Below are 72,089 nucleotides of genomic sequence, written 5' to 3' on the forward strand. Positions count from 1 at the left end.
TATCTTCTGAAAATATTGAGTACTAAAGGCACATCAAAGAACATTTATGATCAACTGATAATTCTGGAGAGTACTTTGCAGCTCACATACTTTCTAAATCATGACTGGTGTTATCTGGGCTGTGAAAGAAGAGTGGAAAGAAGAAAGGGATGTTTGTTTCCCTAAAAAGAAAACCAATACTGAATCGAGATGGACAATATTTATAACACATTTAGAGACTTGAAATGGGCAGCAAATAAAAAAACATGTTCATAAGGTATTTTGGGGTGAAATACGTAAAATATACAAACACTACAATATAAGCAATAAATACATGCATAAATACACACCCTCACATTACTGATAGAAAATTACATGCTCCTGTGTCCTACCTACTAGCTTTGAACTGCTTTCAGATACAATTTGAATGCAGAGATATCTAAGAGAATTAGATCCTGCCACACATAACTTTCTCAGGTCCTACAGAAAGGTTCTGCACAGAACTGTGTTTCTGCCCAACAAGTTCAGAGTTTTCATGAAATGAGTTTTGCTGTTTAAGAAATAATTTTGTAACTTGACCTCCAAAGCATCTCTCATTTCTGTATTTTTTTTTCTGCAAAATATCTGTTGCCAAGAAAAGGTACACTCTCACTGTCACCCCTCTGGAGCAAAGGCATTAGAGGGACCTGCTGTCCCACTTATTTTCATGAAACCATCATAATATTACAGACTTGAATTTTCTGCCAAGCGTAGTGAGAAGAATGGTTCAAAAAATTGTAGTGGAAAACAAACAGACAAAAATGTATATAATTTCCTCTGGAAATCAGATTTAAAAGAAAAATCACTCGCTTTGAAATGTAACCCACATGGATTTGTGATCTGAATTCACCTGAAAGAAAACTTTGCATTGGCCCTCAACCTCCATTGCACAGCAAAGCCCAACCTGACTTACACTGGCTTAGATTTAGGTCTCAAACACAGGCTCTGCTCCAGGAAATCCTAAACATCTTAGTAAAACAAAAATCAAGCCATAGAGAATATTTCATAGATTTGGTGATCAGCTTCTGAAACAAACAGTGGCGAGTATTAATTGCAGAAAACAACAGTGGTGAGAATGAGAACCATGATATGTCACAATGATGTGACAACACAGGCCAGCTCCTCAGGAAAGCCAGTCAGCACATGCAGCATATCAAGAGTTTTCAGCACATGAGTAGCCAGGGAGTGAGAAGTTCCTTCCATGTTCTGGGCTGTATTGGATCAGGTAACTAAGTTATTATCCATAAGTACAAACTATGGGAATATACACAGGGAAATTCTGATATGCCTTTATGTGTGTCACAAATACTGATTGTTACTGATCCACCACTTTCCCACCCAGCTCTCCTTATAGGGGTAAAATTACTACATAGACATGGCAATTTTATGTCACAGGTAACATCCTACAGGATTCTGCTCCACTTGTATGGCAGGTCAAATCCAATCATCAGACATTAGAGTTTGATTCTTATTTGATCCCTTCACCCTAATCCAAAAATATACATTTGAAATCAATTGTCTCTGTTCAACATCACAGGAAATTACATATATCCCAGAACAGATTCAAGTATCCGTAGAATCAAATTACATTTTCTAATGCACTGAAATGCTTGTTTTGGTGATGACACTGAGGAATAAGGGAAAACAAGATAACAACAAGACTTATACTTATCCCTGATATGCAAGCAAGATGTTTTTTCAATTTACAGTGCAGTTTTACATTGATTTTTGATATGAGAAAGCTCTGTCAAGTTCTCATTCTAAAATTTTTAACCATGTGTACTAAAATTCTAAAGGACAAAAAAATCCTTTATATTTTCAATCTAGCATAATTTCTCTTGTGCCTTTACATAATTGTCCATGTTGATTAAAAGCATTCATTGCTTTCCTAAGTGTAAAATTACACATATGTAAAGAATTTTCAGAGAAAAGCTCCTGAACTCTAATGCAGCATAGAAAAATGTGGTCAGTATTTTGTATAGGTGCTTTTTTTTTCATATTCTACAATTTCTCACGTGACAGGCATAACTTTTAGAACAAACACACACACAAAATCAGTGTAAAAAGTTACATTCCTTATTACCAAGATGAACCTTTTCAACCTCTGCCAGTGCATGGAAACCTCTAAAGAGGGTCCTTAATTCAGACAAAGCATTTCTGCACATTCCTAAGCCCATCCATATGTGGGATGCTCAGCTTCATGTAACACTTATGCTGCATCAGCAGCACAGAACCACATGTTCAAGTGATGTCCTGAACTGGGACAGCTTTCCAAGCTGGGCCAGACACACGATGGCTAAAGACTTTTGAAAATCCCATCTGACATTTCTCAAGAATGCTTTTCTTTGCCATTTCTCTCGCTCATAAGCTTTCCAGGTTTCTAGGATGTATCAAGTATCCAGGCTAATATCATAGGAGATCCACCTTCCACAGTAGTTTTAGATGGCTGCTTTCAGTTTTCTGTGTCACAGAAAATTTTTTTACCCCAAAAGCATTCAACACATTGTTGCTTCCCATAAATGATTAAATTCCTGATTTTCCTACATTTCAAACAATCTTCCATGCTGAAACAGGAAGAAACAACATTCCTTTCTAAAAGACAAACAAACAAAAGTAAAAACCAAAACCAAAACAAAACCCAAAACCAAAACAAACCCACCACCAACAATGTCTATTTCTAGTACAAATATTTTCATCCTGCAATAATTCCAACACTTCAACATCATGTTTATTATGTTGGACACAAACATCAGTGGTTTTAATTTTATCTTTTTTTTTTTTGTTGTTAAAACAATTTAAAATATTTTGTTAGGAGCACCCAATAGGTCCCTATTTTTTTGAAGGTGTACCTGTGATACTGAGAGTGTTATTCTTCCACCTGTTCACGCTAATTGAACAAGCACTCTCTGTCAAAGATTCTGGAAAGTCACTGCTTATCTCAGATCAGTTTGTGCAGATCCTCTCTACATTACCGTTTTCAGTAAATCATCACTAGGATATGAATCACAAAAAACATTAAAGGTTTGGTTCTATAGGCAAGTTACTACAACACAAGTGAAGGTGTGGATTTATAAGCATAGCAGCCACCCTGCAGTACCTTCTCTTACACGTATCCTCATTCCACAGTGAACATGGAGTTGCTTCTCTCCCCACCTTCACTGTGCTGAACGCCACCTCGCTCTTACCGGGAAGGACACGGATGGAGCAATTGTTCCAAAGTGGTCATTGGGGCAAACCTCCCAGGTTGCCTGAGGATAACTTGTTCTTGTAGCATTTCCAACACTAATCCCTCTCCCTTATCAATTCCAGTTGGGCAGAAGGTTATTTGAAAGCAGGAGAACAAACATGCAAAGCAGACGGAAACAATTTCCAAAGTGGGTGTGTTTTAGCAGGGAGTTGCTCACACTATTTCCAAGCAAATGCATGAACTTTGCCATCCTGCTTAATGATGCAGGTTTTCAAGGAAACTATAATTTTTTAGTTCAAATAAAGCTGCATTGTAAGAGATAGGATTTAATTTTCAAGTTAGCTGCTTACACTGAACTGGAAATGGCTGTGTAGCAGTCATGTCGACTAATGAGGTACTCCAAGAAGAAGCTGGTTACTCACTCTCCAAACATGTACATACACTCAAGCTTTCAGAATGACTCAGTCAGCACCTGAAGATGAGTCTTGAAAGCTTGTTTATGTTGTAGCAGGGTACTGTATGTACTATAGCTGGATGTACTTACTAATCCCAGTAGTTAATGCACAAATCTATAAAACTGCAAATAATAAATTTCTGTGTTCCCAGAAGCTGGAAATCTAGATGCAATGTTAAATAAGGAATTACCATCAGACCACACTGGAAAGTTCCTAAGACCTACTCTTCAGATTCTGAGTGTGCTTCTGATGCAGACCCCCAACTCCCCTGACATTAAGTGTTTCATAATAGATCTTCCTGGATGCATGTGTTAGTTCTGATGGCATTCAGACCTCCACTGCTACACACACTCCATGTGTTTTAAAACAAAGGTCATTTGGTGAAGATGTTATTAGTTACTGCATATGATTTTGCCATGTTGACTACTGTATACTGTGATGTAAGTGGGAAAAATGATGGCAGTGAATAGATGTAATTATATGTAGAATCAGTGACACGCCACATACAATTCGGAAAGTACAACACAATCAGAGTGTCAATTATTTAAACCATAATTAACATAGCTCTGCATGTCTTTCCAGGGCTCTCACAGAACATAGAGCATTGTTATAGTGGAAGAAAAGAGAAAATAAAATATTAATGGAGGACTGCTTTGTTCTCAGCACAGTGAGATAGAGGTGGTTGTAAAAACCGGATTCCTGCAGTTGCTACCGCTTTAATTAGGAAGGTCGCTATCTTCCTAGACTTCCTTGGATTCCTTTAATTTCCACAGAGGAAAACGGCTTCTGAATTTTATTGAACACAGTTGAATTTTTATTTTCAAAAATCAAAACAGAAACATTTCTTGGCATCTGTTATGAGCACTGGGTGTTATTTGCTCTTTAGAGATAAAGCTGTTTTTATACAGGGATATAGCTTGTGGGGAAAAAAAAGAAGGGCCAAATATATTCGTACTGGGAAAGCTGCTCAACAGGGATATCACAGTCAGCAGAAAATATCTAGCCAACCTAATTCATCCCATGCTAGAATCCACTTAAGGCCAAGGAAATACAATAGATAATATATAGTTTCACAACACTGATCCAAATGCTGACATTAACTCATTCGTACCTGGAATCTAGTAACTTCTTTTCTGGAAAAACAACTCAGACAGGTGCAAGAGCTTCAGCATCTGCTCACACTGGAATGGAGATAGCAATGGTAGGAAATCTTCTGTGATTTTTGGCTACATGAAAGTTTTGCTATTCTTTATCTGAATTATAGTCCAGATGGAATCAATGACAAAACACACCAAACTAACACAAAACAGTGGCAGAAAAAATTACTAAACAGAACTTCTTATGAGTTTTATATTAAAGATACTTGGAGCTTCAATTATATACATACTATTTAGCATAAAATTAAAAAATACCACCCATGCATTAACAGGTTGAGTGATTCATATATTCTCGTTACTTCAGGTTTATGTTTGGTTGTAAGTCTCCATTGTACCTATAATTGTTTACAGAGTTAATAATGAAAACAAACTATAAACTATGAGAATAAGATATACCTTCCTTTTGTATACTTATGGATTTTATATCCTTTCATTTAAGTGTGGTGTGGATTCATCAGTACTATGAGCTATTCTGCAGAATGAATTCATAAACCACCATCCACACAGCACTTAGAACTAATGTACTTTTTATCCAGCACATTCTCTCCCTATGATCTGTCAAGTGAAGATACAAACCACAGCTAAGGTCACTATAGGAAGGACACTGCCATGGTTTAACCCCAAACAACTACCATGCAGCCACTTACTCACTGCCTGCCCTCTCCAGTAGGATGGGCAGGAGAATCATAAAAACCTAAAATCTCTTTGGTTGAGATAAGAACAGTTTAATAATCGAAATTAAGTAAAATATTATTATAATAGCAATAGGAAAAAGAAAGAGAGGAATGAGGCAAGTGTTGCACCATACAAGTGCTCACCACCCACTGACCAAGATGCAGTCCAGGCCTGGCTAGTAATTGTTGCCCCCCAGTCAACATCCCCCAGTTTATACATTGATCATGATGTTCTATGATATCCATTTGGCCAGTTTGGGTCAGCTGGCCCAGCTGTGCTGCCTCCCAGCTTTTTGTGCCCCTGCTCATTGGCAGATCATCAGAAACTGAAAAACCCTTGATTTAGAATAAGCACTACTTAGCAACAACTAAAACATTAGTAGTTGTCGACATTATTCTCTACTAAATCCAAAACAGAGCCCTGTACCAGCTACTGAGAGGAAAATTAACTCTATCCCAGCCAAAACCAGGACAGATATGTAGGTTGAAATTTATAGAGGGAGTTTCGAGAAAAAAAAAAAATTGAAAAAAGTTCTGCATAGAATCCACATTTCAACTTTGAATGTCATTTTTTTTTCCTCATAATTCATTCTTGGACATGACTTCAGTCAAAGTTGTTTATATGTAGGAAAAGCAAGACAGGAAATGTGAGAAGAGGTTACCCATGTGCTGCTCAGGGTAGCTCCAACTTTAGTGTCTCTGCCTTTGAATTAAGAAAGGGTTTCCTAAATCTAAGCCTGCAAATAGTCAGCACTGTTCTTCTTTTGAGAGCAAAGACTGTTGGATGTTTGAATTAATTCAATGCAAATATGATTAAGTTGCATTTACTCACATAACTGAATACAAAATTACTGTTCATGAACCCAAGATGTCTGGATTGGATTAGAATTGCAGACGCTTCGGAAGATGGCAACCAGAGCCACTTTTCACATATCATTTATTCAGGTACAGTTTCCATAATGTGGCTTGTAATTGCATGAAACTTCATATTTTCCATAAAGATGTATGCAAATGGAGCTCAAGACCTATTTAGAAGACTTAAAAGATTCATTGCTCCTGTGATGGCTTCATATTTGAATGAATTTCATTCAAGTATCAGTGACCTTATTAATAGACCCAAACACTTCTGCTTTACCATTTTTACTAAACATGTCTTGTTAACAGATAAGCTTTAAAAGTAAATCAGCAGAGAAGGCTCGTCCTTTGAACTATCACCATGAAGCAGTTCCCACAAGAAGGAATGGCACTTGCAGAGAGCATTTACAAATCATATCTGTACCTTTGCAAAGCTACCTACAGAGGGGCATCCTGCCACACAGACAGGTAAGGCAGGGGGTAGGTATAGACCAGAGGAGCCTTAAGCATTGGCTTAGTTTGTATATCACAGGTAGTGAAAAATATTTTTGAAGCTCTATAAAAAGTTTATTATTTAACTCTCTCCTTTTTTCTTTTTAATCAAAGAGAGAAAAAGAATTCTGAAAGTGGAATGCACATTTTTCTTTTGCTTACTAAGAACCAGAGTGGCAAATTAAAAAAAAAATAAACAAAACAAAACAAAAAAACCCCAAACAAACAAACAAAACAAAAACACCAAACCAAATAAAACCCAACCACCAGCAAGAAGAATTATTCCAAGGATTAGATGGAAGACCATTCACAGTTTCAGCACAAGGAAGTGCCTTGCTGTATGTCCCATTTTGAGGACAAAGAAAGTGAATACACCTGTGTAATAAAACCAGATATTATTCATTACTATAGTGATACAGTTCAATCAGAACTTGTAATCAAGAAAATACTAGATCAAACTGTATAACTGGAGTTAAAGTTTCAGTGAAATAAATATAAAATCACACTGTTCCTCTCAAACTCAAGAATGTAGATCTAATCATGTCTGAGCAACAGAGCAGGCTAGTCTGAAGGCAGGTATGCTGCTGAGCAGAGAGGAAGGAGAAATCCAGGACTGTTGCTATTCCATGGAAATTTAGATTACATTTTACTCCAGAGCTCTGTACTGAGAAATCATCCTTAAGATCTGGTTTGTGAGATTTTCAGCTGTCAGAACTGGCACCTCCTTGAAATACACAGTGCAGCCCTTTTGGTTCACCTGCCTCCACGGGCAGTTGTAGGGACGTGACCTCCCATCACCTCCCTGCACAGCCTGGTCCAGGGCAGGGGAGGTGGGCTGCAGGTTTGCAGACAACTTTTGAAGAGAATCATAGAGACTTTATAGTAAAAGACTATAAAACCATATTGCATGTGTTTTGGACATATTCAGATATGTATTTTCAGAGAATAGCTACTGATAAGGAAGCTTAATTTAGACAGACACATGTGGTGATTTCACAAGTAGAGCACATGATAAATTCACAGGAACTGAGCAGTGTGTCGTGTTCAGTGCAAACATACATGGACTTTCATTTAAAAATTCTGCAAAGCTGGAGAGAGCCTAATTACAACCAACACAGAATTTAGAAGTAAGAAAAGGACAAGATGTGAAGAAAACTCTAAAATTTAAAAAGCAAAACTTTTGATAACTCAAGGTAAAATTTTTAAAAGTAATAAAACAAGTTCAGGGGAAAACCAAAGTCTTATGCCGCCATAAGTCATAGTGATTTGATTAAGGAGATTCCCAAGGAAATGTCAGCAGGACAGCATACAGAGAGCAAAGCATTCTCTAGTAAGGGTACATGAGAATATTAAGCACAGTAGTCATTGCCTTATAAAAGAGCTAAAGACAGACAAGAAATAACAAAAATAGAAGCTGCTCGGACAAAACTAAGCCAGCCACATCATTCTGCAGATACATGGCATGTGTCACTAATGAGGAACAAGTCAGCATTGCTTACACATAACAAAAGAAACAACTAAAATCTTAAACGTTGCAATCAGAAGTTTCCAAAATGTAAATCTTGAAAGTTAAATATTGTATCAACATTCACTTCTTTGTTATCTAAAGAATTAAAGCTACACAAGAAAGCGGTGACAGGCATCTATTTTTCTTTTCAGTGTTATCAAAAGAGAGCACAGTACCTGCAGAAATAAAAAGGGCCAGGATAAAAATCTGGAAAAATTATACTTCCCTGAAATAGAGAGGGGGAAATAACACTGGTCTTCTGACAGAGCAAAGGAAGAACAGCTTGTCTACCAAATTGCTTGTAGTGATACTGGAGAGATAATGATCTTGGACTATTTATAACACAGAATCTTTTACTTCCTTGGTTGTGATTAGTGCCAAAACCAGTATTAAAGAACCTGAAAAGGACTCTAGGAAGGTTAAACCAAAAGGCAGAATGGTTGTGAAAACTAAGAGACTTGTGGAAAGTAACTCCGGTATGGCAGCTGGCCCTTGCCCCACAGCAATCATCAAGAGGAGGAGTAGGCATTCAAAGCAGGGTTAAAGTGAGAAAAGACAGAAAAAATTTTAAGCCCTCAACAGTGACCAGAACAGTCATGTGAAGTCCCAGTTGCTGGGGTCAGAACTGAACTGCCAAAGACATCTGAGCAGAGGTACAGGGAACCAGGAGCCTATGCAGGCAGCCTGCTGTGCAGGGTCAACACGCAGGTGTACCAAGAGAACATATTTTGATTTCACACAAACTTGCCAGAAGTTCAGAAAGCCTATAAATATGCTGTATACAAGAGTAGTTAACAATTTCCAGAGGAGAAGAAAAAGAGTATCTGATTATGTACAAGGAAAGCTGCACTAAACCTACTGGAATTTCTGTCCAAAGTCCAATGTCTGGTAATACAGTGGCATCCCCAGAACAGGAACTTGTTTAATCACCCCTAAAATGGATGTAATTTTGAATACATCACTGTTTCAGATTTCTTGAAGTACTTAAGCAATACTTGAGCAAATTATTAGAATAACTACAGATGAGACCAGATGCAATGGGGGTGTTTTCCCACCCTGAGTACCCGTTGCTGCATAGTCCATTTGATAGGTACTATCAATGCTGTTGTTTTCCAAATCAGTATTTATTTGTGCTGGTTTTCTATCTACCAGACACTCAAGTACTATCATGTTGATGAGAGGGTTTTTTAATTTCTTCTAGTTAGTTTAATTTTATATTTACTTTTATCTCAGATGGTTGGGTTTTTTCTGCCTGGTAAGCTGTCCATAATAAGAAAGTTTAGAAAAAGGTAAAGTAAACAGTCATTTACTAACAAAGCTTTCCCCAGGTATCTTTTTATTCCAAGGACAGGGGAAAGTGTGCTAAATTCAGATGTCACCATGTGGTCAGGGTTGACAAATGTTGACTATTTCTTAGAATAATACTCATGTTGTAGCTGTCCTATGTGGTCCTGTGGGCTTTTGTTTGCTGGTATGTTAGCAAAACAGAGATCCAAACATGAAACCTTTCTTTCCTCAATGTGGGTGTTCAGGAAGTTATATGCCTGTGAAATCCATAGGATATAATTGAAACAGTTTTGCAATCTAATGAGAGAGAACTCAAAATAGGGCCTTTGTGGTATTTGCACATTGAAAACAATTGAGAATTTTCCCTGAAAAATAGCCAAGGACTGAATCCCCAGAGCAGTATTTTCCACTGCACCAAGTCTACACCAGTGCACCATCAGTCTCACTTAGGCCTCAAAATTAAAGCTTTAAATGACACAAATGATATATAGGCCTTGGGCTGAGTCTCAAACCAAGAATAAATTTCTCCTGAAAGCAATTTTATGTTGCTTTCATCATCACTGGCAAAGATACTCCTTACAAACACTATAAAGTGTTTTCCTGCTCGGAGCCTGATGGCAAGCAGTCCCTCTCCTAACTTTAACCAAACAAGAGTAACAATAAAATATGGTTTGTACTCTTTTGGGCAATTATCACTAGATGCTGGAAAGTAATAGTAGTGTGACTACACAGTAGATGGTCATGTTTCCAGAATGAAATTACACTAGGTCCGGAACAGGAACTGGTTCTAACCACACAATAAAATTTAGCTAGAAGTTGAAAAACGCAGTTCAGTCAGGGAAGTCTCCTTTTCTTAACTCTTACTGTTTCATCTCTCCTGCCGCTCTCTCCCTGAGCCCTGAAGATCCTTTGGTGCTCTGCAGGGAGTTAAACAGGGTCCTTGCTCAGAGGCCTCTGAAAGCTCCTTATCTACAGATCTGAGCACCTTCTTTTGTTACGCAGGGCTCTGTTTGTTTCTCTGTTAATCTCAGCAGAGTCTTGTATTCTTTTAGCTTTTTGCCCTTTCACGTGAGGGATTAACACTGTCGCTTGCAGGCTTTAGTTGAGACCTGCGTGTACCTCGAAAGGGCTGCTGCCCCCGCCACTGTGACATCCAGCTTTCGCAAAGCCTCCTGAAATGATGAAACACCCCAAGCCTGAAGAATTTTAATCTGAACTGACATTTCAATGGCAATACTGAGGTGAACGATAGATGCAGATGACAGAGGACAGACAGGAACCTCTGCCGGATGGTGGGACAGGAGTGAATACCCGGGCGCATTAGGCAAGGGGAAAGGTGTGGCAAAGGAACAGTGTAGGTGACAGGGGCAGTCATGCTGTGGGCACGAGCAGCAAAGGATTCGTGCTATACATGACAGGAGGGAGCAGATGGCATTGTAGGTGACAGTGGGATTGTGTGTGGGAGAGGAGAGCTGCCTGACAGGGTGCAGTCACATACAGTGTGAAAGAGGGATGTTGTCGGTGCTCCGGCAGCAGAGGCAGAATGCTGTAGGAGATGAAGGTGGCTGGGTAACAGCTCTGCCACAACATTACAGGTTTCAGCGATGGTATCACACAACCTGCTGTGTAACATGGGCTGGAACAGGCAGTCAGCAGAGTGTGACACAAATGCTGAGTTTCCAAGAAAAAACACAAATCTTGTGAGAAACTGAAAAGAGGTGAAAGGAAAGGAAGGTGGTTGCAATTATAAGGCATTTACAAAGCCCTGCACAGTTTCAAATGCAGTGAGTACAATCAAAAGTGATTGCGTGATCTGGATCCATACCAGAATAATGAGAGCATGTTACTGTAGTTTTACCATGGTAGCATATATGCCATAGCTACACCAAGAGGAAGAGCACACCAAGAGAAGTGTTTGATGTAGGATTTTTAACTTCTGTTTCACACTTGTTTTCTATCTAAAAGAACAGAAAGTCTGCTGTCAAATAAGCTTAGCCTTTCTCATGGAGGTTTATTTAATCTCCAGCTTTACCGCAAGCCCTTCCCCTCCATCTCAAAATATATTCTTTCAGTAAAGTAAAAATACTAATTTCTATTGCAAGGCATGTAGTTACCTCAAAGAAGCATGTTAGAAAATCACAGATTATTTGGCAGGGAGCAGGGAGGGTTGACAGCTTTTAAACCTTTACATTTTCATATCATTCGGATAATTAGGAAATTAGAAACAAAACGATCAGTTGAAATTTAAACTTAAATATTTTTAAGGCAGTTCCCCTGTCCATTTTTTCTTTACTATTTTTGCAACAGAATCTGAATCTATTCGTGATTTCAAGTGTTGGCCTATTTTCAGCAGTGATTATGATGGTACCACAATGTGCAACTTGACATCTCCTCCTCTCCTCTCATTCAAAGTCTCCCAGGGCCCAGCCATTTCACACAGGCTTGCTCTAGGCATTTATTAAATATGCACCTTCCAGTAGGGTTTAAAAACACCAACTAATCTCATCAGAGGCCAGAGACCTCCAGATATGTAAATCTACATCTGTTCCTCTTCAAAGGAAAGATTCTCCTGGATTACTCCAGGAGAAATGCATCCCACCCGGATATAGCCACTGAACCAGAGAAAAAGAACTCCCATGGCAAACGTGCCACCTCAAACTCACCAAGATCCAACGACAATGAAATTACACTTAATGTAATTCACTGTTAGCTTTAAGAAGCAATTAAGCAAAAGGCAGTACAGCACTTGCCGTAGGCTGTTGGTTCCAACAGGGGCCAGTGGAAAGAGGCACATAATGTTAAAATTGGTAACGTTATTATTAACATAAGGATGAACTGTAGGTGGCTACTCGACTACAGTGCTGTAAAATAGCAGAGTCCATTAACAAGCAGCAATCACTCTTTCCTTTTTTCTTTTTTTTAAAGTGTGCTGTAGATGTTTACCAGTGAAAGCACGCAGCAATAATTAACTGTCTATTAGCCTTTTATAAAAAGCAGGATTCCCTCCCTTCCTCCCAAATGTCCCACCAGCATCCTCATCTTCCCATAGTGAGAGGGGAGATCAAACAATTTTATGAAAAATATTTCAAAGCTCTTAGGGAGGGACTACACATTTTACTGCAGTAGAGCGGTCTTGCACATAGCACATACATGTCCCAAGAAGGAATGAGTCCTTACTTAGCTTTTTACATCTCATCTTGTATAATATCACTATAAAGGTGAGCACAAAGGATTTTTTCAGCACTAAGTGATGTACTGTACATGTATGATGAGTTTCACATTAGGATTAGCAATGCTTGCATATATCTAAAATATAGCCCTAAAAGAAATAATTTTTTTAGCCAGAAATTATGGTGAAATCTAATCTATTTTTCATTCACCCATATCCCCATGGTTTCATTGACTACCATTCAGAATCAGAATTTGACCATCACAAAAAAAATAATCTGAGTGTTCTATTTTCGCCTGTTTCCACATTTTTCTTTGAAGGATTTTTGGTAAGCTGAAAACTTTTTGTCTGAATCAGAAAAGTAAATATCAGTCTATCTTGTTTGGGAAAAAAGTATGGGATGGTACATTGTTTAAAAACAGTCCTGAAATACTGCAGATAATTTTGTCACTAAATCATTCACTCAAGTTTCAGCTACTGAAAATACATGTATATGTATTTCTGAGGTTCCTAAAAATTTCTTGGCTGATACCATGGTCTGTACACTCCGAATTTCATATAACTAGAAGAGGCCAGTGCAGTGATTTTAATATGCTTAGGGCTTATATAAGCACAATTTTGTGATGAAAGGGTTTGAAGATTTTTATTTTATTTATTTATCGATCTGGCAAAATGTAGCAACTACAAAGATGTAGGGGACATATCCCTTGAAAAAGACAGAAAAGGGTGAAAACATTTTGAAAAGAGTGAAAGACATTTTAAATTACTTAAAATAAAAGTTCATGTCTAATGAAGCCATCATGTAAAAAGTGAACCTCATATGCTTAATTATGGCTTATATTTTTCTCACAGATAAGATCTGAGTGAACTCTTTAAAAGTCAACATTATCTGTCCTAACAGCAGTTCTACCTCTCACATGGCAAACAAACTACACAAAAAGGAGGGAAAGATGAAACAAGGGATATGGGCAGTGTGAATGGACCTAAATCTTTTAATTAACACCCTCTGAAAAGCACACTCTTTTTCCACCAAACTAATAAAAAGTGTGAGTGTGGGGTCTTTGTTGTTGTTCAAGCCTTGCCTGTGCTCTAAGGAACTGAGAAAAGGCTAATCAGGGTTATTTAAAGCCACTTTCTACTTGCCAGGCTCCAATATCTCATTAATTCACTCTTAGTTGGCATCATTGTCTGATAGTGTTTGAAAATCACCAAAGAAACAAGGATTTCCCCTAATCCTGTCCATCAGAGGTAACTCTCTGGAAGACGATACCAGCCCATCGTATGTAGGACATGGAACAGAAGTGTGTGCACAGGGAAATATCCTGTTCTCACTGCAAACCACCATTCTCTGTGGCTCAACACACACCTGACAAATCTAATGAGAGGATGCCTGTTTAGGCCTGAACTTCACAAAAAAGAACAGATGTTATGATGATAGTTTAAAGGAATTATCCCGAGTAACTAATCTCTGCTGGAAGCTATTGCCTGGATTCTGTAATCATATTGGCAAGAGCTTGACACAAGCAAAATTAATAGTTGGTCATGTGTGTATTTTACTTGAGAAAAGAAAGAAAATTTTGATCGTGGTCATAGGCCAGAAAAGCAATTGCATCAGTGACTTTGTTGTCATAAACTACAGCATTCAATTAAAGATATCCCTGTCATTCTGGGATATTTGTCATGGAACAACATTAACTCTTGGTGACAGAAGGAAAACCTTGATTATACCAGCATGCATATCTTCAACTGAGCCATCATCTTTGTCATGTCCAGGGACAGTTGAACTGAGCGTTAGTTCCCTTTCCAAGAAGTTTCTCCTCTGTATAAGCAGCCTTTATTGCCCACCCATACTAAAAACAACACTTATATTCAAATGATGTCTTAAAGCAACAGCACATAACTTCACATAACTCTCTTGCCAGTGGTTTCTCTCCTATGACCAGGCCAGGCCACTTTTGGGGACCAGCTGGCCTTCAGACCTAACTCTCCTTACATAACTGCTCGTCACCCCAGTTTCTTTCCAAGTCCTGTAAAGGAAACAAAATAATATTTCCTTACAAGCTGAGTGCAGTGACACAGCCAAGAAGAACCACAGTTCCCAATCTAGTATAAAAAATACTTTCAAAATGTCATGCTTGTAGCATTACAGTGTTTTTGTCTTCTGATACTTTACTTATTTTGTAATACACATATTTGCCATTTGATTTCTTATCTTTTTATTAGGTACAAAGCAAAGTTAAGTTTTAACGGATGATGTAAAATTTCCACTATGGAGCCGTATCCCAGAATATCCAGTTGTCATGGCACATACCTATCTCCTTGTCAACACTTACTACACATGTTAAGCAGGAAAGATTCAGATGTTTCATCATATAAAGCATCTTCAAACTCTTCTAATGAAATGCATGCCCTCAGTTCACAAATTGCCTTTATAGTTTTCCAAAACCAGGATCTCTCTTAATTGTTCTATTTTAGGTGAGTCAAAAATTGAGGAAAGATGCCCATACGACCTCTACTGTAAGCATGTACTGAATTACCATAACTCCCAACAGCCTAGTTCAGATGCAGTTTGCACTGAATTTACTGATAATCTCAGAGCTGTCAAAACCATTGTGGTACCAATGTTCATTGGGTATGGTTCATGGAAAACACACATGAAGCAGGGGAGTGTGCCTCCTGCAGTTCTTGGTTCCCACCTCAGAGCCCTTGCCACAGACTTAGATTTCTCCTGTTTATAAGCAAATTTTATTCTGCACCACTCACAATAAAAGACTTCTAGAGTTACCAGTAGACAAAATAAACAATTACTTCAGCAGCAATCGATTGCAGACAAGTAGGGCAGTGGCAGTGCTGCTATCACCATGCTCTGATACTTTCTGACAGTCTTAGGTATTTCCTCCATATCACAGACAACTATCCCAGATTCAAAACCCTTCATTCAATTTTTCACATTTCTAAGTGCAGTTTCAATTTTAATCTATACCTTTAGAAAAAGTTTACTTTGTCTCATGCATTTTATATGCCTTTTACTATTATGGGGAAGGAAGATGTAAGTATTGATTCTGGTCTAGGTGATTCTAGGTCTGAATCACAAAGACATATGCTGAAACTGCAGCATAAAATGTATTCTATAAAACAAAGAGAAATAAGTGGAAAATGATTGCAGCACAAATTGTTTATGAATCCCTATAGAACACAGTGTTACACAGAGCAAAAGGCACAGAAGTCCTTATATCAAGCTACCTATATGTTAGAAATTTTCCTGCACCTGATAAAATCAATGCACCAATAGGAAGAATATGCCACAAAATTTGTCATTAAGTTAGTAGGCAAGCCATGCAAACCCCCAGTGAATGGGCTTGTATTTTTTTTTTTAAGGTAGTGGCTTTAAACTTTAAAAATTGGGAATAGTTTTTTAAATCTTCTTAAAATTTATGGCTTCATTAAAAGATCAGTTAGTATTTGCACCATATCCAAGAAATGCAGACTGTAGAAAAAGATTTCACACTTAGTTGTAAATCTGTGCCATTTCAAATCTCCAAGTTAGGTAACTGTGAAGATATTTTGGAAGTTAAAAATATTAACTTTTTGTGTATTTGCGACGTAATAAAAATAGATACATCAATTCCCCAGATAAAATGAGAATCCAGTCAGTAGACTAATGTAGATAAATGGGGGCTTTCAATTCTGCCGGACACCTCACCTTATATTATATTACAATGCTACTTTATTGCCACTGCTGTGGTTGTGAAGTGTCACCGACTCTTTGGCTAATTAAAAGATGGGCAGCAGATTGCCATTAATGAGATTTGTCTTCCACAAAATAAGGCTCTCTTGGTGTGTGGCTGTGTAAGTCAGCTAAGAGAATCAGACCTCCCCTTAGATGAAGGGAATCTGTACAGATCACATCGAAGTAAATCTAAAAGTAATCCGCTGTATAAAGGAATGAGCTTTTTGCAATTGTATTTCTGAGTGTATGCAGGGGTCCCCCTTGGGGTTTTGCAGCCACAAAGATATCACACTCACTTGAGCTGGGACCTCGGAAGAAATACATAGCCAACAGAAAACAAAGATTTAGCTTTCAGGTCTGCTCCCAAGTATATGACCACATAAAAAAGCCCAAACCTGACTAAAGCTATTCTTCTCCATGCTTCAGTGGAGATGGAGGAGGAAAAAAAAAAAAAGATACTTACATAAAAAATTGCCCCTAAAGAACTTCTCTTAAGACTTTTATCCCCAGTAAGACCTTTATTCTTCTGACCTTTTCCAAGATCAAAAAAGATCAAGAGGTGAAAGAGCTTGATCTCTTGTGTGGTAATGACCCTATTTTAGCAAGCTACTGAGCCCATTAAAAAAAATAAACAATATCATCTCTTTTAATGACTCATACCTAGAAAGACAAAAATGTACAGGTTCAGACCAAAGTCTGCTGACTTCAGGGAATTTTATCCAGCAGACTGCAGCTTGAACAAAGGGGATGTAACCTCTCCTCCTTCTAGAAACACACTAATGGTGAAGCCTTCTGGAGGGGAAGCCCCAACACACCTCGCCCAAAGATCAGCCAGGATGACATGATTCACTGGTCACCCCTTCTGTTGCCAGGACAGGAATTTTACCTTGTGGATTCCTCACCCTCTGGCTGTTACACAAATCCTTTGTTTGAAGAGGATTCTACCCAAGAAAGGGCACAAGGGAGTGCTCCTTAAGATGTGAAGGGTTCCATATCAAAGATGGAAAAACTCCAGTGGAAATTGCACAGGGGACTGTTGGAGGGCATTTGGCTGTACAAGTCACCTCTAGAATATATAAAGGCAGTAATAATCTCTGGAAAAGATTTTCCTGGTTGAGTTACACCTGGGATGAATTCAGCTTGAGATCCTTGGAGTTATTTTCCATTCTCAAAGCTTTAAGTAACTCTCAACAAGACAAACACATGTGTAGGATGCTGACCCACATGCATCAGAACTTAGGCCAGCAACTGTCTCCATGGGCTCAAAAAATTTTTCTGCATGATTTTGTAACTGTGTTATTTTTCCATTAAGTGGGATAAACACTTGCTGGATCATCTACTAGCGGTCACTGTTTGAAACAGGAGATCTGCCTACAAAACCCATTGGGCTGACCACAGGCAACAGTTTTAATATAATCTCAGCAATATATAGTTTTATATATAAATAATTCCTTATATATAAATCATATTTATCTATATATGATATAAAATATACATGACCTGCACCTATAAAATTCAAATGCAGTCCTCAGAACTGATAAATACAGACTGCCATTTTAAGACTTTCCAACACCTTTCCAAGCTGCTTTGTGTAGTTGTGTTTGACAACAGTCTGAGCTGCAATTTGAGGGACTTGAAAGTTCAAAGTCATGTCAGAGTTTCAGTTCCCTCTTTCTTTCTCCCACTTATTTGAATTGTTTCTGCTTTTGCGTTTTTTTCTGAGAAAGTGTGTGTTTTCAGCAGCTAACTCAGGGGAATGAGTTATGTTCTCTTCCCAAATCTGTAGAGAACTTGCTTTCCTCATACATAAAATGAAATCAGAATTTGAGTCACCAGGTTTAGAAACAATGGATCTTTTGAAACACTTTGATGCACATCAGTTCCATATCTGCCATACTTTAATAGTTTAAAAATAAACAGTAAATTACAGAAACAAAATACTTTCAGAGAAGTATTTTAATTAAAGGCACTTTGCTGTCCACATCCAGGATACTAAAATTCCTAGGAGACTGATGATTTGATATAAAGCATATGTCTATGACAGACAGAAGGATCAATAAATATAAGCTTTTTTCCTACCATATAAACCTTTTGTTTCCTCTCCCCCTTGGAGAACTTCCCTCCATTAGATCAGCTAATCTCCAAGTGATACCAGCATAAAAGATGAAGCTTTTTCTTGCCTGTATTATGACTCGTCCACCACTAGTTAATATTTTCAAGTTTTAATTTAAAAGTGCGAAAGGAAATACTGGCCACAAAGGACCTGCTTTTAATTTGAGAGACCTTCCAATTAATAGGAAAGCTTAATTAAAGCATTCGTTTAAAGTCCATAATATTAACTTAGTGGTGAGAATCTACAGAAGTGCTTCATTAGATTTTTTTTCATGTATAAAAGTAACATTACTGACTTTTAACAAATGTCTTAAGCAGGTATTGTTATTCAGAGAATGGTTGCAAAAATTCAAGCCTGGCAGAACTGTGACAATTTTAGAAGTGGTGAGCAGCTCAGCCTTGGTGGAAACACACCAAATACTATTCAAACTAAATTAATGTGTTTGCAACTATCTTTGATATGTATAAAAAATTCCTGTATTTCCCCACAAATGTCTAACCTTTGGCCACTCTTTACTGAAGCTGCATTTTCTACAGTGTACTCTTGGAGAACAAAGTACAACAGCAACTGGCAAAGTTTTTGAACACACTACTGGAGGGAGGCTCAAGGAGCCAAAATCATTATTTTTGTATGGAGTGTTTCATACCAAACACAAACACTGGGGGGTCTTGACTGAACTCCTTTGCCCTCCTGCCGTTTATGCCTGTGATATTGGGCAATTACACAGCTTTGGCTGAAATAGCATGTTGGATAGGAAATTTCTCACTTATTGGGAGATTTGGTCTGTACTTGTCAACAAAAATGAGACCATATAGTAATCCTGATGAATTTACGGGGTAAATCATCCTGCTTCTCTCCTAAGATCTACCCACCTTCTGCTTTTTCCTTCCTTTAAATTGGATACACTTTGCTCTACGCCGTTTGAAATTTAAAGGAAACCCACGTCCCAAATTAATGTAAAACTACACCACAAATAAGAGTTCTATGGCTGAATAAGTCTGCGGGAGTTGCAATTAATGAGACTTGGCAGTGGCTTTTGCCAGCATGCTTATGCTGCTGCTGAAACACACACACACATACACAGAGGCACAACAGAGCCTTACACACTGCAACAGAACTATAAAGGACAGGTTCCATTAATCAAACTACTTTTCTTTTACCCAATACTTATTCCAAATACATTTGCATATTAGAAGGATTCCCAATGAAGAAAGAGCTTTGTCTAATCTTCTTTGAAACATCTTTTAGGAAAAGTTTGGGGTTAACCCTTTTTTTTTCCTCTTTTGTTTTCACTTTTACAGAAGAGTTCTTTATGTGACATTTCCTGATTTCTCAACAGATTTCGGTCTCATTTCTACTCTATGCTAAAGTCTTTGTTCTAATACACACATATACCTTCAGATGTATCACACAATAGTAATATACACATAGCTATACAACTTTATGTACTTAGCTCATTTCTTGCATTCCCACCACTGCTAAGCACAGATTTTTAACCCACCTTGCCTTTAGCACAAAGGTTTACCTATTTTAGCTCCCAAATGAGAAGTCTGATTGAGAACTATTGAAACCCTCATTTTTAACAACTGGACATTGCACCTAGTGCTGTGGTTTAGTTGAGTTGATGGTGTTTGGTCAAAGGTTGGACTTGATGATCTTAGAGGTCTTTTCCAAACTTAATGATTCTATGATTCAGTTGCTTCACTGCCACCTCTCTATTAGGACATGCCCAGCAAAAAACCCACTGGCAGTTCCTCAAGTGGCTTCTGTTGTAGAGCTAAATCAAATCCTGCTCTTCTCAAGGCCTGTGCTATCACTCACTAGGAGCAGCACTGAACCCCAACATTTCCATTGTCCTCCCTGACTGACCTCAGATATTACCAAAAAGTTCTTAAAGGTCTGTGATAGATCCTCATTTAATATAATTTGCTTAGTCCTGTGGTATGGCAAAGGATTTTGAATTTTAAGTGGCGTTGAAGAAGACTTTCATACAACACATTGTGTCACCTGAGACAGGGAGAGTTTGTGCCTTCTGCTAACTGATCTCCAGGAAGCTGCAGGACTATCCCCAGGAGGCTGGGAGGAATTACAGACAGACTTGCTTGTAGGAAGTTGTTGGCCCTGCTTTCCCTCTGCTGTTCTGCATCTGCCAGAGGCAGCAAGCTGTCCCCACGGGGGCAGGCGGTGCCCGAGTGGCTGGTCAGTGGGGGAATAGTCACCATGGCCATGGAGGCTGACACCACCTTTGCCTCCTGTGGAGCTGATTAATCAGCACAACTGCGGTGCCAGGCACTTTGTGCCAAGTCACAGTCAGGCAACACACTGACAAATGTCCCGGAACCAAACGTGTACTTTTCAACAACACAAATTAAAATGCAGATTAGTTTAGCGTATCAGCAGTGGTATAATTGCTGTTTTAGGAGAAAGGCCAGCAAGACTGCAGATAAATGCCCTGTTTTCTCATTGTTCTCTTTTCGTAAGAGTCAACTTAGCAATTAAACAACTCCCTAAAAACATACATTGAAACGAATCTCACTTTGTTAGCAGGTCTAGTGCTGGCTTTGTGCCCTGGGGAAGGAAGTTACTCGTCTGCAAGCAAGGTGCTTTAACACCTATAGATACATACTTCAAAGGCAGTAATTGCTATAATTTTCAAGTAACTCTTCAGAAAAAAAATACAGGGTGGTTTGCAGCTATAATATTTATTGATAGTTTTTTTCCAAATGTGAGTAAGAATATTTTTTTTTTCATTATGCAGTGATAAGGCAAATGAAGAGCTATATCAGATGATGTAACAGCAATGTTCCTCTAAATGGGTAAGTCATTCTGCCCCTATGATGGCATAAGTCTTTATTAAGTACCTCAACAGTGTTAAGCTATCAACATCCACAGGCTCTGTTGGTTTAAAATATCATAGTAGAATAGCAAATCGTCTCTTCTATGACTGTAAACCAGACTAGCATTACTTCAGTTTTATAAAGTTAATACAAAGATAGACTGGAGATAAGTAGTTTGTTTGTGGCAGGTCTGATTTTATGAAGTACACCTCTTCCCTTTTTTTTGCTGATTAAATGTACGGTACATGTTCAGAACCATTTTAGAGATGGTCCAAAAAAACCTTTAAAATACGAAATAAAAGAACTTTAATCCCTTTCCCACCACAAATTCTTAAACTATCTATAATGAAATCTTTATGGAGCAACCAGTAACTACAACAAACAGAAATTCTATAGGGCACACTTCTATCAGAAACTCATCAATGGAGTGTGCAGAGCCCAAGTCAGTCTATATATTGTCCACTAGACTCCTGAATTTGGTGCTGAATAAGCTGTAATGAGAAGGAGAGCCACTTATTACTTCATCCTTTTTGCTAGCAAAATAAAGTTTATATATTTATAAATGCAACAAAATACATCAAACTATTGCATTCTCCCATGTTTTTTCTGCTCCATGAGATTTTCTGCAGAGTATTCAAGTAGCCAATTTGCAAGTAGAGCAAATATTTGCAGTGTTCAAGTCACCGTCTCCAAATGGTTTGTAAATATTTTACATTTTAAAACCCATGGACTCTGTTGACACTTTTCTATTGCTCTGCCAAATTACTATTTTTTTTCTAAATCAACAGAGGGATGCAGAATAAGACCCCCACACAGTTGCAAGCAAGTCTGAAAGGCAGTGAAAGGTCTTCAGCTAATGAATATCAAAACCCCACCAGAATTACTGCAGCCTGGCATCCTGGTTTTCCAGAGGTAGGACACTTCATGGAGCTTTCAGTATGTCTAATTTTCCTTCTTTGCTTTTCCATAACATTTTATCTAGAAAGCAGGCAAGAAGGTAAAGAAAAGCATCCACATAGGTATGTGACACTCTTCAAGCCAAGTGTGGGAGAACTTATGGGGTCTTATCTATTCAACACCATCAGATCACAGAACAGATGGATCTGAATCTGACCTGGAGTCCTGGTGCTGTGTTGAGATATAGAGGAAATAGGGTAAAAGTGGGGACTGGTCTCTAAATTATTTTATTCAGCAACCAATTTTGTTTTGCTAGAACAACACTGAAACTGAATTCAAAAGGGAAAAAACAGAGATCTGAGTCCCTGAAACTGAAAGGGACAGCTTGGATGTTTTACCCAACAACAAACTATAGTCTGACCTTTCTAGCTGTGAGGAATCTGTGCTAGTCCATGGCTGATAAGGAAGTATTGGAATAAATTTTCTGTTGCTGTACTAGAACTTGTGACAGCTGGTTAAACCTTCTTAATGTTGCCAGTGACAATAATGCATCTTGTATTTATCATGATCTGCTGAAAGTTCAGAACCCCATAAAATGTCCATAATATTAATAATCTTGCTTTTAAGGGCTAAATTACTATGTTTTCATGTGTTGTCCCAGCAACAGCGTCCCCTCTGTTTGCAAAGGTGGAGTGCCTTACTACTTGAGAGGAGAGAAAAAGATTGAGTAGCTCATGCTGGGGGCCTCCCTCTTCCCTGCCCTCACAGAACTCCTGCTCAAACACACACATCTCCTACGGGACAAAACACAGATGCTAAACACTTTATAAAGCAGTGAGCAGTGCAATGGCTTAGCATGGACCCCAGATAATGCTTTGTATAACTTCACTGGTTTCAGTGGAATTAAATCTAGGTGGCTTTTGGCATGACAGGTCCAGCAGCGCAGAGGGGGTTTTTATTCTGAGCTCCTGATTTTGCTGGCTCAACGGGGCAATTCATGGAGCACAAGCAACAGCAGCTGCAGTGAGGGAGGGCTGTCCACAAGGACAGGACCAGGATGAAGGATCAAACAGGAGCTAAAGAATGCCTTCTTTTTACTGGTACATTAAAAAATAAATAAATCAGGCAGCATATAGCTTACAACCATGTAACACTGCTGCCAGCCTCAAAGTCTTGGTGGTGTGCTTTAAGAGTATTCATGTTATCACCTGATCTTCCCTACTTACCATAATAATTAATGTAGGAGCAGTACTCAGAGGGACCAGCTCCAAGGCCACAGAGGGGAAGAAGAAAGAGCACATTTCAAGAGGATTCCTTTTTTCAAATAAATAAAGAGGTACTTGAAAACCATATCAAATATCTAAAGCTGAATTTAATAACCACTTTTTACAGAGCTTTTTTGTTTTCCATTGAATTATGCAATATTATCTGAAAAAGTAGCATCTATAATTAACTGACAACAGGATTTGAATTAAGTAGGAGGAAATGGTAATAAAAAGCATGTTCTTTATCCCCCAAATTTAGTGATTTTGTGCTTAAATAGAGGCTGGGGGCTGGGAGGTGGTACAGCAGAACAAAATTCTCAATCCAACTTCTAAATGTGTACAATACTTGGATTTTTTCTTCCCTGCTAGCCCAAAAGTACTGTGTACATGGGAGATTTCACTCATATCCACAAAAGCCAGCTTCTAGGGAGCTGAGATAGCAGAAATAATTTAGTATAATAGCACCAATTTTTTTATTTTGCTGTGTCCTGCTGCCTGCAGAGGCACTGTCCTGACTGGATTCCAGCTCTGTGATTTAGGGTAGGCAGCACACAGCTCTGCAAGGGCCCAGCTCGGCCCTGCCCTGCTTCCTCCTGACAGCTGCTTCTCCCAAGCATCAGCCTGACCTTCCTGCCCAGGAAGCCCCAGTGGTTCTGCCCCAGCTCTGGCAGACCACTGGTGCAGCAGTGACCTGCCTTTTCACTGACACGGGAACTGCAACGGGCAGTAACAGGCAAGTAACCCATCTCCCCAGCATCGGAGAGCAATCCCTCACCAGAGCACATCATCCCTGAAAAAATGCCCCAAAGAACATCTCTTTCATAATGAATAATCTGGCCCTGCTGAGCCCTTTCCTTCCTGAAGTTCTGCCTTTATAAGAAACCATCCCCTTTGAAGTTCAGAGAGTGAGAATAAATTATGTTGTTTAAGAGAATCAACACTTACTGAGTCATGCAAAATTCTTTAATGTAGACTAAATTCAAGAGACTAAGGACAGGCATGTACATTTTAATCCAGAGGAAACTGTATGAAGTGGCTAGGACTCTACTAAACATTTTTGTGGAGTTGTAGCAAAGGTCTCAGTCCTTCTACTCCTACAGCTGTCAGTCTCTTCTTTCTCACTCCTTACCTCTTGCAGAAGGGGCCAGCATACAGCTGTCCCTTCAAATTACTTTGTGGTACTCTATGAGTGCAAAGGCTACAGATCACTTCCAAAACTTTTCTAGTGATTAGCAGTACAGGTTGCCATAAAAAGCAGACAGCTTCTGGTGCTGGGAGCTAATTATATGGTTACTACAAAATAATGGAAACAGAAAGTAATTACACTGTTGTAGGCATTACTGCTAACATGCTATCTCTTATCTCAGTAACGTTGCAGATAATTAGCTCATGTCACTACACTGGTATTTTCCTCTGTGCAGTTTTACACCTCAAAAAAAGGTAGAGAAGTTCCATGATTAATAACTACTCCAGAAAGTTTATAAAAGACCCAACTGCTCATGAGACAAAGGAACACAGAATCTTCCACTGGCCAAGAGATCAAGTACCAGTAACAAATGCACTCTCTGATTGAAAACCTGATTAAAATTTCTCAAAGAAATCATTATGGGTGAGAAACTAATTGAAAGACCTCCCTCCTGCCAGAGCTTTGCTAGAAAGAGAAGACTTCAAAGGCATAGAGGGAGAGTTAATGTTTTCACACTTAAAACTGAAAAAAGGCAATCCTCATGTTTGTGTTTGTTCAGTACACACTTCTCAAATGTTGCCCCCTCACGCTCTAAATCTGCTGGGTGGAAGATCTAAACCTTGAATATACAATGCACTTTAGCTCGGGTGTATGGTGCTATTCTTCCATGCTGTGTGCCTGCCTATTCATGCGCTTTTATTCTTTATTCTTCAGACTGATATATAGCAAACAATATGGTTAGCCACTTAAAATTCTCTAGGTTATTAAAATGTGAGTAGCATTTTTTTTCTTCTCTCCTGGATTTCATCTGGAACCACTACCTAATTAATATCCAGAACCCAGCAGGAATCTGAATAATAATAATAAAAAAAAACTTTTGTTGTTCCTTGAATAAATCTGTGTAATTTAAACCATAATCATGGGGATTTCATCAAAAGTAACTCAGTTCTTCCAAATCCCACACCATCGTTACAAACAACTTTGTAGTGCAATTTCCAAGGCAAGATATCTCTTCACTTTCATATTTTAAAGGAAACATTTCTAATGATAGCAAGGATGCATTTTATATGTAAAAAGCTAGGATCTGGATGGTTAGAACACAATGTACTTCCCCATATCTTCTACCACTGCATACACCATACTGTAAAGGATCAGTTCATACAAATCCTTCCTTCTCTCAAAGACACATTGTCTTATCAGTCGAGAGCTAAGGTGCAGTTGGAGTATAATGCAAGTCCATTTCTCACAAGCTTAGAGCTTAAGCACTTTGTTATTGGTTATTAGGGCTGGACTCCCAGAGATAAACCTACAACTACTGTACACCAGTGAAGGGCAAATAAGCAAAATCCCTGACAGAAGTCTGTTGTAAAATGATGAATAAGCCTCCTAAATTGCCATAAGGCGCTAGTCACAATGGAATTGTATTTGTCAGACATGCATTGTAACCCTAAGGTTATCATAGTGGGCCAGCAGATACAGGAGGAGTGCTTAACACTATCACCCCCTAATCATATCTCCTACAGGCTAAAAACTCTGCAGGGAGCATTACCACTTAAAGAGGTGGTAGTGTTTCTATGGACTGAATGCAGACAGCATTTGGTAGAAAGAAAAAACCTATAGAAAAGACTGACAGATATATTCACCCAGGCTGTTCACAAGTATACCCTGAATTGAGATATAAAAAAAAATCCTTGCAAATCATATCCTCAAGGCTAGGGTTCTAAGTAATAAAATACTGTAGATTACTACTTTATTAGTTTTTAAAAAGCTTATGAAAAATTATCTTTTGCCTGTGGAAAGACATTTTATCTGAAATTATAGCAACTCCAACAGTTTTAAGATATCAAATTCAGAAACCAGGCAGCTGTAGGAAATAGATGATATTATACCCTATTCTTAAAAATTAATTCTCAAGTTCTAGTCCCTCTATAAATTATTTCATTGTATATAACTTAAGCTTGACTAACATTGATGTACATTGGAAGCCATGACTAGCTAACATTATAAATCCCATTTATCACTAGATGTGGCCAAAAACACAACAAAAATCTTTTTTCCCCACTGGAAAAGACTAACTCTTGCAGAAATGTTTGCCCTCATAACCCTCTGGTTGGAAATGATGCCCAATTATCAGACACACACAAGTGAATGACAGCAGTTCCAAAACAGTCCTCAGCCTAGTGATTAGGACACTCCTGCAAGAAATACAGACATCATATCATGATTCAGAGGAAGGAACTGAGTCTGGGTTTCCCAGCAGCCCAGATGATGGTTCTGGTCCCTGGGCTATGCTGTCACTCTTGCTCACTTGCTCTATTCCCCCCTGCCCATGGTCACTAGGACATTCAATTATTTATACCAAGGGGAACAACTCCAAGAGAAGAGATTGAGGCACACTGCATGCACCTGCTCTTTCATTCATATTTTTCATCATAATAAAAATTTCAAAAGCTTGACTCTTTTAGGACAAAGGATCATTTTCTGTCCAGTCCTACATGTTATGTGACAAAAGAGAAAAGAAAACGGTCACAGCATTTGTAATAGTGCATTTCAGCTTTTCCACTGCTGTTTGTACCTGTGTGCACTTACATGTGAAATATGATAAATCTTCAGAAAGGAGAAAAATCAAAATTAAGTACCTCTGATCATTCTAATGTATGTAAAAAAAATTAAAATCCCCATTTCCCATGACTGAGCACTAGGTAGTTGGATTTCCTGCCTATGAAATAAAAACAAAATCAACCTCCTTCATCAATATTATGGAACAAGTAACAAATTACCTCAAACTTTTTTCAAAGAGGAGAAACTGGAGATTTTAATCTGTGAGATTAAAATCACACAGAAAAATACATATGGTCTTACTAACACAATACTGGACAACAGATATTGTTACAGATATAAATAAGTTTCTTGTACTCAGCAAGGAGAATATTCTCCTATTAGGAAAAAAAGGTCAAGAAAGGCAGAGCTCCCTTTTTTCTGACAGGTATCTCTCTTCTCTTATCCCATGTCCCACGGGCTCCACTGCAATTTAATACAGTGAAGATTTACACCTCTAGAGACTGTAGCAAAGCTTTTCAGGAAAACGAGACCACCTTTTGGCTCTTCAAGCCAAGAACTCAATTTCACTGATTGCTTGATTTATGGTGCAAAACCACTCACTGCAATTTACACAGTCACTGCTCTCTCTCTTTCTTGGTCCAGGAAAATCATTGTTTAAATAAGAGTGACTATGAGGTTTTGCCATGGAAATTAGTATGTTGTTGTTCCTCACTGAACAGCAAAGACTAAGGGTATCAAGAGGAGTAAAAGGATAAGATAAAGAATTCAAAACTGTATATCCAGGGAAAATTCCTACCAATGCACACTTGTGCATGTCCTACCAAAGTTTTTCTACATTTAATTTCCAGGCTTACATAAATTGAGATAAAACACCTTCTCTCAAACATGTTGCAATTCCATATATAGGCAGACAAATGCTTAATGTGATGTGCAGTGGGAACCCACCCACAGCAGTACTTCTGTATTACTGTGTGAAATACTCTTTTTCCCTCTAGTGAAAAAAAATAACGCCTCTCCCACAAGCTGATCATCCCCCTTTTTTGTATTTTTTTTCTTTTTTCTTTTTTTTTTTCTTTTTTAATCTCCATTTGACAAGCAGCCAGTTTAAGCAGCTAAAGTCATTGCTCAAGTGGCAGGCAAGTTCCCTGTTTGGAAAAGCTGGGAAAGATTTTACAAGGTGCTGCAAACTGCTGGCATTGGATCTCCATTCTGGAGGGACTAAGAATGAGATTGCAAAAGGGTGGGTATAGATCTGTGAGAAAAGGATTAGGAAAGAACCAAACTTGCTTGTGTGATAAAGAAATACAAGAATCCATGATACATCTCTCTACAGCTGAGGAATATGCAGTCTGGGGTGTACAATTTATATCAGAGTAGCTCGTTCTGTATCGCAGATACATTAATAGTGACCATTAAAGTAACTTTTGAGGTTCTAACTTCTGAGATCAGCAATGGTAGATCCTATTTTTTTTTCTATTCAACCCCAAATTCACAAAAATCTTCTAAGTTTTTCTGGTTGTTCTATCAGCATTTAGTTCCAAGGCACACACTTCCAAGTTACTCAACCTCTCTGAATACCCACGGCAGGTCAACTTCTGTAGGCTGAAGAACTACCACTGACATCACTGACAGCTGCCTGTAATATGTTACAATGGATGATGATTATGCCTTTTTTATGTAGTGCATCAGCTGTCCCACACCAACAGAGCGTTGCTGAGGAGTTATTTGTTGGAGCATTCCTTGCCACGGGACACACATCCTTCACCTTCAGTGGTGATGCAAAACCTTCACACGCAGCGCAGAGACACACGACTGGCAAACACTCAGTCCCACAAGTGCCCTCGAGCTCCAGCACTGGCGATAGCGACACTGAAGCGTTTCCAACGCAATGGAGAATGGTTTATTTTCCAGGCGCGGAGCAGCAGATGGCACTGTCCGCTGTGCCTTGGCGCCGAGCGGGCGCCGCAGGGGGCACTGCATCAGAGGGAACTGGTGGTGCAAGCTCAGCCCCAGCGCCAGCCAGGCACAGCCAGAAACCAGCCTGCCATGTCCGCCCACAAAGAAAAACACTTATCCCAACACTGTACTCATGAACAGCATCATAATTTCCAAAGATTGCTCGTGTGCTGGGTTCAAATCATTCTGCACAGTCACTCCCCGGAGGAGGCTGTACTTTTAGGGATGGGTGACCAGCTCTGCTGGTCTGTGTATGGCAAGATGTGGGTGGCCACCTATGAAGAAGGATCATTCTTTCCTATCAGAACTGGATGTTAACTGGAAGAAGATCAAAAGCAGAAGGAAGTGCAAGAAAAAAAAAACAATAGGAAATTGGTTGGCTAGGAAGGCTGGAACAAGCATTACCTCAGCAAAACTAAACAGAGAGACAGACTGACCAATTTGTGGTATCTCTGTTTATTTTGTCTTGTGACATGAAAGCAGACTATGCAAAAGTGATGCATGCTTCCTCATCAGCTCTGCTTCCTAGGGCTCATCCTTCATGTCCAGTCCCTACTGAAGCTGAAGGAAATTCTTAGCATTCAATCCTTTTTACTATAGAAAAATAATTTTCGCTACCAGGTACTATACCACACTAAAGGGATTTTATGTGCCTTTGTGAACTGTGTGTACATATACTCTCAAAGCCTTCTCATCAAACAGTTGCCCTGATTCACACTAAAAAATACTAGAGCCACCTGACTTGCAGAGTAGTAGTTCAAAACTACAATTTCTTGGCCTGATCTCCCACATTTTGCTTGATCTTAACCCAGAAAACTACTACGGTTGAAATCCCACACTTCTCAGACTGCATGCTAGCTTCCACCAGCGTTCATTCCAATGCAAAGTGTGCCCAGAAGGCTGATGGATGTCAGCAGTCTGGGACAGGGAACAGCAGTGCTGGGGAGAGATGCAGTAACAGGGGCTGAGCAGGTCAGGTGTTTCCCCTGGTCTCAGTTGTGGCACAAACTCACAGGTCTCCTGGGTAGTCTGGTTTGAGGGCTTTATAAATCAGAGTGACAGCTGCTCAGAAATTTTCCAGTGAAACAGGTTTCTGGGAGAAAATGTCAATTTATCACTATAAAAACATTCTAAGAGTATGCACACTAATTTTCAAAAAAATGCAGAAGAACCCTCACCTGACCAACAGATTTCCAATGGAAACCCCAGTTGCCCAGCAGCTTGCCTGCCTTGCCTGCTTGCAACCCACATTTACATGTCATTTATCCATGGCAGTCTTGTTCCTGAGCCATCAGGGCTTGGACTTAAGGACTGCCAGCACCCATGAGGTGTTCCTCCTTAGCTGCACTAGCAGGGTCCCATACAGCTCACAGAGCCAAAACAGTATCTCAAACACTGGAAGAAAAATTAATCTGTGGAAAATGTGGGATCCTTGTTCTCACACATCTCCTGAGAGGCAGAGAAATACCACATATTGATGAACAAGAGGAGGTGTGCCAAATCACACAGGTAGTGCTTTTAGGAAAATTAACTTCATCAAATTGTCACAAGAAAAAATATGTAGCACAAAGTTCAGTTTTTCCAGTATTCACCAGAAAAGTGGTTTGGACAATTTTCCAAGTTTTGGTTGTGGGGTTTTTTCTCTTTTCTTTTCTTCAAATAGAAAAAAAAATAAAAATAATAGACTAGCAGTTTAAATGGTTGGTTGAAGAATCCTTATTGTGAATTTTAGCATACTGAGAAATAACACTTTAAAAAACATCAAAATACCACAATCAAATATTTTGCTGCACAGTTAGAAGAGGAAAAAAAGACCAAACCCAGCCCAACACTAACTCTTTCAAATGCCAAATACAGTGCAGAAGTCAAGATCAGAAGTGACTGCCTCTGACAAGCCCACTCAGAGACAAAAGGTTTCAGATATGACTCTTTTGCCACATGCTGCCAAGTAATTGTTCTGAGAGTGAAATCTGCTAATGCAATGATGGTGAAGGGAACTGCTGAACTCCTCAGTGCCCCTCTCAGCATTGGAGGATTCCTTAGATGAAAAGAAAAAGCAGCAAACGCAAAATTGTTGAATAAAATGTTCTATGGAGACAGAGAAAATGGTATGAGGACATTACTTAAAATAAAGTGAGATGTCTTTATAGAGATGTTTGATTGCTAAATGAAAGCATTGGAGAAATCCAGCCTTCTTCCTCCCTTATTGGCTTTCCTTTGCCAAAGCAAAGTCAGAGCCATTGTTACGCTGTCAAGCTAGATCTATTTATATACTGGGCAAAAGCTCTCCTCTGTACTGCTGTCCTTTCACTCACCCAAAATAAATCTACCTCCTCATGAGGAAGTAGATTAGTTACTATTATGATAGTCTAAAAGTGAAAACCATATATTATGATCTAAACTCTGTTCCTGCATAGACACCAAAACAAATCCAGTGATTTACTGAAGTCACTTTGGAATTGCAAGAGGGTAAATTTGGCTCCATGTCACTTACAGTAATGTCTTCAATGTTGAAAAAGTATAGAAAGTTGGAAGTCTAAAGTAGCATGAAATCAGACTGAGAAGTCTGAATTATGAGCAAGAAGTGTAAGAGCAGAGAAATCTGCATTATGTAATGTACATATGATCTGGGGCTTCATTTTTCCAGATTGCACAGGAAATAATCATGAAAATATAATAATGCAAGATTATGCTTGATTTTCTTCACAATGACATTTTCTAAAGTCCCAAGTCAGGACCAGTACAAAAAATTACTGCCACTTATATACATTTATAAGATATCCTTCTTCTCAAAAAAGTTCTAATCCTGAACAATTACAGCAAATCCCATGATATCAGAAGTAGAAAAAGTTAAGAAGTTTGTATTGATATCCAGCTAGGATGTTTGGGGGTTTTTTAGTTTTCAGGAAGTTTTTTGGGGAAGGTAAGTGACCTAGTCCTATTCTGCAGTCATTGGGGTGTGATACACATTGGAGCCATTGGGCATCTTTTGATCAATTTTGACAGATTTTGTTTTAAGCTCTTAATAAAGTCTATTAGTGGTTGTCCTTGTGACTCACACGGGGAAAAAAAAGCCATGAGTTTAACTACTAAATCAATGAGTTTAACTACTAAATCCCCCTCATATCAATGATTACCCCCCGCTTCCATTTTGCTTACTTTCGTTTTTGGAGCTGCATTGAAGAAAGAAGAGCTGGGGAATAAGAAGGGTGCCTTGCTACTGTGGCACCATCCCCTCTTTCCTGGAGGGGAGGCAATTTGCAAATAGGCCTTTGACATGTGAAGGGGGAAAATGACATTTCCCTACTAGCTCTGCCTAAACTAATTGGAAAATGTAGGGAGAGAGTTTTAGAGGAAACTCTCAGAAAATAATAAAGCTGAAGAGCAAATGAGAATTTGTGAGGGGGCCCTAGAAGTAATGCAGAGATCTGGAAAACAAACATGCTTTATGTATTCCTGTGTTCCCTTTTGTATATTTAGAAATAGGGCTAGAAGGAACTACTGTAACAAACTAGCCTGACCTCCCTGTGCAACAGAGACTGCAAGTCCCGCCTGAAATAATTCCTGTTTGAGTTAGAGCTTTTTTCTCCTAAGGGGAGAAGCAGGAGGAGGACTCCACAACAAAATCCTTGGACTATTTCAGCTTCCCTGTGAGGCACTGGATCCCACAGAGCAGTCTTCACCAGCTCTTGTTATGTATCTATAGTAGGTTTCAATACAAACAGGTGACAATCTAGTCCTCTAACCAGCATTAGAGGGATCAGCCTTTGCCTTTTACCGCTACCCAGAGTGGTGTGCCATTAACAAACTCTAATGTGTTAGTTTATTTTTTTTTTAAGCAAGCTGAGCAGTGCTCAGCCCACAGTTTCCACTCTCATTGCAAGCAGACCATTGCTTTAGGACCACTGTGGTCTGAACTACTTTCAAAGCCTTTAACCCAGTTCTAATTTTGCTGTGAGTGTGTCTTTAAAAAGAAAAATTGTTATGGTGACAGCTAAAGAAAGCTGAAGTCTCTGGGGCCAGTGTCATGTGTTCACATCAGGAAACTGACCGCTGTTGTTAAAAATTAAATGTTTGACATGGACTAAAGTCACAGAAAAATATGATTCAGTCTTTCAGCAGGCACTGTTTATAAAAGCTTGAAAGAGCTGAAAGCCTAATATGATTTACATCCTGGGGGCCAGTATGCAACTTTAAACATGTTCTTTTTTCAAGTTCATCTTGTCATCCATAGATAAATATAGATTAGGACAAACCAAATAAATGGGTGGGTACCAAAATCCACAAAACAACTAACCATAATGGAAGTGCTTGTCCTCCTATTCAATAGCAAAACCAGCATATACTTGGTTTAAATAACTGGTTGGGGTAAAATGAGTATTACTGGACAGGAACACTTAGCCAGTATGATCCAAACAAGTCAAAAAATAGCCAGAGTACAACCACATAAAATAAAACACTGACCAGATTTAAGTATAATTGGTCACCCTCCCATGTTTTCGGATTCCTATTATTATAGCTTAGGAGGCTCTGTAATGTACCTTTGGAAAAAGTCGAACGGTTTCACTGAGTTTTTAACCTTTGCACTTCAGTAAGATGATCCACTGAGAATGTTACTGTATGAGACTACAAAAAAAATATCAGAGCCCACTTTGTACATAGAGGTGCAGCAGACACTTCCATGACTGTTCATAGCCACCAGTGCCTCCAACCCTGTTTACTTAACATATCCACATTATGAAGGCAACACGAGAGCAATGCTAACTTTACATGTTCCACCATAACAAGGTACCCTATTTTCAGCCTAAAAGTGGCATTTAAATAAATATTTGTGCTATGTCACTGGGAAATAAAGGTCAGACAGCATCCCACTGTTTCCAGGACGAGAAAATCCAGTGATTGGACCATGAGTCCCCAAGAACACTTGCTCAGGGCAGCGAGGAGGATTATTTAGCCATGTTACAAAATACAGCAGGCTAAATGGGTGCTCTATATATGGGAACAAATTCAGCAGTATTTCCTCTACTTTATTTTTTTTTTTAGTTATCCTTTTGTAACCCCTTCAGCCTGTGCTGTTCGGAGTATCTCCAAAGACACACCTGAATTCCACCCACAGAATTTATTCTTACCCAAGTACCAAACCCTGGCAGCTCCACTCCTACCAGGAAGGTCTGGCTCTCCTGCAGCCCTAGGAACATGAGGAGAACGTCATATCCAGCCACACAGTGCCCACTAGGTTAGCTCTCACAAGCATTCTTCATGATTTAACAAACAGGACATGTGGGTCACTGCTGACATTTCCTATCACAATATTTACAAAATGGGTATATGCATATATAGAGAGAAAAGCCTCACAAAACTTGGCAAAGATCAGAACCTTTCAGAACTACGAAGCACAAGACATGGCAGGAAGCATTTGAAGCTATCATAGAACTGCACTAATGTGTACACAGTCAGTAATTTGTTCATGAGCCCACTGCTGTTTTGAAGGGGGAGAGAAAATCATGTTTGACCCCTTCCATTGTTTTTCTCTGGTTCTTAGCCTCTGCCTTCCTTCTTTTTCTTTTCACAGATTGTAAGATCCTCTAGGAAGGATTCTCTCTTCTCTAGTGTTTAGAAAGGGCCTAAACAAATCACAGCCACTAAATAAGAATGTATTAAATGGCATCCCAATTTCGAGTCACAAGGGACTGGAAAGTGCAATTCAAACAGCTGCTTTTTTCATTTATGCATCTCCAAAGGTCAACCATGAGCTTGAATGTATAATACATAATCTGCCTCTGCTCATCAAAGGAGAGTTCCAATCTTCAGCTATTTTAGGGAGGAGAGAAACCAGTCTGCACCTAAGTAAGATGCCCTGTGGGAAGTAAAACTGGTGTCAGAAGCAATGTGGGTGATGGTCGGTTCTTTATCTAATCTTTATAATTGAATCACTCAATGCTCAGGTTTTAAATTTTCAAGCAACAAGCAATATATAATCTTTGACTTCAGGAAAGCAGACTTCAAAGGAACATAGTTTCCTTAGACAAGTGACTGCAATTTTGTGATGCACAGAATCTCAACATTAAACATAAAAGCCATGATAATTCTAAGTCAATATATAATGCCTCTTTGTTTTGCATTTTCTTTTAAATAATGAGCTTGTAAATCATTAATAATTAGGTGAAGACATTTAGAACATTTGCATGAAATATTTACACTTATAACAAATTTAAAACACGTTATCACCTGAGGTGGCAGGAACTGTTTACTAGTAGAGCATAAACATATTGCTACTGAACCCAAAGTTAACACAGTATATTTGATTCTGGTTGTAAAATTCTAGTTCCCATTGAACCAGATGGGAATTTCAAAGTGAAAGAATTCATGCTGCATCTGAAAGAGGAATGTAGTATATTCTCTATAAAGAATGAATTGTAAGTAATTCACAGCTATTTTAATGTGGCATGAACAATTTACAGAAAAATGTAGTCCTGGAAAATGTATAATTAAGAATACAAATGGGCAGATCAGTAGTGTGGCAAAACATATTTTGTGTAATGCAGTACTGATACATAGGGATATTTAATTAAAAACCATGTAACCCTTTAAAAAAATACCCTGACTCATATAAGTTGTTTATCTGGAATTTATCTGCAAAGAGATTTGAGTGGGTGAAGGCAGGTTGACAATGTGAAAGATTATATATCCTGTTAGCAAACCAACAAATCTCTGAAATCTGGTCCCAGGCAGAACTTCTAATTACCACATTCCAGATATTTTCTTTCATCAAGTGAAGGCTTGGGTACCACAGACACTGCCACCCTTCCTAAACAACATTTTTATTCTCTCCACATTATCCATCTCAGAAAGGACAAGAGGAGTATCTAATGCAGAGTTTCCATTCTCTCTAATAAGGAAAGCAAGGTACAATAGTTAAGAGTAGTTCAAGAAGATGGTCAAAGACTATTTCCTACTACCATAGCTGTATCTGCTGAGGGATAAAGGAAGACATCTTATTTATTGGCACAGGGTGACAAATTTCTGAGCCAGTAACATCTAACAGTGCCATTGTTTCTCCATAGTTTGATAGCTTGCTTACCTGTTGCAGTTTCAGCTGCCTGACAACTAGTTTGATATCCAAAAAGATTTTTTATATCTCTTTAGCAGCTTAGTGAACAAACTGTGGCAATTAAAAAGACCAGCTTTCATCATTGCTCTAGACATTGTACAATGTGACATTATCTGGAGTTGGGTTTGCCTTGAAGGTCACAGCCTGTTTATACATTTGCAGAACTGTCAGATCTACTGGTCAGACCCAAACCCAAAGTTTAAGAATAGAGATTGACTTCACCATATTTTTAATCAAGAGGCAGGTTTGATTGGTAAAATGATGCATAAGTGTGCTTTCTTGTGATTAATAATTGAGAAAATTATAGCAAGCATTCTGAGACAGCAATGTCACACCAGTTGTGATTGTCAAGGGCTAAACAGATGTAACAAGAGTTTAAAAAAAAAAGTTATTAAAGGCTATATACAGTCAGATAACTCAAGAAGCGTCAAAGAAAGATTTAGAGGAAAGAACAAATCAGGGCAATTTACCCATTGAAGAAATCTCAAACATACAGGGTACTGATTCCATTTTCAGCCAAAGCTTCCCTAAGGTCATAGTGCCCATAAAAATACCAACAAATTCCATTTGAGCTCTCTCCATGTTATGTATATTTTCTTTTCTGCAGTAAAGAGCACATTTTGTCTGCTAAGGGAAGACCCTTGTATTTTGCAAAGTCAAGGGACCTCAGACATACAGAGTGATAGCACATACTCTTGTTTAGCTAGACTATCCTGTCAGACAGTTGGCCACGAACAAATAACATGTAAGCAGTTTGCTCTGCATGTGAAAGTACTGTCATACCCCAAATCAGAAACCTGCAAGTACAGAAGAATATGGAGAAGTCTAATAGATTTCTTTAAGATGCCAGAGGACATTTTGGACGTATGAACTCAGCTCTTGAAAAACACCGTATTGGGTCCCTGAAGGAGAAATTACCTCTCCTGAATGCATCAGGCTGAAAAAGGAAACTTGTTATAGATCTGGTCAGTTTGGGGAGGAAATGGTAGGAATCTGACTGAGGATTGTACCTTAAGTGCTGACTTGAGAGTCCAAGCAGAGAGTTTGTTGAGCATTCTACACAGAGAAGAATCTGACTTCCAGCACATAAACTGACATGCTAACAAATCCATAATAAAAAACAACATGAAAGCTGCTACATAAATAATTCAATCATATTGCCTGAGTTTAAACTAAGTCCTACTATTCCATAAACATGAGAGTTAGACTCTTAAAAGAAAATTGTTTTCCTAATCTTCTTTGTTAAAACAAACATGGAAACAACATTTACTCTATTTAAAAACTATTTCTTATCAAAGACTTCCAATTAGCCCCATACAGAACTTTTTTTCTAATTCTGATATACTTCAGTGTGAACTTTCACCAGGGACCTAGAATCATTGTGTTTGTTACCTGATACTGTTCAGTGTAAGGTCTTACCCAAAGCTCCTACCACTAAACTCAAGAACAAACATATGATCAACAACAAAAATTGGAGCTAGGTCTTTGGGCTTTGCTTGCTTTTTTGATCTTCAGCCATCATTTCTTCATATTAATATGATCTTGACTACTAACCACAGGACATTAATTTCTTAACTCAGCTGCTATTTTCAGCTCTCGTATAAGTTTTAAAGAATATATTTAAAACCTACTTAAAAAAAAAAAACAACAAAAAATTTCAGAGATTGAGAATCTTTCATTAATGCAAATCTGCTTTTTATAAATAACACACATTTAAAAGGCCTTGTTTTTCTTCTCTCCATCATGCATGTGACTAACTCTGCCATCAGCAAAGCTGGTATGTCCAAGACTAACAATGAAGCACTAGAAAGACTGGATAGTACCATTGCGAGGTGAGACTCACAAAGTGGGGTCAGAAATATCTCCTGGCAATGGGGTGTTCTAAGGTTATTGGCAGGAAATAGGTATTCACAACTGCTAAATTATTTTTAAATTTAATGTGCTACACAGAGTGGGCTATTGCCCAAATTCTTCTCTCAGCAACACAAATGTAATTCTGAAGTGACTCCATTGACCTGAGCACTGAAGTAGAAATGTGAATCTATTTCTATCTTAAATATTTTGCAGCCTGTCACATTAATTCTGTGATCCTACAAGTAAACAGGGTCAAGACATACCAATACACAAATGTGAGATTGTCAAAGAACCCCAGAATGGGTGAAGGAAGAGGTGTTGGTGCCTGCATAGCCATCACTTTCCAGGCATATCTCTTTAGGGGCTTTCAGTGTGATGCCTACTTGGGCCCAAACATTGTCCTTACCTCAGCTATAGGGCAAGAAACCCCAAGAGACATTTCTAGTCATGGAAGGCTAAAGCATGTGAATTCTTCCACTCATCCCTTTTGATGTCCCTTAAGTCTTCCTCAGGTTATACCTCCGATGACTGCTCTCCTCCTCCCTCATACTCAACTGGGTAAGCTGCTCCTAAAAACAAGCCCTATTTCTTTTCCATCAGGATGAGGTTTCTCACCAAAAATCTGTGTTCTGAGTTACTTAAACCAGCAAAGGTCCTCTGGATTGAAATGTTGTAAGAAACGAATGCACCAGGTTTAAGATCAAGTGACCACAGGGAGGCAGGAACTGTTGCATCCCAAATGGAATGTCTGTCCTGGCTGGGCACTGGGGTCTTTGTGGCAAGGGAGGGAAGCAGGTCTTTGCAGGGAGATCGCTAAGACTCATTTTCAGAAAATTTAATCAACTTCAGAGCTGGTTTGCTCTCAGAAGGCTTGCTTCTATCCAAACAGTTTGCTTGGTTCTAGCCTTTGTAAAAGCAACTCTGACCAGTGATCCCCTCAAAATATATTTAAATAGTTTGGATGGACAGTTTAAAACATGGGGGAAAATCCTGATTGGATCTGTGGCGAAGATGAACTGAATTTATGCTTTATGTGATGTTAGGTGGCAGTGTGCTGCTATGCTAAAGATCTGATATGCTTTCCAGTGCTCTAGGAACATTTGGGATAGTAACCCTGGAGCTTCAGTCAGATTGCAAATTTCAGTTCTACTGACCTACATTACTGCTGCAGTCCTAATGCCTGCAGTAGCCTTTGTTTCTTGTCCCAAGCTTCCATTTTTCTGAGCAGACAACCTGAGAGGCTTCATTACAGGACAGTGATTTGAAAGTACATCATTAAGTATATAAAGCACTTCACAATGCTTATAATTAAATGACAATATATGTCAGATGCTATCAGTCAATAAAAATACTTAAAAGATACAAAAGAAGAAAAAGTTAGAAAATTTTCTTAAATTGTTAATATGATTTGTTCAATTTAATAGCACAATTTGAAAAAAAAAAAAAAACAACCAAAAAAACCAAACCAACCAAACCCATCTATTTTGGTCCTTATCTATTAAGTAAGCCACTGCAAAATACCAAAACACACTAATAGTAAAGCATACAATCAATCAATAGTGAGATCTAGTCTTTTTACAAATGACAAATGCTTCACTTCTTCACACTAAGTTTAAAACACCCATATGAAGTGACTTAAATTTTGCCCAGTAGCTGCCTCATAACAGTGCTCCAATATTTTAATTATCTCTGGCTCTGTGCATATACGTGACGATAGGATCAAGCCTTATAAGATGAGTTCTCCTTTATTTCCACTTTCCAAAAGTCACTAAACTCTGAATGAACTAAGACACTGGGATCAATTCTGCTGTGCTCTAATTTTAACATCTGAAAATAGCAATAATCAATACTGCTGAACAATCCCTGATTTTAAATTAAAAATCAAATAAAATCCACATGAATCTTCTATCACCAAATAGTCCCTTAGATGAGAGAAAGACATACAAATGGATTTTTTAAGCTTGGCAGATTATAAGTAGATGTAGGTACAGAAAAAAACTTTTTGATGCTGTTTTCAACACAAACTTTCCAATAATTACCAACCATAAGCAGTATACAGCAACATAGTTTTATTATTATGTCTTCAGTATATCTGATAATCTGGCCCTCAGGTTTCTCTATTTTATACTTGCATGAACGGTAATGAACCTTCTACTTATGGTAACAAATAAAATCAAATTATTAGATTTGCATATTTGTTTTACTAATAGAATATTTGTGAGCAGTTGCAAGTTCCTTTCATTAGACAGATAAAGAGATGTATTAAAAAATATTTAAAGCTTGATAGAATTAGGTACTTAATTTTAAAAAGTGAATTTCACTGGAAACACTAATTTTTTTTCCCCACAGAATACTGACCAAAATGATTTTATTTTTTTTAACATCTTGGGTTCTTATGGAGAAACAAATACCACCTCCTTATGTTTTTGAGCAACTTCGAACTTTTATGAAAAATAGATAAAAATTAAGGAAAACACTGTTTACATGAAAAAAACCCACCACAGATAAAAGCAACTCATTTCTCTAATAAGTATTAGGTTCCCAAAAAGGATTTTCAATTGGAATGTTTCAAAATGGAGAGATGGTTTCTTAAACTATGACTAATCAATACAGCAAAGCAGCCTCTAAGTCTCCTAGCACCAGTTAAAAATTGCTACAGCCACATGACATGAAGTGTTGGTCTGGCATAACCTCACTCTGCCACTTCTGATTTAATCCAAATTTTTTGAAGGGATAATTTGGTACTAGTAAAGCACATACTGGATCAGGTATCATCTGTCTGTACTACTCAGAGTTTATGCCAGACACAGCACAGTGTGTCCTTCTTTAGTCGCTGTAAATGCACAAAGCCAGGACCAGGTCTGTGTAATGTGCTTTGACTAATTCAACAGAAATGTGATCCTGCCAAACCCAGCTCAGATTAGACCTGCGGGGTGATGCAACAGCACCCATGTCTAGTGTCAGTGATTGTGAAAATGGCACCGTCACAAAGCCACCAGAAACTATTTCTCTGCCCTCGCTCACAGAACACTTCTTGAAGCAATGTGCACATATTTGAAATTATGGTTTTGGTTCTAAAAAATATTTTTGGGGACAACTAAGATTGTCTTTCTGTAAACAAGTGCATAGCAGAACCTGACAACGAGCTGTTCTGGATTAACCAAATGGAAAGAATTTTTTTTAAGTGCAAAAAAAGGAATATATCCAAATCAAGGGAATCATTTGTCAAGTCTAGTTGTTTAGGGTGGGTTTTTTCATAACAACAATTTTGTAGTAACAAATCAACAATAGTCACGATTATCTAACAACCAACACCTCAGGCCTTGTTCAAAGACACAACAAGGTGACACAGTGCCAACCCCACCGAGGGTGGTGACTGGGTGTCTGCACTCCCCACAACTCGCTGCCTGCAGAGCCAGCTGCATCAGTCCACCAGCAAACCTCAGGCCTGGCTTTGATACACCGTGTTCTAAATGTCGTGTGGCCAGCAAGCAAAAATTTGGATATGTGATAAAAGATATCTTTGACCCCTCTGAAGCACTTCTCATTGATGCCGTGCTTGCTTTTAAGCTGATGCCTTTGCCAGGCTCTGTAACACACCCTCCTGCAGCAGCCTGTGGCACAGGCAGAGAGCAGTGGGGTTTACCACGTGCATTGCTCTGTGGTGAGAAGGGGTAAACTCTGACCAAAAACTATGTCTTCATTGTTGTGTCTTTTACCCACGAGATGCCCGCTATGTGGGAATGCTGAGGCTGGGAAACTGCAGTATGCAGAAAATTACACGTTAGCTATCTCCATTATAGCAGGCTGTCATCGTTCAGCACAGACCAGCCATTAATCATCCAGCAATCATTCATCCATCCTTTCGGTGAAGCATTAAACTGTGGCCCTTTCTGTCTGTCCCTGGTGATCATCCAGGTGGAAATTAGAAATCCCAGAGTGCTTTTCAAAAAGAACAGGGGCTAACCTGGCTGACCCTCAATAATAAAAGAGAAAACCTGTTTCCATTGTCCACAGCTGTGTGTAAGCTATCGCCAAGTACATAATAGGCACCACATTTACCTACACAGTCACTGCTTCTCCAGCATTTAACTCATTCATCTGTAGAGTGGTTTGGGACACCTTGAGTATGAAATATGCTTTGTGAAATCAAATTCCATTATCCCTTACAGCACGCTGACAAGCATTTTCAACCAAAAATTTCGCACTGCCCCTGTGATTCAATCTTAAAAGAGTCTCCTCCCGGTGTAGCAATTTGCAGCAGTGTTTCACCTTCATGCAGGGGAGTAAGTGCTCAATACGCCATAAAACATATGCTAATAATGGTGGGCAAAAGTCACTTAACATGGACAAATGTTTGTTGTTGGTTTTCCTCTCTTTTTTCAAAAATTGATTTTCTTTGTGGTTAAAATTACGATGCTTGTGTTCTCCAGATTGGATGAAGTCTTGTTCTTTCTTTCAGAGCTTCTGCATGAAAGACCTTTAGGGACTTAGATAATCACCTTCTTAACTAGATTTGATCTGATTTTGAGGTCATTTTCATGCATTAGCTTAAAAGAATTACAACACAATTTAATAATAAATTCTGTTAATATAACTTAGCCTTGAAAAATTGCACTTACATTGAGCAAGTAATATTTTTAATGTTTTATTCACTAAAGCCCAATTCTAAAGACATTTTGATCCATAATCACAATGTCCTTAAGCACATCCAATTTTTCAGTACAATGATGAAATTTAAAACCAGAAAAAACAACAGCAATATAAGGTAGTTAAGTGTCTAAGTCTCATTAGATGAGAGTAGAAATCAAGTACCTGATGCCCTTAATATTTTTACACTTTCTAGTCAAGGGCATATAAAGCATATATTAAGTGTTAGCCGAGTCCAGAGAAAGGGGTTGTGACCTCTAGAGGTCCAATCTCATCCTACTATCTTCTCCACTTCTGCTTGCTTTCCTGCCTGCTCGTTTGGGGGAATTTGCAGTACACCAATTCACTCACAGGATTACAGCAGATTTTGGGCCATTCTCACTCCTGCGTTATCCAAGCGACAAATAAGCAAACAGAGAAGCAATCTACTGGGTTTTTTTTTAGCCTGCAAAATTAGTTTTAACAAAGTTACATTATATAGAAAAAAGAAGGCAGAAGCACAGCCACGTGGAGTAATAATAAATATTGGTAGAGGGGACATGCCATTATGCATGCTTTGGACCATAGCTCTGAAAAATTTCATAATTCCACTTAGATTAAGGGAGAGAAAAATGTGTTATTCTCTCACAGCTTTGTTTCATGTGAAGAGATTACATGGACTGAATTAATTTCTAATTGTTCCCTGATGTGCACTGGAAGGCAAGATGTTCATAGCATAAGGTTCTACAGCCGTGTGAATTTATGTACATGCATGTGCTTAACTTCATGGACCACTGACATGATATCAGAAATCAAATATCATTAAGCTCTATCAAAACTGTGTGCAGAGTTGGTAAAGCTAAACACATGTATTTATTGGGGAGGTAAATGTAGCAAAACAACAACTGGAGAATAAGAACAATATGAATGCAGAGTGCAGATATTTAATTAAATTGTTAATATAGCTTCCATGAGCACTAAACTTCCAAGGATGTTCTGCAATAAGGCACTATTTACAACATGTGTTGTGCAATTGCACATTCCTTTTTGTCACACCCTCAGCTAAAAAAAAAATTAGGACAAATGGTCCCCAAATGCAAACAGAAGACAACATTTAAAATAGCACATAGGAAACTGGAATGAACAACAAAATGCATGAAGCCATAGAGAAGGCCAAGGTGAATTCAATGCACAGATAGATGTGCATGAAACCTCACTGAACCAACATTCTCTCGGTGTCCAAACTGCAAGTATCCTGCCTGCAAGGAGCAAAAGAAAAAGGCCTGCAACTCACCCGCTTGATACATCGCTGGTTACTTGACCAATGATTTATATCAGGTGCCTAACGTATCCAGTCTCAATTTTTCTGCAATTAAGGAGGGCAGGGCAGGCCAGTGACAAACGGTTTTCCTACAGCACTTTTGGCTTTAGCTATTATCCTTTAGATATCTTTAAACTAATTCATCCCTCTCTAGAATCCCAGGTTTGGGTTGATAAATCAAGCAGGACCTGTGTGTGCTGGGAGCTGATTACAGGGTCATTCCTCAGCAGAAGTGTTTGACCATAGTTTCCCAACTTCATATTTTATCTAGCAGCTGGTGATGTATCATCACTAATCCAAATGCAAAGTATCAGGAAATAAAAGGAGGCGGCACTGTTTATAATAAATCACTGACAGGGAAAGCTTGACCTTTTCATTTCCTACAAGGTATTTCATTGTTAGACCACAGACAAACAGAATTTTTCATCTGGTGCTTAATATGCATCAGAAGAGAACAAAGATTTATAAGAGAAGAAGAGGAGGGTACTACCTCCACCAGAGGACTCTTATCTTTCCATAGATCAAAAAGATAATGTTGTTGATAAATTTTTTTTCTTAAGAATCTTTTATTCTTCTTATCAGACCATAATTTAATAATAAAATGCACTCCCTCACCTTTCATCCTGAAGGGACATTTAGAGACGGTTAACTTCAAAATCCTTCTTTAAAATGTGTTCTTTTAAAGAAAAATGTTTACCTCTAAAAGCAAATATAATTGACTGACACTGTAATGATGTTTAAACATAAAATGACAACATCACTGTTATTAATGCTCAAGTTTGAAATGCATCCCTCATATGTTACTATTGGTACAGCAGCTCTGGCTGCAGCTGGAAATGCTGTTCAGACCGGACACAGCACAAACACCTAATAAAAGGTTTCCTCTGCAAGGAGCTTCTGTTTCACCTTTCACACAAAAAGGATGGGACATCAAGGTACAAAACAGGCTTGATTTATACAATGCTTTTCTTGGTGGGGGGGGGAATCTGTTCAATTGAGGTATCCCCTTGGTCCATTTCCCCCAACCCTCCACCAGGGTATGTTGTACCCAACTGCAAGATTCAGCTCCTTGCCAAATACAGCAGCCACAGCATTTTGTTAAAAACATGAACAAAAGCACCTTAAATACTTTCACAAACACAGATGTGCAACTATAACCACGCAGAACAAGCTCAGGATCACAGCAGCAAGTCCACTGTACCATTTCTTTTCCCACAGAAAATCACACAGTTTCATGTACAGGTCAGAAGCTGGCTTCAGTTCCCTTGAAAGTTGGTGAATTCCTGATATTCTTTCAGGAAAAGCTCAGTTAGGAGCTTGGAAAACCTGAAGCCAACCATATTTCCTGCATTACCAGGCAGAACACGTGCATTCATCTTCAATATACCTACTACTGGAGTATCTAAACACGTGCTCAGTTTCTGTCAGTAGCTCGGGGATTCTTTGGGGTTTTTTTCCATTCTCCCCTCTCCCCAAGAATCATACTAGAAAAGTTTTATTTGGACCTCTAACAGACCTTTCCTTCTTGGATTTTCAGTTCAAGTTCACCTGAGTGAATAATGCAAAAAGCATTAAGTTTTACTAGAGCCCACTTACAGTTTTTATCCCAGTCTGGACACTAAGACTGCTGACAGTTGGTGTCCAGCAGTGGTACCAGCAACCTCACAAGTGACAAGAGGAGAGCAGAGCAGTGGCCTTACTCCTACTAGCAAGTTGGAGGTTATTGTAATCCTGAGGAAGCATCAGCTCAGCTTTCTCAACAATAAAGATGATATTGCAGCAATTCCTATGGGTGTTTCTGTTGTATTGGTAGTCTCCAATCTCACCCTTCTGGGAAGCTGTCATATCACTACCACTAAGCTGCAAGTGGCTTTTTTAATTTGCCAGCATCTTAATGTATTTTATTATCATTAGCTGCTACTTCTCCTCTCACACAAAACAGGTTTAGAAAATCTATTTTACTAAGAGCTAGTATATCTAATTTGTACGAATTTACTAAAGCTTGTCAGTCACACTAAAGCATTTAATCATCTGTGACATTAAAATAAAACACTTTAAAACCTTTGGCACAGAGCATTCCTGTTAAGAAAGTACTGTAATAGCATTCACTCTGCTGGCATCACTGAAAAGAGCAGCAGAAATTAACTTGAACAAAATACATCATTCTCATTCCACACTGGTCAAAGTTGGAAAATCTTCAACGTTCCTTCAAAGAACAGCTTATTCCCATTGTAATGATTTGAGATGTTTCAGCCTCCTATGCACAGCAGCCATGTAGGCAGGGGGAAAGCTATTATAAAGTCAATACTAGGGGGTTTTAGTGTAATTAGAACCCCTCATTGCCCAGAGGGAAGAAAAAAAAAGTAGGAAACTTTCTCTCTGCTTTTATATTACTACTGAAAAAAAAAAAAATTGAACACTTAAATTAGAGGAGTTATCTTATGGGGAATATCTTTTTGCTCTCCTATGCTGAATCTTCACCGGAGTTAGGATAGTTAGAAACTGTCATTTAATTTCACTGCTCTCCTCCTGCCTTCCTTTTAGAAAGAGAAAAATAAATTGCAATTGTCACATTCACTTCTCTCCAAGATCCAGTCTCAAGGAACATCACCAAATATAATGAGTCTTGGTGTTGCTTGGTGCTAGGAGTGCATCTCACTGGAGAGCAGCAAACAAGCAGCTCGCAGCCTCCCGGAGGGGAGAGCCCTGGCATGGCCACAGATCCACGAGGGTGACAAGCTGATGCCAGAGCACCAGCCTGGAGGCTCCCTGCAAGATTAACGCCTCTGCTCAGTGAGGTCACACTCTGGATTACAAGACTGATAGTGGTAGAGTGTAGTGGTATGGTTTTTTTAAATTAAAAAAACCCAACAAACACACAAGTTGAACAGGAAGAGTAAAGTGCTGTAATTTCGTATGCATAAAAGCGCACCCTGCTAAACATACTCTGAGGTTTGCACAGTTGCCTGTGGAATACTATGAATCCTATGCAAATACATCGAAGACAATATTGCTATACCTGGTTTACCACTCTAATTTTCTTTCTTCATGGGCACAGGTTCCATTGCTGTTGATGGGAATTCTGTTCATGTATTAGCAAGGGAATAAATTCCTTAATTTTCAAATCTCAGTCCTACCTTTTGTAAACTAGAATCTCCCCTCCTGCTAATTCAATTTGCCTCTCTGAGACTGTCCCCAGTAGAAGGTGAATCAATCACTTCATGAAAGGCACCTCTGCATGACTGCTACAAGAAAGTCTCCCTAGTCCTTAAGCATTAAACATGCGCAGGGTAAAAGAAAACACATTTAAGAAACACAGTAAGGAAAAAGGAAGTGCCTGTAAATCTGCCAAATTCTAAATTAGCTTAATTTGGGTATTACTATCCACAGGCCAAGAATGTAAATGTGCATTTTTCATTGAAAAAAAATAAGCAATTTTTCGCATGTCCACTGAAATCCTGTATTGCGCAACAATAACAGCGACAGTGGGTCCTGTGCTGAACTTTACACTCTCTTGAGAAGAATATACACAGTCCTTTTGAGGGACCTGGGTTTTTCCCTCTGATTTCCAAAGGACTTTTGACAAATGAATTCATAGGTAGCTGGAAAAGAGTCAGTTTGAAACAGAAGCGTCTTTTACAAGGAGAATTACCCTGTCCTTAGACCTCTCCATTTTACATAGTAAAACATTTACTTTCTCCCCAGTGAGATTTTGAATTTAATTCTGTAAAAGGCAACTGCCATCTTTCTTCTGGGAAGGGTGCTTGTCAGTGTGACAAAACAAAGAGGCAAAGGCCAGACACAGTAGCAAGTGAGCATCTGAGTTTCCTCCCAGCCCACGAGCCAGGGACACCAAACACAACCAGCAGGTGTGCAGCATGATCCAGGTGACCCTTCATGCCTGTTAAGGCACACCTGCCTGTGACAGAACAGTACTGATGCTACTGGTATGCATTGCTTCAAAATGCAAAAAGGATGAATTCTTAGAAGAAAAAAAGGTGCATCCAGGGCTATGAAATTGAAAACTGCTTAAGAAATTAATGAAACAAACTCATCTGTGACAGTGAGCATCCTGAGGAAGCACTGCTGTAGAACTGGTCTGTTCTTATCCTCCCCCCACCATGATATTCATGACAGACCACGCTTGGAGACAGATACTGGGGAGACAAATCTCTTGTCTGACCAGGTATGGCAATTCTTACACAGGGCTGCACAACCTGATTGCTTCATTTGGACATTAGACACACGAGGATCTTGTACTAACTTCATCCATTTACCCCATTCTCATTTCCAGCCTGGTGAAGATGAAAATCCACTGTCTGTTTCAGGCATAAAACTGGAAGAGGCTGAACAGCTCTGTGGAGCAACCAGCCCTGCATCTCCCTGTCAGCTGCCCTGGGAAAACCTTCTCATTTTCCTCCCCTCCAGCCCTGAAGCAAAATCAACTAATATCATGGCTGCCTACACAGCACTCCCAAACCCTTGCTGGCAATTCTTTATAGTGCTTCTGGTGAAAAGATTTATGATTTGTTTTTCTTATTTTTTTTCCCCCATAGACCCTGGTTTAATATCACCTATTTTTTCATGCCTCTTTGTCCCCACTAAAAGAAGAGGTTTCCCTTTTTCCTGCCAGGAGCAACCATAAGTGGTCCAATACCCAGCAGTTTCTCCCCAACCTGTTGAGATTCCCTTCCTGTTACCACAGCACCCACGATGGCTGTGGCACTCCCCTCTCCCCAGGATCCTGCAAGGGCAATTCCTCAACTTTGAAATGCTTTCCTGAAATTATGAATAATGAATACTTGGAGTTTTTTGTGCTACCTCATCTGTAGTGGTTCAAGGCCAAGCAAAGCAAAGCATGAGGACAAATGTGAAATATTATATTGGACTAATATAGTTGGAAAAATAGACAAGCCCTTCAGTACATAAATCTCTCTTTAGGCAACCTTGTGCATCCAAAGTTTGTGCTTCTTTCTGACAGTTGTTCTACTAGGCTTCTCCTTTGGGAGTTTCTTTGTTTTAATTCAACAAACAATTCAGCAAGCTTGTCAAGAATTAATTAGGTGGCTCAGGCAAAAAAAAGTCCACAACCATCTCTTACCTCTGTTTACAGCAGGCCTGTTCCAGGCTGGTTGCACCTATATTTCTGCTGCAATTCATAAAACCTGTATTAATCTGCAGATTGCCTTCCCTCACAAAGCCCTAACAGCTCCCCGTGTCCCCTGCTTCTCTGTTTGGCAAAACAAAATTCAGGGAAGAAAGAAAATGATATGGTAATTAAATTCTCTCTCTGTTTTAAAGGGACAAGCAGTCTTTCTGTACTAATCTGCTCCTTGCAAATTCAAGACAACTACAAGGGAATTAATATTGTACAGTTCTTGCTAATGTACTAATTATAAATTGCTGGCTACCAAATGAAAAGTAGGAACAATAATACACAAGATGTTATTAAAAACCACTTACAGTAGCAGAAGTTAACAATTTTTATCCAGAGGATTCTGCTATAGCAGATGGGATTACACTACAAAAATAAAATCTCCAATATAATTCTCCAATTCGTTCTTCATCAATCCTTTCAAGATTAAGAAGGTTTTAAGTCACAGTAATTTGGAAAGGGAGGGATCCAAACCTGTGGATAGTCTCAGTACAGAGTAAACCCCAGAATTTTCCATAGGCAAACAGCGAAACTTAATTAACAGGTCAAGTGAGTGATTTGAGGGATTTTGTAACACCTGTTTCCATGTTCTCAAAGGGACTATTTTTAGCAATATTTGAGAGAGGACCCATTTTGACTATGGGCCAAATGCAGTAGATTAAGTAAACTGGTTTTCTGATTTCACTCTAAACACAGTTTCCCCTTCTCCATATGTTCAGATTTCTGTGGATTTTTTTTTTTGTTCCTCTGCAAATATATTATAACTATGCAGAAAGGATGGAGGATTTCTATTTTTTCAACTTTGATAAAATGGAATATTGTCCTTCAAGGTGTATTATTGCTCAGAATAAAAAGGGACTGAAGCTGATAGAGGATGATACTGAAGTGTCATATCAAAAACGATTTAACTTGACATACACAGCATGGAATTAATTTCAAGGGAAGATTATTGGTTTCATAGTGTGTAAAATTGTTTGGGGTAGATTCATCTTATCCTATCTCTAGGATTCAGCTCTAGGACCTTCAGATCCTTCAATCCCTCAAGGCTCCAAAGATTTAAAGTTTTGGGAGTGGGAGTTTCTTGGGCTGGGAGTTTTGAGGGACTGGCTCTGCTGAACACAGAACTGACAACACAGCAGACTAAGCCAAGATGTCTCGAATCTGCTGACCTAGATCTACCTCTCTGATGCTGCAAAGAGTAGAAAAACCCTTTAAAAAGTCTTCATCAGTTCTAGCATATAGAAAAAAATTTCCACCTTATCATTAAAAAGGTGATGAGTCCAGTTCTCAGCATCTTGTTGTCAAAGATCCTATATGAACATTGAAGTGAAGAAAATATAGAGCAGGAGAAACAGGCACGTAATGCAAGAGCCACGTGAGATCAGCAAAGCTACACCTTTGCAGGAACACATTTATTAAAAAAAAAAGTGTGCACTTGAATTTTACCTAATTAGCCCCTAATAGCAGGTAAAAGGATTCTCAGTCGTTATCCAATTTTTTGCTTATCTTAGTAAGAGTATTTCTGCTGTGTTGTACACATCATAAAGGTAAGATCAGACTCCAAGAAAAGTGCTCCAGAAGGTATTAAGACTGTCCCAAGTGCTGTGACACTGATACATTTCCTGGAAAATGTTGTGTTGGATTACCAGTACTCTGCATGTTCTTATGTTGTAAATAGAACTTTCCACCTGGACTACATCTCCCAGGCTGCAATAGGGCCTCATCATTCACAGGGAAAAAACAACAAAGCATCATGCAAAACATCTGACCAGGAGATCTAATCACTAAAGGAGAGCATGAAACTGTGAAATGTCCATTGCTGTAGGATATTAGTGCAGCTTTTCTAACCAAAAGCTTCTGGGTCCAGCTGCTCATCCAAAAAAGAAAAAAAAAAGTACTTTTTTTTCTATTTATTGCTGGTTTGGAAAATTTCTTGCCTGATCAGTACTTACATAGATCTTTTTAAGTGTAAATGATGCTACTGAAATCAGGAAAGCATGCACATTTCTATCTCTATTAATGTGACTAGAAAATCAAGTTCTCAACCAGCCAGCACATAAAATAAAGACACATGGAATTAAATTCATTGTGTTCACTCAGTAAAAAGTGAACTCAAATTAATTATGCAGACTTTAAAAAACACATTTAGGATATGATTTGTTCAGAGAGGTACGTTTTGCACACTACCTGAATCTAGCTGAGAACACATAAAACATTTATTTCATTTTCTGGTATGTGCTAGTTTAGTACAATACACTCAGCCATAATGATGTACCTAACAATTTTATGGTCTTGTATGATTCATGCTGCAAAGGATACCGTGCCACACTGAAACCTTTTTATTATCAATCACTTGGAAACACAACCTTGAAGACTGGCATTAATTAAGAGCATAAGGATTTACAAATGCTTCTCCTTCATTCTCTGAATATAAATATTCATGGTAGTACCTATGGATCATTTCTTGAAGTAAAAATTGATCTTGGAAAATAAGAAGTTGTAAAGGAAATAGAAGCATAATTATGAAGGCTGTCTTCAAATCTTACACCTGGAGCACTTTATAACAATAATTCTATCCTTTTCGTAACAACAAAAATATTGGAATAATTACGGAATGATAACAAAGATGACCATGAATTCAGATTCCTTGTTAAAATCAGTTTTAAGAATTAAAAAGATGAAACTTCTATTTGCTTTCTTTTTTTTCTTTACCAATTGTTTTTTCTCTGGTTTCTTTTTGGTTTCTTTCTCAGTCCAGCAGGCCTGTCAGATATCCACCTCTCATATGCACATTTACATCCCCATTTCCCAGTGTTCATGCCAATATTGCTGCCATTTCTATCTGTACACCTTCCTGAACAAATCTTACAGCTTTTTTTCTACATATATTCCAAGCTAGGCATTAGCCATACCCTAAAGTATTTGGTTTTCATTTGTATTTGTGTTCTTAACTCTCTTCCTGTAACTAATTATGGGAAATGCATGCATCTTTAACACACATTAAAATGAACATACGTAACTGAATGTGTTACCTGTTTGAAAACCTATTGCTTGTTTAAATTTTTATTATTCCAAAGTACAATAAGTAATATATATACATGAAAAAAATTGCATATGTAGTAATAATAAATGCAGAAGGATTGGTCCCACCTCACCTCAGGTATGGAAAAATAATTCATTTATTGAAAACAGATTAAGTACAGCAAAGAAAAAGATTGGCAGCAACTAGTGATGCCTGTGGTGAGGAACTCATTCCTCTAAAGAGGCTATAACTCATTAGACTGAGGTAAGACAAACACTTTGCTAACTGCAGATTTGAGCAAAGTCCAGAAATCCAAAGTTCTTCCTAGCTTTAAACACAAAAAGAAAACTACGTTTCAACTAGGATATTTTCTATGTCATCAGGAAACAAATATTTTTCATTTAATAATTCCATAAGTAAATAAAACTGCTCCTGGTGATAAACACTGAGGCAAAATGACTGAAAACATTGTCTTCATGACTGTCCTGAAGGTAAGTGAACAATCTGAACTTGTCCACACTTGATTTCTCAAAGTTTAAAATCTGCCAGCTAATAACTGGCAAAGAACACTGATAAAAATCAAACAAAATTGACTTCTTAGTTACTTTGATTTTTTTTCTCCTCTTTTAATGTTGTTGACAAGACTAGGAGATGATGCAAAAATATCTTTCTGTCCCTTCAACCCCCTCGTTGATTCTATTTTGTCATTATTATTTTGTTCTAACACGCATGCCCCAGCTTCTGGAGTTCATCAGCCTAAAACACCATTTAGTATCTTCTGTTTTCAGATGAGCTCTTATTAACCTAACCCTTCCAGTGAATAATGCCTATGCATGTACAGTGTGTGATTAAATACAACTATATTCAGTGCTTTCATGTATGAATTCTGCTTGGGAGAAAAATTGCTGTGCTGCTGGACAGCATATTTAAATTTTCTTCCCTATCACAATTATTTATTATTTCTATTAGCTAATGTTGTTTTACTCCTAATTATGGGTAATTAGATGATGAGTTGTCAGCACAATCCATTCACTTAGAAGCTTCTACATTTAATTAACTCAAGATGGTTTTGAACATTTAAATGTCAAAACAACATTTAGAAAACAGAACATTAACATGTTGTTCATTGAACTGTACATTATAGAATGTGACTTAAAGAACCAAAGGTTTCAGTGTGATGACAGGTCTCAAATTCTACTTGTAGGGAGTCCAAATTTGCTGTACATTTTGACAGCTTTAATACAATGGCTTTGGGCTTAGCAGGTCACCTGTTACAGACCTTCAGTGCTGATCTGAGAATATAAGGGACTTGGTGGATAACAGATACACACCCTTTCCAAAACCAGCATCTAGGAAACCTGCAACTTCAATTTCCATCCATTTTAATGGGTTCAACACAGGGATTGCTCCTCTCAACAAAAAACGGAAAAGGAAGGTAGAACCAAACCCATCAGCCTTTGAAGAGCAGCTCTAGACAGAGAAGGTTTAAGGTGGCAAGGTCTGCACAACCATGTTTATTCTGGTCTATGTGATAAGAGACAATAAATGTGCCCATTTCTGTCAGTTTTTACACAGTTCTGCAAGAGGATGGTCAGAGCTAGTCAGGAGAAGGCTCGTGGGAAGTGTCAGAGAAAGAAAGACTCTGCCCCACCTACAGTTTTGTATTTAATGTTACTACTGCTGAAAAAGCACCCCTGAAAGCCTGAAAAACTGTTGTAACAGCTGAAACTGTTGGATATTTACAATGACATTCTTTGTTCTGTTTTAACTTACCTTTTGAAAATAATCATTAAGCAACCTACCTGACCATCTTAACCTAACGTTTCTTCTTTAACATAGGAAATCACAGCACAATCTTACAAAGCCTAGCAGCTAATGAACATGTTAGTGCAGTTTCCTGTTCCTGGTAACAGTCTCTTGAGGGTCCACAACCTTGCAGTGCAGGACACCAGGCACTGACATTGTATTGTTCATGAAGAATAGATACAAACAGGGATTTGGCCTTATGAGCTCTCCTGGAGAGGAACAGAGCAAGGGTGGGAGAAGAGCTCAGGTCCCATCATGAGTTTGAAAACATAACTGGGAAAAAATTCCTTTCCTAAGATACCCCAATCTTGCAAAGTACTGAGCCCAGGCTGGGAAATTCTGAGTTAATCCTTATTCCCACAGTGACCACATGTAAGTGTTTTCCTATCAGAAAACCTGCCAGAGGGCAACTGAGATGTTTGAGATAATATCTGATGAGGAGTTATGTTTTCCTCTTATCATCAAGATTTTTGGAAGGAGGTTTGGAAAGACTTGAGAGCTTCATACCTCACTCAAATCCATCTAGATCACTGGATGAAGGCAGATTCTTGCACTGTGAGCTTCAAGGGTACACGTGAGAAAATGGTGGTTTTAAAGTTGCCTTTTTCCAACCTAAAAGCTATAACTGTAAGAGATTTCTTTGCTAAAGATTCAGAGTTGATGGGATCCATCCTGCTCTATCAAAATTTCAAACTGTTCTCCAGGGTCAGAAGCTCTGGCATTGGGAAAGGGCTTTGTGACTGAACCCAATCTATGGTCATCCTTCAGTTGATACATGCATTTGCTTAAATTTCTCACAAAATCCCCATGGCCATCCAGATGCAGCTTTACAATGCTGAACAAAGCAGCAAAACAAAAATACAAGTCACCAGGTATATTTCCTGCAGTAAGTCAAGTCATACATATTTCAATTCACATGGTGTTTGCTCTTTCACATCTCTGAAAGTTATCCTGCTTTTCACTCTGACAAGCTGTCATCGTTTCTAGTAACGCATTTTTGTTTCAGTGTTGGGAGACTTTTCATTACCTTCTGTATCAGAAGAACTGTTTTCCCCAGTACATATCCCAAAGGCCCGAGTGAAAGAATGCTGCCTTCTTGCTTTAGTACCAAAGCTAGAACTTGAGAGTCAGCACAAATGACAATGAAAGGAAATTACTGAGAATTTGGGGTGTCTCATACCAAGTAGACAGAATAACTTTAGGGTCTATAAAACAAACACAATTTCCTTCTGTTGTACAGTAGGCATTATTCATTACCAGTATAGTTTTGTTGTGGCTGTGCTGCGTTCTGGTACTGAGCATCAACAACATGACAGAAATGTTTCAGCTTTTCTATTCTCTTTCTACAAATGTGAATGTAACAGTAAAGCCAAATGACAGGTACTCCCACACTTACTGGTATTCACTCAGTCAGGCACAGTTTGAACAGCATGGTGCCCAGATGAAGCTGCGTAAGCCAGCACCTATTAGCTGCTTCCTTTGATTCTCCTGCTACTGCTCAGACACAGTGCAGGATGTTGCAAAGGATAAGCAGCACTAAAAAGAGACAAAAAAAATTATTATCCCAAACAAAGGTCAATAAGGTACTCTGAAGACTTTTCCTGTTTCACTTTCTGGTTTTCAGAACAAACAGTCTTGTCAAGATCTCAATGGTTTCCCTGAGCCTGAAAGATAATTCAGGATCTCTGTATAGTTTGAGGAAGTTTTTTAAAAAATGCAGCACGCAGTGTGGCATTTTGAAGCCTCTCATACAGGACTGAAAGGTAAAGCAGCAAAATAATCATGATGAATGCCTTTTCTCATTCTTTGTGTCACCATTCCTAAATTCCTTTCTATTACCAACAATAAGACACAATTTTCAAAGCTAACTTCACTTTAAAAATTAACGTCAAGATATGGCAGGACTGGGGATGGTACTTCTGCCTTTCCTCAAACTAACAATTCTTTACATATTGTTTTCAGTTCCTGAGAGTGTCCAGAATAAGCTGGGGTAGTGAGATCAGTTTGCATCTATGCTGTTCATGACTGCATTTCTTTTCCTCTGGTAGTTATGCTCCAGACTCTTACATGCAAACCCACTATTTTTCAAATTAATGAATTCAGAAAGTTAAAATGTGTGTCCTACAGGCTATGAGTGAATCTATACGCATATACATGAGCACATATAGAGGAAGTCCTGGGAAACTCATGTAGTTTCTGGCTGTGTGCTCTTTGAAGTTCTATGTTGTATAGTTGGACATGCCAAAAGTTGAACCTTCAGTAAGACTGAAATAAATTAAAAATAAATGCAGAAATTCTCAGAGGTTGATATGTGACTTGGAGAGCCTTAAATGGCCAATGAATTTCAGCTTGCAGAGTTACTATGCCATAATTGCATGGTTATGAACTTTTACTAGTTGACTGCTCCCTTCCAACTTGCCCATTTTTTAAATCATCACAGGCCTCTCTCTGCTCACAGTGAAGCCCAAAGGCTGTGTTCCAACTGCTGCTCCTGGCAAGTGGGGCAGGACTACAACAAACAGTGCACATTGCAAGCAGAGGAAAGGTCTGTGAAGAAAGGAGTCCTGCTGCTCCCACTGAAAAATCCACACCTAAAATAATCTTTCTTTTCATCAACGATGTCCTGGATGCTAATGCAACAACAAAAACCACACCAACCTATGGTGCAGGTTTGACAGAGTGAGGGTAATGCAGAACACCCTCTTCTTCAATTTTGAGGCATGTTTGGACAGCACTGACTGTATTTCTCTAACCCTAATATATTTGACTGAAATAATCCTTCAGGCAGGCACCAATTTCTCATTCATAAGAGAGACATGGAATCCTGCTCTTGACTGAAATATTTTCAATCTTTCAGAACATAACCACATGCATAAGTAATAACTGTGGATATGTTTTAGCAGTCCCCTCATCTCAGTGAAGTCTATATATAAGTGGCATCAAAGTACTGTATATTTCTGCTCTGCAATACTTATGTAAATCATTACTATTTTGGACACAGTTCTCTGTTAGCACCAACATTTGTGGCTTGCAAAAAGCTTTTTTCTACGCTTATGCTTGGCATTCCTACCAGAATTATAATACTGAGAAATCATCACAGCCATCTAAAGGGGCTTGTGCATGAAGTTCCTGCTCCCTTAAATTCTGCTTAAGTCAGAATGACTAATGGTCTTTTTCAAGGATGACTAGATTTATACATCTTCCCTGTGAACTCAGTGCTCCCATGAAGCCAAGAAACCTTTTATTAAAATACTAGCAATATATCTACATTTCACCCTCAGTACCAGCAGAACTAAGATTTCTACAGGGCAGAATACTTCCCAGCAGATCAAACTGCAAAAACAGCAAACCAGGAATGACTGAGAATCACACTGCAGAAAACTGGCGCTGCATTTCCAAAAATAAACTCCAGTTCCAACCCTCCCCTTTCATTCCCACAATCAAATACAGGTGCAGCTGTACAACAGTAATCAATGGCGGATACAGACAGATGTGCAACCCTCCAATTTGCAAACAAAGAACGCACATGTCAGTAGCATGGACGGCCACGTCTTCACTTCAAAGAGTTTGGGACTGTATTTTGGCAGGCAAAAACATACATGTGTTTGGGAGGCTCAACAGTGCAAGAAACGATCGTGTGCTCACTAATCAAAATCCAACCGAGGCCTTCTTTGACAATTTGGCCCTAAATACTAAGCAGTGCCTGGGGGCTGATTAAAATTGACCTCTCCCGGGCATAGATCATGCAACACTAAGAAAACAAGCTGAAGAAACAGAAGCAAAGACTGCTGTTCCCTGCATCTTTATTGGTATGAAAAGTCTTAAGACGCCAAACAAGGGGGGGTGTTCAGGGGGAGACGTTAATATCTGAGGAGGGAGATCAAAAGCAGTTAACGTTCCTGGCACTGCACTGTGGCATGTGTATCTTTATACTTTTAAACTTACAGTAAAAAAAAAAAAAAAAGAGAGAAAGAGAAAGAAACATTTCTTTGTTAAATCAAATATTGCCACATGTTACTCATTTTAAGTTTGCTGTCCTGAGATCCAACTTAATTTAGTCTGCATTGAACATTTCTGATGTGAACATTTAATGTGGCAATGTTTTGCTCTGCCAGGAATATTATCTGAATGTTAAACATGAACTCAATTTATTCATCAGAATATGGCAAGCATGATACCAAAGGTCATTTTGTTTATATTGTCCTCCAACTCCATAACTTATGGCCTGTTTCTTTCATCTTCAAACCTCAGAACACTCAACATTATTGGATGTTACAGTGTGGGGAAGAGAACTGGATTCTTTTTTTTTCCTTAACATTTTTATTTGGAACTGGAGGGAAGGAAACAGCCTTGTTCAGCAGCAAGGAAAAGCACAGAACATGCAACACATCTGCTCCACTGTGGACTGGTAACTGATATGCAAGATAAGGTTGCCCTGGCATGAAGGATGCATAAGAAGCAGTTTGCATTACACCTTCATATTCACAATGCAATTATAGCTTTTTGATTCTTTAAGTAGTTGCTGATCTCAGTCACATCAGAATAAAACCACAACCACCAAAACCACATTTTCCATGCAAAACACATCCACAGAGTCCTCACAGAACCCGTGAGCCAAATTCTGACATTAATTACACTGGAAGAACTTTGTAGCAGTATCACATGCATATGGAGCTCTGCCGTTCAAAACTGTACCTACAGCAGCAAGATTAGCTTAGAAACTCATACCTATTCTTCTGAAAGCATCCTACATTGCTCATATTATTAGTTAATGATTTCAACATTGAAAATTCTTCTCCCTCCTCCCCTCGACATTTTGAACCAAAAAGAATAGAACCACACAAACTCATAGGCGGGTAGATGAAAGAAATGTGAACAGAAATGCTTCAGAACAACCCATTCTTTACTATTTCTCATTACTTCTAAAGAGTTATTAGAGGAGTTCACCCCACTTGCTGATGACCCAGTGTTAGTTTATCACTTATTGTTTCAGATGTGAAATTTTCTTTTGCTTTATTGAAGAGTCATTTCCCTGCTATTATACTGAATTTATAGCACTTTCACACACTCACATATCAGATATCACAAAAGGAATATCCATCTGCTAATGCACTATCAATAAAATCTGAAGAAACAAAACTGATTATTGGTGCTTAGCCTTTTCAAATCCAGGCCATAGAGTCATTCAATATGTTATTGATACTTCCCATCAAAACACTCCTCTGTGCACTATAAATGTGAGACTGAAGAAAAAGAAATGTCTCAAACTTTACCAGAATAGACACCTTTACAGAAAACCCCAGGGAAAGCACCCTAATGACCCAGGGGAGCCACACCCAGAAATGCTGCACTGAAAGATGAACAGGTAACACAGCGTAGCCATTCAGAAATTCAAAAGGATCAAATCCAGTGCAAGGCACTCCCCAAAAGTCTGAGCACCCCATCTAAGTGTCAGGTTGATCCAGAAAGGCATTTTCATAACAGTGGACTTCTCCGGAACTTCTAGATCTAAAACTTATTTTTATTCAGGGGTTGATGGCAAGCCTGCCAAAAGCATCAGGCATTGGACTATCTCTGCTTCTGTAATCTTAGCCCTGACTTCAGTGATGGCAGAACCAAGCCTTAATCCTCCTCACAGAATACACCCATGATGACAATTCAGAACATTAAGGTTGTATTTTAAGTGTGTGTATTAGTAGATCCCATAGTTATATTTCTCCTTAGTCATATATATTTTATGCAAGTAGTTAGTGACCTCAGCAGTTAATTCTATTCATTCAGAGCCTTCTATTTTTTAAATTTTACAGATACAGCCACCTTAAGTCTAATAATTACAAAGATCTTCTTTTTTTAGTGACAGACAGACACACACACAAGTGTGTTAATTGACAGAGTACCTTACCTCCATAATGCATTCTTATGTTTTATATACAGGTAAGCTTCAAGAGTGCATTTCTTAATCTAATGAAATATTTATCAGATCTGAGATCTAAAGTGTACATATTCAATTTTTTATGCACATCTTTACATGATTCATGAAATTCACCCATAATGTGAGTTCTTTTCATTAAATTTTGTTTTTATGTATCATTGTTACCCTTTTTTTTTTTTTACAACCAGATTTTTATTAAACTGACAAATATCATTCAGGTATCTTTGAACAAAGTAGCTCTTACCTTGTGATAGAAATCATGAAGCTCTGAGTCCTGAGGTAGATTTCCCTGTAAATAAACAAAAAGAAAAGAACTAAATTCAGGATAATGCTAAATTTGCAGTGAAGAACAGTGTGTTAGGTTACATGGGTTAGTTTCCTTATTAAAGTTTATGAATATGTTCAAACATGGCCATTGCTACATGGAGTAACACAGATTAAAATGAATATTCTGAATGTATATAGAAATGCACTGTCTCAACCCAAAACGGATTTTGGACTGAAGATTGTTGGGTTTCTTAATGAAATTCCTGCTCTCATACATCTTAAAGGGCAGCTGGATTTTCAAGCAAAAGCTACTCCTGTAAACCAAAATTTAGTCTTGTGTTAGAGGTACAAGGGAGTATAATTCACTGGTCAGAAACAGGCTGATTATTGATACATATATATATATATATATATATATATATATACACATTGGGGGGTTTCTGTGTTTGATTTTACTTGCAGCTCTGCAGAAATGCAGATAAGACACAGGCTTTTATCATTTTACAGAGCCCAGCATGGAAGGTGGGCATATGGGCACTACCCTGGACACAGCTCAGAGAACTGTGAGCTCTGCTGCTCCAGCAGCAGAAACTGGCCCACAGCTTGAGGGATTTGTTTTGGGGGGCCTCTGGTTCCATATCCCTCCATGCTGCTCTGTGCCTTCCAGCAGCACTTGATGAGGTTGTTGTGAAGTGCCCTCCATCACTCAACAAATATTCCTTCATCTGCCTCAAGAAACAACTACCCAATTTACCCATTTTACTTTCTTAAAATGGGCTTGATTTGAAAATCACAACCACCAGGAACACATTTTATTCCTCTAGAAAACAGGAAAATATCACAACACATTGATACCCTGCAAGCCATTTCACAGTGTTCAACCATCATTCCTAAGAGGGCAAAGCATTTAGGTATAGAAGCTATATAATAGATAGCTGACATCCCACCTTAGCCCCTCTGTATCATCTTTTTTTTTTTTTTTTTTTGGATACACTCTAACACATCTTTGAGGTACTCTCAACTCATACTGACTCAGTAGAAGACAGGGGCTTGACACTTTGTATAACCTCAGTCTCAAAAATGGAAGTAACAAAGAAAAGTTTACAATGTCATTTTTCAAATTCTGCTAAATAGCACAGAACTGCAGATGTTACATTACAGAGTCTCAAAATCATAGGGAAAATGCTTTAAGTTTCTAAATCATTTGAGGCACCAAATTGCACTACTTAATGCTAACTGCACATTGTATTTATTTTTTTAAGAGAAGAAATACTTTTAAGTACTAACCCCAGCTACTGACCCTGTACGTGAACTAATTCCTCAACTAACATCTGAATCACTTTTTCTTTCCCTTAATTTCAGTGGGAGGAAAAGAAAATCCAAACACCATCCCTCTTTCCTTCGTTGTTAAGATGAACATTTTCTCATGCGTAAGTTTTAGGCAGAAAACAGAATGTCTCTACTGTGAAAATGGGTGAAGAAAATATTTATTAGGCTGGAAAGTTAATCCAAGTTCAAAACCAGCAAAAGAATTCTGGCTTTTAATACTAACTCCTATATAGAAAAATGCATATTGTACACGTGTATATACACAGTGTATATGGCTGTATATGTTTTATATGTATGTTCCACTTTATACAGTAGTCAACTGGATGAGATCAGGGTTTTCTTTTTCCTTGCAAAAGTTATTGTCACAAATACTATAAAATATTATTGCAATAATTCCAGTGACAAGACTGTCTGTGCAGTCAGCAATTTCAGTTCTGTTTATGGTCCGGGACATATATAGTATTTTTGCAATTAAAACATAACAAAAATAATAAAAGAGATCTGTTCAACAGCTGAAACCACTGTAAACACTAAGGTCAACTGCTTGAAAGAACAGAAAGTGACTGCAAGATTAGTTTCCCTTGAAGTTTTCCTCTAGAGCCTTGTAATCTGGCATGCCAAGCAGTACTTCTGAGGAAGGGTTCCAAATCACTAGATTTTTCAGCATCACTAAACCTTCATAAAACACAGTCCCATGCTACTTTTAGTTACATTGTTAAGTTAACCACAGCTCCTAGAGATGCTTAAAAAAAAATAAAAAATTAAAATAACCTAATTGTTCAGTGGTTTCATTTGTCCACTTGGTCAGGATTCCCCAAACTTGCACAAAAGCTTCTTGTTATCTCTAGCAAACGAGCTTGCTGGCTTTCAACAGCTAAAGGAGTTCCAGCAGAAAGATTGGCCTGAACCTCTACTCAGAGACTAAAAAACTACACTGGTCTGGAAAAAAAGCATTCCTCCAGCTGAGCATGCATGCTGGTGGCTGGACTAAACCATTTCCCCAATTAAATATCCGTGTTGATAGCCCAGTCTCCAGGAAGCTCTGTCGTCGTGCCATGGGAGAAAACTGACATTGATTCCCTCCTGCAGCTCTCATTAGTGAGGCCAAAGGGGGAAAGAGAACCTGACTTACTCTCACTCTCCAAAGGAGAGGATCACCACAGAGGTGCCCCTCATGTGAGAGTACAGGGCCACCAGCCTGGAGTGTAAAGTCAGGGTTTAGATTCATTTAGAAAAATGAACAAATCCAACAAGAGATGCTGCCACTCTCCCGCTAGTTCAAAGCAAAAAATGCACTTAAACAATTCATGGTTTATAACAACACAGATCACAAAGAATAAAAGAAAATAAATGTTACATAAATCATTTAATCTCTTTCCCAATTCAGTTCATTAACAGCTTCAAAAATAAATCAAAATAACTTTGCCAAAAAAATAGAAAGCTGAGACAATTAGATTTGTACAGCCAAGTTATTGTGCTAGCATTCCAAGACATCTTGAAAAGCACACCAACAAATTTTTGGCTAAAAGTATTACTAGAAAGAATACTTTTCCTTTGAAAAATGGCTTAGCATGCATGTAGCCCATCCAGAGTAGCTCCAAATATGGCTCCATGCTGCATTTTTTCTTTCCCAGTTCTAAGACCAAATGCATGGCACAGTCAAGGTGAGTATCCAGGGTAACAAATCAGAGGAGCTGAGCATCTGAAGTGACCAGGGCACAGAACCTTTGGGCAGGCCACATTCCTTTTACAGCAGTCAAGAAGGCAGGAGAGCACAGATTTTATGCTTTCACTTATCCTAGAGAAGAGAACCATACAACGAGTGAAATCTGCTGGACTCAACTCTTCCTCACAGCCCTGGAGACTATGGATCTGCTTTGGGGCTTTTGTACTTTAAAGCCAGAGCAGATTCTTACAAGTTCAGTAGAACTGTGAGGAAGAGAAGCTTAGGTATGCCCCAATGAGCAGCTACACACTTTAGCAAGTTGCTACATCCTGTACACTATATAATATTTATACATCTTAGCATTTTTTAACTTCTCAGAAATTTCTACCAATGAAATTTTTACCAATTTTCCTGCATCCACTCAAAGCTTCTTTGTTATTTGGTTGCAAAAAGATTATTTCTTTTCTGAATAGGTACCAGTATAGTCTATGAAAACTAGTGTTTTTTATTAAACTTGAAAAATCATAAGCTCTTCCTAATGTCAAAGTTGCTTTTCTAGTTTACTAACAAAAGACAGTAGACAATAAAGGAAATATGAGTGAAGCTGGGAGGTGTGTCAAAGTCTCACAAAACTTATGGTGTGACTTTTTTACAGAATGTAAAAGTTTTTATTGAAGTTAAATTCCTGAAGTCACAGGATTAAATCCTAGCTTCAAGTTAAGACTTTGTATGCTTAAAATCTTACTTAAAGGCTGGAGAAGGAACTGCAAAAGTTCACCTGCTCCAGGATGATGGCTTTCTCATTTGCTGGTGTGGTACCATTGGTTCAAGGTTCAACTCAATCATCCCCAGGTAGGTTGCACACATTAGCACATCTCCCAGGGTTGCAAACTACATCCCAAGAGATGAATCAGTTTTAAAAATTGTCACAACATTGTCAACTTTGATAGGTTGGAGAGAAAGTTAAGAATAATGGTCCAGAATCAGGGCCAACCTGTCAAGACATGGGGTTCAAGAACTTCTCTGAGAACACTTGAAATCCCACATGCTTTTGTCTACATTGTCTATGAGGCAAGATGATATCACTACTATTTCACAAGACTGAATGAACACTGAAATATTACAAAAATGGGATGTCTGGTAAATATCTAAAATTCAAAAGTGATACAAAACTGTGAGAAAATATGATATGCAAAAAATATGCAAAAACGAGCAATAGAACAACTAGAGCCCAGCAAGCAGAAACAGATGGAAAATGCTATTCAGAGACTAGAAAAAGCATCAATAAACTCTCCTGCAGAGGGAGTCTATAAACATAGTCACAAGATTTCCTTTGGGGAAAAAATACCAGATAGGCAAATGAAAATAAAATGTGTTAATGAAATCCAAAACAGTAAAAACACTCGAGCAAGTTCAAGATGCAAAGTTTTCGATCTAAACCTATTAATGGTTCTACAGAGTCTCCATAAACACCACCTGGATACAGCCATTTGCTCAGCATTGTCTGGAACAAGATATTTTATAGTTCAAGGTGATTAAAAAAACCCTACCTTTGTCATGTCTAGTCTCAGAGCATGCAAGAGAATACTGCTCCTGATATTTTGCTGGAAACAAAGCACCAGTAGTGACAAAAGAAGCCAAGACCCAGCAGGTATGGCAGGGCCAGCTTGCATGTGTCCTGCTTTCAAGTATTCAGCCTCATACTTTCTTGGTTGCCTTTGTACATTGTCAAACTCTGAGTAACTGGAGTTGCCCTTTACTGTTAAAAAATAAGTTTAAGTCTGTACTTTTCAGGCATCAAGAACTACAGAATAAATCTGACACGCAAGAGGGACAAATAATACAAGAATCAACCACTTTTATGCACCAGACTTCCAAGAGTTGCCACTGAAGGATCGTGTCATGCTCTGCTCACAAGTATTCAGCTGCCTGCACACATTTCTGAAGGCATTCACTAACTGAAAATCACTGTTTAGGTAGTAATTATTAGTCTCTTGGGTTTGAATCTAACCAAAGAGTGGAAAAAAACACCATGTGATTTAGACGACCAACCATTTACGGGCAAGAACTACCTATTAAATGATATTTATAGTCATACATTAATAATCCACAGGTTGAACTTTGTTCTTTAATTATATTGCAAATACTTACGCAATCATGAATACAACTGCAGAAATCAGAATGATGCATGAAGAAGGAAAAATGCTAAATGCTTCATATAAATCACATACACCACCTAAATTGACTATCATTACGTATAACCCTATATTTAGCGGTTAAAACTGTTGCTCTTACCTTGTTTTGTACTTGTCTCTTATCAGAAATAATAGTCTCTCAACACTTTTGCACATTAGTTTCACAGACTAAAGCTGAGACAGATGATACGATTTCCTCAAGCAAAACACAACAGTGGAGCCAGGGATGAACCCAGATGTCTTAATTTTCAGTTCAGGAATTATTCCAGGCTTCATTCTTTCATTTAGTGTTGAAGATAGATGTTACAAAAATAATTTATTCTGCTTCAGGTTTATTTTTTGAATTTCAGTGGAATGGTATTTTTTTATTTGGTAAGTGAAATGAATACAATGTAATCCTTGAAATAAATCCTGCCATTGAAATTATGCTTGGAAAAAGGAACCCTAACCTGGTATTTGCACAGGCAATGAACTCAAATTTCAAAATAGCAAATTTCAGCAAAATAAATTGGAAGAGTTCAACCAGACAATTTTTCTGTTTGAAAGATCAGTTTCGAACCTCTGACTTTCCTCAAAGTATATAGAAGAAACACGCTTTCAAGAATATTCTTGTCCATTACGGGTGTACCAATGCTTCATTTCTTTTAACAAAAGTTTAGGCAGAAAACTTATTCAAGAAGCTGTTCCCCCATATCTCAAAAAAATGCGCAGTGTTTTGAGATATTTGGTGACTTTCTCACAATTATTAACTTTGGGGAATATGGGAATAAAGAGCAAGTCTTGTTAGTCACTCATAAAAACTCCCAAAAATATGGATACCTTTAAATGTGTAATTTCCGCCCAGTGCACGGGTTATAAAGCACAGGAACAAGTACACAGTGTCCTCAAATCAATGCTGCTGTGACAACAGGAGCACACCTGAGGAGGAAGGCAGGAGCTGCTGGGAGGTTCAAGCTTGTCCTCACCAGGAACAGCTCTATAAAAACAGCCCCTTTTGCTGCTGCCTGCCTTTCTGCTTCTCCCACTCTGGGGACAGCAGAGCACCCTGCCACTCACTGCTAACCCAAACTGAATTCCATGTCTACAATGTGAACTTAGTCCCCCATTTTAAAAGGCTTTTTGTGGTTAAAGGAGATATATAACCAGGATGACAATCCACGAGACAGCACGAATTTATGAAGACAGAATTACTGAGTCAGGGCAAGAAAACATCTTTTGGAATTGCCTCAGATTCTAATATTTTTCCTCAATAACTTTGCCAAGCAATAACGGAGAAAAAACAAACCACAGTCTGGTTTCTGGGTGGCTAAAGTGGTTATATCCTGGGCATAAAATACCAAACAAAACTATCTTTTAATAAAAAACTTTCCTTCAAATGTAAAATTGATACCTTTTTCTGGTTTATGGATAATTTAGCTTGATTACTGTAATTGTCAGAAAAATGCTGAAATATAACTCTCCTCTTCTTTAAACAAAGATTGTCTTACATGCTCGGGATCAATCCGTTGACTCTTCTGCACTGACGGAATAACTCAGAGGGTAAAGTTTTAAAGAGACCCAGAAATTTGCCTGTCCTGACCCACTAAGGAGCATGACATTCCCTGGGATTGCTTAGTACAGGCAAAGTAAAATGAGCAAGAAGCCAACAGCTCCCAAAGCATTTCCCAGCTAAGGGAGGGAGGCACACGGTGCTAGGCCCTGGCTGCAGGTGCAAAAGAAGAAGAATGTGAGAGTTTTTGGAGGCACAGGGAGTGCAGAACATGATGTTGTCCCCAGCCAGCTGGAAGCAGGCTGCCTCCAGGCACGCTCCTAAGTCAAAACCCCTCAGTCCAGCTCCACTCCACTGCTCCCTTGCTCACCACCCCCAAGCATGGCTTACACACTTTAAGACACAATTTTATCTGTGTGACTGCTTCCCAGGGAAAATGAATTCTTTGTATGGTTCCTTGAAAACATACACAAGACCCTAACACAGAAAATATTGACAATTTTCATTATAGTGGTGTTAACTTCAATACCTAAGTGGTTCCCATTAAAACATTGACAGCATTAAATGCTGTACACTGACAAATGCATTCGCCACTGAAATTAGATCATCTAGTAAAGAGACAGACCATACGTGCTCAGCCCTAATTTTCTACATTTAGAGTCCTTTGGTAACTAAAAGGAAACTGTCTTTTTCTCTCTGAAGTACTGGAGAAACTGGCTGGAGTTTTACCTTGTTGCAAATGTCTCCTCTATAAGTAATGAGCTACTGTATAATTTTTAAATTACTATGGTAAGGCACTTTCTGAAGCAGATTGTCCATCTCTCATTCTTATTTCATACTCTGATTACTGAAATACTATCTTTGGGGTTTTATTGTCAGTTTTAGCCAATGCAGAGCTGACCTCCTCGAAACAAGTCAGAAAACTGCTACAGGATGGTGATCCTTCATTGAGAATAAACTGCTTGTTCACACATTTCACACTCTGACACAGTCTTCCCCCAGCTTCCCAGTACAAAATGAGAGATGTCATCATCTAACAGCTTGGCAAATGGCACCATTTGCTAACTGAAGCTCAGAAAAAATTTTACTTGTTGTGTAACTTTATCTGTCCAATTTATGTGGACATGAGGTCAGAGCCTCAACAGCAACACTGGAGACTGAAACTGGGGGAACAATGGAGCTGTAATTAGGGTGCACAGTGTGTATGGGGAGGTGTTATTTAAATTCCAATTAAAAATAGAGATTGCAAAAATGGGCTTGACAATATTCAGTTGAAAAGCTACTGAGAAATTAATAATGAAACTTCTGCATAGCCCTGGCCTCTGTTTGCTTACAGACTCACAAGCCATTCCTTTCCACACCACAATGTTCTCTACAAGCTTTCCTTCAGTGTCATACTTTGCACAATAGCCAACTCAGAGAGGGACTATAAAAACGTGCTGCCAACATTTAAAAACTGAGAAAATTTCTTGGCATTACTGATATAGGCCTTTACAACACCTTAAAGCTCCTTTGCAGGGGTTTCCTGTTGTTCCTCTGCGTGTTTGTTTTCAAAACTCAAGGTCTATTTCGACGGTCAGGTCAAACACGGAATTCCACAGCGTATGTTCTGCATACTCTCATTCATCTGTTCGCTCTAACAGCTTCTCAGTTTCTGTCACTCACAGTAAAATATTTCATCCCCCTGAAAGCTTAAATAGCAATAGAAATACCATTAACACATTGGCAAACTCTTGCTCAGCAACACAGTATTTAAGTGATATACCACATTTGGCATTTCTATTTTTGCATGTTACAACTGCTTTGTTCAGAATGCTTTACACAGACTGGAATTTATTAGGATCTATTCTAGTGAGTAATTTGTTGTAATGTGCTTGAAATATGCAATACCTATTAGTTATAAATCACACTTTTTTTTTTTGGCCCTCCAATGTTTAATGTTTCATTTTTATGAAGCCTAAGATTTTTAAACAAGTCCAGAAACAGGCAGAATTTACAATTTATTAAGATTCCACATATTATCTTCTTATAAGCTGTTTATATTAAACACAGAAAAGATGAACTGTAATGTAACTTTCATTAAAAACAACAACAACAACCACAAAACACATAAGTGATCAAAAGCAAAAAACTCTAGTATGAATAAACTAGTGAGATTGTTTTATGTGAAATCTGATGGGGAATTTGTTACAAGGGGTTCTTTGGTTTGGAGTGTACACAACTTAATACTGGTAGGACTATTTTCCAAGTAATGCTCCTAAGGATAAAACAAGCTCCCTTCATAGCTTGTCTGCATGTTGGCAGATGTCTGTTGTTAACAAGGGAATCTTGCATACTCTGTTCTCTCCTGGAGTTTTAATTTTGTTCTTTTATTTCTTTGTCAGTTCCTTTTATCTACAATGAAAGTCACACATCCTGAAAGCAGAGTTCCTTGTGCATATGGAATGCCTATCTCCAACATTACCATATACATACACACACACATGTTTTCTAATTCTATTATAAGAAAAAAAGAAATCAAGGAATAATCTTTGGGCACATATTGCTTAATATATTTGGAATTTGGATTTGAATCTTCACTCACTGCTGCAAAATGGTCCTAAACAACCTCTGATCTACCAATTCCACATACTCTGTTTTACATGTGAGACCTTCTCAGGAAAGACAATGCTTAACATTCTGTCAGTTCTCAGATCTCTGCCCCATCAATAAAGAGCATGCTTCTGGTGTACAAGAGACAACACTCATCCCTGGAACATCACCACAGAGGCTGCCTTTTGTACATTACATAACCATTATTTAGTGGTTAAAATGAATGTGCGTGTCAGAGGAGCTTTAAGAGTGAACTTCTATTTTATATGTACATTAGCAAATCTTCAGAGGCTACCTGGCTAATTGAATACCATCATAATTCCCCTGCACTGAGCCTGTGGAATGAGCTGCCATTCAAACATGGAATGGAAACGGAGACTGCAATATGGCAAATTTAATACAAAGACTTTTAACAGCGATTGCCAGAGGAGCTCTCAAAATTAATCACTTTCAGACAGAACAATGTTGCTAATTCCTTTAAGTTTGAAATATTTAACACACTGATCTTCTCAGAATGTAGTTCAAAGAGCATACTCCTCCTCTGCAGAGGCAACTAGGGACCAAGCTTCTTTAATAGGACTGCAAGAGCCCCAGAGTGGCTCTGCAGTAGCTTTTAAAGATGGTGGGTTAGCCTGGTTACTGGGATGTTTACTCCATCAGTTTAGTTCAACAATAATTTAAAAAAAAAAAAAAAAAAAAGCCAAAATGAAGGAACAACAATGGTCCACTTTTCTGCAGATCAACAGGGATCATCAGGGCTGATGTTAGAACAAGCCAAGACCCAGGTCTCACCATATACAGGGGGTTGGATGTACCCACACACCCAACCTGTAAGTCAGCTCTGTTTAGTTTCCCAGTGTGTGCTGATCAGTCAAACAGATGCACGTGTAAACTGCTTATTGTCAAGTCTCTCTTTCTTTTGTGCTTTGTTCCCCTTACCAAACAAACATGCTCAGGTTGTGTGACTGATCATTGCACACCAGCTGCCAAAACCCCCTGCAAGGAAAAAAGACCCAGAAGCCAAGATTGGGGTGAACCAAGAAGTTGAGTGCTATCAGCACACTGAGTCCTGCTGTAAGGCCTGGTCTGTCGTGGAGACGTTCCCCAAGAACAGGGAACAGCCTTATACATACAAATTAAAGGATTCATCAAGAAAGACCAGAAAAAAAAAAAACAGGTGAATAACTAATTCTTTGACCCGAGCAGCTTTTACCAATATCCTTAAATTTGAGAAAACAGTAGGTTTGGTTAAGAGTACTATAACTACCAAATCTATTGGTTTTCAAGTGTAATGGAAATATTCTGCTCCTCTCTTATACATCTTACAGATCTTGACATGAGTCTCAAAGATTCCCCTTTACCTCACCTGCCTTTAGACTGAGCTACATGGAGGTTATTTTTTCTACATAAGACACATGAAAACATATTAAAAGCAATCTAATTTAATTAAACCTTGGCTTAATTGCATCTGTTGGAGCTGAACTCTCAGGTACAGTGTGAGTTTCCACAACATTTTCAGGGTTTAAAACATTATTTTAAAAGTATAATGCTTATGCATTGACAGAGTTTTGCTAATGTTTATCTGTAGCAGAGAAGGAACTAAAGAAATAGTTTCATTTACTTTGGTTTCATTCTGAAGCTGCATAAGATTAAAATGACATCTAAACTCTCAAGCAGATCCCAGCTATGCCACAAATCTCACCCATCTTTTTCTTGTGGAAGAGGGTTTAGGGACTTTTAGTCTCCTAACAAATGCCTTGAGTGTGTAAAGGCAGCATATACTGTGCACACTGTCACACGTAGGGTGAAGGGTACTGAGATGTGTACTATGGCCACAGTGCAGTGTGGCACATACTGCACCATTTGTAGAGCCTTTGGAAGGAAGAAATCTGGGAGACAGCTGTCTGCCATTGTAGGGAACTAAATCAGGAACTTATGCTTCCCAGTTATATTTTCTTTTCAAATAACACTCTCAAGTATTTACTCACAAACACACATAAGCACATGCGCACACAGAGTCTCCAAATACACTGGTAAATGATTTTCTCACTCCTCAGTACTCTATGTCTTCTAGCATACAAAATTCTGGCTGCATAAAACAGTTTAGCAGAAGTATATATTGAAAATCATTTTCTAAGATCACAGAAGTTAGAGTGAGTTCAGGGAACTAAATTACACAGATTCATCTTGTTGCTGTACTGTAGATTAGTTTTCATTATATGAATCCTGCAGGCTATTGAGTGTAAGGCAGTTATAGGTGGCTCTTGTGGGATGAGACATTGTTTCCTCATTTTTTCCACCTATATTTGATGCCCACTTTTCAAGTAGTTGCAGACTGAAACTGTATAATATATATCCACACAGCATTTTTTAT

The sequence above is a fragment of the Manacus vitellinus genome, unplaced genomic scaffold (assembly GCF_001715985.3).
Source record: "Manacus vitellinus isolate BGI_N305 unplaced genomic scaffold, ASM171598v3 scaffold_10_pilon, whole genome shotgun sequence".
In the NCBI taxonomy this organism is placed as follows: Eukaryota; Metazoa; Chordata; class Aves; order Passeriformes; family Pipridae; genus Manacus; species Manacus vitellinus.